Genomic DNA, 72,089 nt, shown 5'->3' on the forward strand with positions numbered 1-72,089 from the left:
TTAACTGTTTATAAATAAATGTTTTTATTGCAAGTGCTGCATGAGCCAGTACTTTCTGAGAACCACATTCACATCAAGATGGGTTGGGGGACTGTGTTCAGTTACCAGTGATGATTACTTGGAAGTATTTGACTGGGAGATGTATGCAGTCTTCTCAATATTCTTATTCAGCTGTATAATTCCAAGCCCTGCAGTGTTGTTATCCCTTAAGAAAACTACTTTCTATTTCAAAAGCACCAACTCTGAATGTTAAATTGAAAGGAGATAAAAGAATCACAGTGGTAAAAACTGAACAATTCCACCCTCTTCATTATACAACAAGCTGATTCAGTATTTGCTTCTTTACCTTTTTATGCAGAAAAAAAGTCTACTTTGGGAAATCTGTGACACTATTATTAAATGTCACTGAGCAGAGCTGAGTATAGTGATGACTCATCCTCAAAAGATTTGATTTAGTTTGCACAAGCTTCCCAAGCACTGAGTTCTCATTTTGGGCTATATCAACTACAGTGCCTGGATCTAATGTAAGGACTATTAACATCAGCAGGAGTTCTTCCTCTAGCTTCAGTGACCTTTGGATCAAGATCTTGGTGAGAATGTATGCTCTAGAAATTTTAATGGTGTTAATCATGAGTAATAACTACCCATAGTTCATAAAGGCCAACTGAAAAGTCAGGCCTTGTTGTCCTATACCATGAAGACATTGGAATATAATCTGTGCCATAAATCTATGAAAACAAGCCAGATACAGTATTTGGAAGGGATATGGCCCACCAAGAGGTTATATGTCGCAGCAGTGGTAAATGTCACATTAATTCAATTTCTTTTTTAAGAGTTGGTTGAAAAAGACAAGAAGAAGGAAGAACAGAGAATTCTGAAGGAAAACAGGATGAAAGAATGCACTAGGAGAAGGAAGTTCAATAATTTAGAAGTGAAATTAATGCAGAAAAAAATAGCTAAGAGTTCCAAATTTGAACAACACTAACCCAGAATGGCTTGACAAGTCTCATTTACAAATGGATTTGCAGCAAGTATGATAGATAATGCTCTCCCCACCTGATAAGATGGCTTTCAAGTCAAATAATCCTATGGGTTAGATAGCAGCTAACTAGGCACCAGACCAAGAGGCTTACATGAGAAAAAGTCCAATCTTAATAAATAAGTGGGCCACTTTTTAACTTCTTAGAACTTTGGGGCAGTTTGGGTTTATATCTATAATTTCAGGCATTCTGTGGTCCTGGAAAGGAAGGCTGGATTCATTATGATGTTCCAGGGATATTTAAATTACAGACTTACACAGGAGAATTTTAGCTATGAAACTCCAGTACAAGGCTAGTGAAATAGGAAATGTATGTAAAAGTCTAATGTTCCTGCCCAATTCAGGCAAGTGTAAAAGGTCTGCATGGATAGCTAAAATGTTGGCCAGAAAGGCAAGGAATTTTCCATTTAACCCTTTTAAAATTGAACATCAACGTCTACTCTCAATTTCACAAGCTACTTGAACAATTATTTCTATTAATAACATGGACTTGAGCCTCTGCTCCTTCAGGAAACTTTAGTATCAATTTCCTTAAGTTAAGGAGCTTTGGTGGCAGTGGATCTTCACAGTAAGATGTAGCTGTGGCACTCAGGGACTCCCTGCTTTTCGTAGATATGCATTATGATTTCTCTGTCCCTTGTAAAGTCCAAGAGACATTAAGGAATGAAACAGGGAGAAGAAATGGGACAATGCTGGAGAGCTGCTCCCTCAGAGGCAGTGGGAAGCATAGAATAAATTAGAACAGCTCTAAGTTTTTGTAATTTTCACAGCGGGTTGGACATGCAGAGTTGCTGAGAATTAACACCTGTGCTTCTGCAAAGCAAATCCTCAGGAGAAGTGTCACAGACTTCGACGGAGATGGAAGCAGCAGGGTACCAAAGAAACCAAAAGGCGTCCCCTGGAAATGTGTTCAATACCTCTAGGATTTAACGAGAATGCTATTCTCCCTGCAACAAATATATTAATTTTAGGTTATCATAGATGCATGGAGATAAGCATATAAATGCAGAGGTATGTGTTTGTGCTTATCATATCCTCCAGAAAATTTTAAAACCTTATAATGTATTTCATTTCAAAGTTATTTTCTGAGGAGGAATCTGGGTAACACAGCATGGAATTGCAGGTGATAGAAAGATACCACTCATTGACCAGCTTCCTAGGGATCTGTGAAGGTTTAAATCTATGGGAAAATTCCTCAAGTTCAGAGTATGTCACAGAAAAGGTTATTTCAGTATTTAACAAGAAGGTAAATATAAAACAAAACTGGCTGGTGGCCTGAAAATCCCCAGGGGCTTTGTGATGCGTGATACTGTTAAGAGCAGCTTCTGCCTTTCCTACCCCAGCATGCTGCTTGACTGCCAAGGAGCCCTCATGCTATGAAAACCATGCCTCTCTAACTGGACAATACTGTACTTGAACCTCTTGTCTGCTACCTTCAACAGAGGCTGTTTTCTGCTTGCAGATTTCCTTCCATTTTTTCTCATGCGGTAGAGACATTTAGTGATTTTGTCCTGTACTTCACTTTTGTGATACCCAGGGCTGTGCTATTATTTTATGTGAATTTGGAAACGTACTGGTGCTGAAGAGTCCAAGGACAGGACAACTTGCCAGATGAAGTTTTCTTGTGATAGGCTAGAGTTAAGAGTAGGTGAGGAGTGTTTTGAGAGAAGTGGGGAAAGATGGCAAGGAGACAAAAGAATTTATGAGATGTTATAAATACAATATATGATGGCAGTAGAGGCTATAAGAATGGAGGCAGGACTTCCAAGAGAAAACAAAGGGACAGAAGCATTGTTAAAAGACAAGAAAACAGGGAAGGTGTGCTACACATTGGGCTTTCAAATGTTATTTCCCTCCATCCCATCCTTGAATACTTTCAGCACACTTAATAATACAATGATTGCATTATAATTCATTAATTGCACTCACTGTAAGATCTTGCCGAGGAATTATTTAATTCCTCCAATTTTGGGCAACTGTTATACCATATCAAATGTGGGCAGAAGGGAAAAAAAAGTCCACTCTTCCTGTGTGGCATTAGTGATATATCAAGCAAAAGAGAATCAATTTAATACATTGCCACTGCGTTGTGAATTTCCAGAACCATTGAGCTGAAAAGTACAATCCCACCAGTCTAGTACCATGAAAATGAAAGTTGATGTCTGCCTGGATCAATTTTATCATGAAAATAATGGCATCACTCTGGGCACAAGATTTAAAGCCTTCAAGGCTTTGGGGAAGACACACTCAGTAACCTACATACAAAAGTAGATTGATTGAGAGTGGCTGGAACACACATAAAGCTGACATTTTTACCCATCTGGGCCTTTATCAAGACTGATAGGCTGAAACATTGTCTTTCTGAACATTCCTGCTGCTTTCATATGTAAGTTTCTTGGTTTGCATTACTCTTGAGACTCTCACAAGGTGTGTGAACAGTACGTTTGATATACCACTGGATATGTCTTGATGGTGCACAGAAAATGAGATAAATTCACCCCCCATCTAGATTTCTCAGAAGGAAGGCAATTTTTTCACTTTTTAATCTTTTTTTTTTTTTTTTTCCTGAACAGAATAGTCTACACACCAACTTACCTGGTAAATATCCTGAGAACAATCTTTTCTGTAGATATAATCCTTAGGTGCCTGTCCACCCAGCCTTGACTACACAGGACCTTTAAGCTGCTCCTGGATGCCTGAGCCTGGCAAGCGATGCACCTGGCTTACAGCCTGCAAATCTTTGGCGCTTCTAGCCTCTTGGAGATGTGGTGCCATTCAGTAGATGTTTGCCCTAGCTTAAAACAAAGCAACCCACTGGTAATTGCAAGCTTGAAAAAAAATTAAGAAAGTGTGGCAATGGACTAAAATGAACCAGGGTTCATTTTAGGAAGTAAACAAAGGCTAATGAAAATGCTCATAAAGAAGAAAAAAACTTAATATGCTGTTATGAAAACATATAGTAATTATGAACATTAACAGCATCAGAGGCTGGTGCAAAGAGGATTGCTTGGTATTTCCCTGAAGATAAAAAGCCATCTGTGTGCTTCAGGAATCATCATTTTTTGCTTCTCCAGGGTAGAGGATGATATGCAATTGCTAAGCCTCCATTTACTACATACAAACATTACCCTCTGCGACAGTGGCTGTTGAAAAACATTCTACACCTAATGGCAAAAAACAAACGGTCTAATAAGACAGATTCACAAGTTACCACTTAGGTGAACAAATCCAAGGGAAGCAAAAGATTTCACATAAATTAAGTGAATTTTGTGCAATAAGCTACTTATCAGCACAACTTTCTCCTACTTCACTCCAGAACATTAACAAGTTTCTACAACATTTGATGGAGGAAGAAGCAAGTCGAACTTACATCACTGAGAGCTTTGACTCCCAGTGGTCAGGCCCTGCTCTGCTAGTCAGGAGCACCTGTGGTCAGATGGCTTCAGTGCTGGAGAGAAAACCTCTGAAATCTTCTGAATTACTGGCTCTTGCAGTTGTAATATGGAAGTGCCAACTTTTGGCTAAATGTGCCCTGAATTATTTACTTATGAAATATTATAATAAAAATTAACAAAAGGTTTGTAGAAAGGAATGGCCTTGGAGAAGGCAAACTGGTTTTCGTTTGAATGAAACTGAACCGGAAACATAGATGCTCTGGTTGTAATGGGCTTTTGGTGCTTTGAATCAGACTAGAATAAAATGCACAGAACAAAAATACGCTATGTAAAACAGAAAATGAATAGCGTGGCTCTTGGGTCCCCCAGTTCTGACAGTTTTGTTCTGTGGTTACATACCTGTTGTGCTAAGTAACTTACTATGTAGTTTGCTCTGCCCCAATCACCTTTAAATTCAAGGAGATGAAGCAAGAAGAAAATACGCATAGGCACACAAAGAAAAACATCAGAGAGGTAAGAGAATCATTATTCATACTGTAGGTAAGCAGGCAAGCTAGGAATAGTTTGTCTTCGGGTTTCTTGCCTGGAGACCATCCACTAGATGAATGGTGTTTCTTTTATCAGTTGTAAGTTATTACTACATTTGAGATGGTGTGGGTATAACAAAACCGAAGCAGGAAAGGTCTTACTTTGCTGTATGGGCTAATTAATATTATCCTGAAAAATATGGACATAATAATACTTTCCCAAGTTCACCACTCCTGTTGAACAAATACACTGTCCAAAATACGTATTGACAAATAAACTGATGTAATCATTTCAGAATAGTATGTTGTTTAGAAAAAGAAGATTAAAAAGTGAAAAACAAACAAACAAACAAACATAAAACCAGAAGACTTGCTTGTTCATGTATTAAATTAAGAAGAGATCAAGGGAATGTAACGACCATTTTAGAACTGTCACCGAGTAGATCAGTTCTCCAAAAGTAAACTCACATATCCCCTTTTCTATAAGCAATTAGCCTGACCAAAATGCAAACTCAGAGGCTTAGAAGTGAGGGCATTATAACTGTTTCTTCACCAAAGGTCTTGCCATATATTCTTGGGTGTGTTTTTAGAGCCACAAGTGGGTTGAGAGCCTTTAGGGGCTGGAACCACATCTTATGTTCCTAGATATATAAGAAGTTGGGTAAACTGCTATTTATAAAGAGTGAAATGGTTTTAAACTGGAATGTTGCATACAGTTTGAGTCACCCCGGTTCAAGAAGAATGGATTTAAGATAGAAAATATGCTGTGAAGGGATTCTACAATGACATGAGGAGTAGGGGAGCTTGTAATAGAAAGGTCTGGAAGACTTACTTATGCTCAGGGAATGAAAGCTGAGAGGGAATGGAAATGTACTGGTGGGAGGGAGTAAAATGCAGAAAAGGACTTTAGCAAAAATATAATCTAGATCAGACCTTTAACAGTGAGGCTAGAAACCCCAGTGAACTTGGAGATGGCACTTGGTAAGCTTCTGAAAGGACTTTTCAGATAGTAGTGTCTGAGAAAGCTGTGGGCTTGAGCTGTGATGAATGAAGAAACTTGATCACTCCTAGGTCTCTAAAACTGTTATTTATTTCCACATGCAAGACCTGTTTAAACTGCCTGCCCCAGGAGCAGACCGTGGCTTCCACTCGCACTACCCCTGCTCCAGGGAGGCAATAGTCTGAGATACTCGAACTGCTTCTCCATGGCAGCATCATTTCCTGGAGCAGAAGTGACGTGAGAGTTGTAGATCAAATAATAAGTTATGATGCTACTATAATAACAGTAACAGTGGACCTGTTTCATAATTTTATAAGCCAAACTGCAAAGAAAAATGAGTCCCAAACCCAGCTGGTCAGGGTAAGCTCTTCCAGATAGGAACCATCTTCTATTCTCCATTCAACAATGCCTAAAATGGGTTTCTTCTTGGCTCTGCCTGGTACAGTATCACACAAACTTATAAAAGTATGTATTGCTGCCACTTATTTTCAGATTGTCTTTTGGATTTCTATGGGCTATCATATACTGTTTCCCTTCTCCCTTTTGAGCAAGTAAGTAAATACATGTTGCTGAAACAAAATATGAAATTTCAAAACCAGTCAAATTCATATTTTCAGCTGACTTTAATAAACAATCAAATTTATAGGCTTTTTAAAATCTACATATATATATATATCATATATTTCTAACAGACTGATTTCTGACACCTCCCCTAAAGACAGAAAAGGGAAAAAAAAGTTTTTACTGCCTTATAAATTTCCTCTGGGTATTCAACAGTACCAGTCACTATTGATGGAGTTGTCTGAGTTCCCTTCAAACCGTGGTTTTTGTCAGGGAAATCTTGCATTCTAGATCTGTATGTGATTTATCTGAGATGCTGTCCGATCAATAAAGTTTCACTTCAGCAGCCAGAAGAAAATCTATGCAGCGGTTATCCCCACGAGGATTTAACTAGTCGCTGTGTAGGTGCTGTTAAGTGAAGAGAGAAGAGGGTGAAATGGATCTAACACAAAATGTCTCTTAACTTCATCCTTTCTTCCGAGCTTGTCTGGGCTGTGGACCCTGGCCTTTTCATTGTGGCTCAGTTCAGCTAAGGGTTTCTCTTCTCTTTCATACCTAGGGAAAAATATTTCAGCAACATGGGCCCCTGTACCAGGCTGGTCACCTTCGCAGCAATTACATTTTAATGTCATTCTGGTACCAAAGCCAAGCTCTGCTGGGTGCTGTCACAGCAAGCGCTAGCACCAGAAGGGGAAAGGCATCTTTTCCAAACAATTCAGTATTTCCCTTCCACTATATAATGTCTCATACTTTTTTACTCTTTCCTCAGGCAATAGGACTGTGAACTTCAGAAATGTGCAGGTTTAATTCAGAAGCTAATATTGAGTTTAGCTGATTCCAAGATTATTTACACATTTGAAATGAGCGTGTGTGAAAAGTTCCAGATTAAGTGCCTTGACTGTAAATCCTGCATCCATACTGTAGTTATTGCATGCCTGGGATGAAGCCTGCATAATCCCCTACCAGTTCTTTTTAAAAAACATGAAGGAAAACTTTACAAATGGAAACAAACTCTTTTCCCCCTAAAGAGTTGTAACCTTTTTTTATTTTTTTTTCAGTGAAATATTGTGTTTTTATCATGGATAAAAATGTGAAAAAACACCAGACAATTTTCCCCAGTAGCACTAGGTAATTGATGCAATTTAGTCTGTGGACTATCTGTGTACCTGAATGAAATCTGACAACTCAGGGGCTACCTGAGCACTAAATGTGAAATTTGAAATTCATTTTCCCCGTGTCCCCAGTGAGTTGTAGAAGGAAGAACAGTGGGTCCACCGATCCAGCTGGAGGTTCAGGATGAACTGATGGCTTTCCTGCAGACTTTCAGCATGCCCCAGGCATGGGAAGCTCCTCAAGACCCAGATACAGAGCTCTCAGTATGGACCCAAAGATGAATTTTCAGAGCCTGTGACGGCAGCTTGTTGTAGCCTCCAAATGTCTGCAAGGGAAGGTCCAAGGCAGCCCAGTTCCTGCTAGGGGAGCACAGAAGAGCTCACACTTGGCGACACACTTTTTCCCTCTCTCTGGGACCCGTTTCTTGTATAGGTAGTACACAACACAGGGGTCTGCTTCTTCTGCTTCTCCAGGAGGGGATGAGTGCTCCTCTTCCCCTGCCCTCAGCTATCACCTGCTTGTCTCAAGGCTACTTTTGAGTTTTCTCTGGCAGGGGAAGGATTATACGTTTGTCTCCCCCTGACAGCTATCACCTCAGTAAAGAAACAGGAAACAGTGCCCTCACTACCCACAGGCTCTTTTCAGTGGCCTTTATTTAGCATCCAGCTTGCTGGCTGGCACTCGGATGGCTTTTTATGTCGAGTCGTGTGGACAGGAGAGGTGTGCAGAAATGTCTGCTCCATGAGAAGCAGACAGCCTGATGCATGAGTTGGTGCCAACCTGCTCAGCTCTGTCAAGAGGAAAGTGCTCGAGGGCAGCTCTTCAAAGCTCTTAATGAAATTAAAACTGAAGATGTAGACACTTCTGTATAGAAAACTCTTAAAGGGTTTGAGACAGGAGCTGAGAAGCCACTGGATGATCTAAATGTAGGATTTTGGTACCGACAACTGCAAATCTAAAATCTTGCATGAATTTTTGAATGGATTTAATTTATAAACCTTGGTGTAAATGGCTGGTCAGAGTTACTTGTACGTGTTTAAGAGCCTTCGCTTTAGGGCATCACCTCTCCACTGGAAACATGGGACAGTATATAGCAAGGTACTGTAAGGAATAGCACTTCCCTGACTCGCCATGTGGTGGGAGGAGAACATGTGAGGTGCTCAAAACTAGGCAAGAGGCGACAAGAGACTTGAATGACTTCAAAACAAAACATTTAACACAAAAGAAATGAGTGTTTAAGCCAGAGTTACTTTAAGAGCAGATTTTCAACTTGACTTGGGCCCTGAGTACATCTCATAGACTGCACCCAGACACGAACTACCTCCTGTAATCCTGCAGAGATCTTGTATTTCCTAGCATCCTCCCTGTCCTGGAGAAGAACTGCTGGTTGCTGTCAGAGTTACTGGCCCTGAAAGTTAACATATAGTGGCTGCCATGGTGCTTTCTGTAAAGCACACCTCAGCAAGTTAGCCAGTAGACCTCAACAGAAATTAATTAAATAGCTGTTTCTGAGCCTGTAGTATAATCAATAGTCACATCACTGTGTTATGTGGATATAACTGTCTGCTTGCAGAAAGATTGTCCAATGCAATGTGGTTTGTATTTGTACGCCCTTATTTAATGATCATTAGCCCCCCAGGGATCAAAGGCTACCTTAAAAATCCTGGCAGTGATGCTGGAATGTTTGTCCTTCATACTAATGAACAAGTGGTGAAAGTTTCTACATCTAAGGATCAGCTTTGAAATCATTTACTTTCAAGTTTTCATGTTACAGGAAAGTATTTTGTACATATTTTTTAAATGAAACTCACCTGCTGGTGGTGGAGCTAACAGCTGGCTGCACGTGAAGAGTTTAACAGAGTGCTAATTAAAATCAATTACATGTTGATTGACCTGCCTTACCACTAAAGCATCCTAGCCCACTTTAAATGCCTCATAGAGCTCAGCTGGGGCTTGTCTACAGTGGGGGCTTGCTTTTGCCCCACTGTAGCTATCACTAATCCAAACCATTATTGATGGCATACCATCTTTTGCAATTAAATCTGGTAGGAGGATGCTCATGTGTAGCCCTGCTGGCACGCCAATGCTGGGGTGAAAGATCACCTGAGGAAGGGGGACTGGCCTTCTGTTTTAACAAGGTGGAAGTTTTTGTTGATGTGGCTTCTCCAGGGGTTCCTACTGGTGTGATCAATGGCCTGTAATGAGCACAAGGTGCAGCTGTCTGCATTGCACTGTGCTGTGCCGCCACGCTTGCCACTTAACAGGGTTTGCGTAAGCACAGGAATTTAGGCCTTTCTGACCTCTCTACATTATTTTGGATGAAATAAGATACAAATTTAAAGAACAGCTTCTACTCCTGAAGACCTCCCTAGGCAAATAAGTCCGTAACCATTTACAGATGCCTCTGCAGCCACTGCCACTGTCAAGGGCAAAGGTTTCCTTTGAAGCAGCACTCTTTACAGACTTCCTTGATAAATGATGTCATGTTAAACAGGAACTATGGCCTTCATGTACAGTGCAAAGAAGCAGCTAAACATCAAGTACTGCTGTTATTTGTGTATACTTGCTTCTGCATCATATACTTTCTCTAACAAGTCTTAATACTTTACAACAAGCATTTCCATGTTCATTCTAGCTACAAAGCTCAGATTCAGATCAGGAGTTGGACTCTCTAAGGTGTCCTGTTTTGGATCATACTAGTGATTTACATCAATATTGTCATACAGTGAGATTAATTGCTGGTAATGTAAAAGGTATTTCCTTACACCAGCCTTTCAGAATAATTCAATGTACTCTGTGATAACTGTGAGCATCTCATTTCCCTTTTTTTTATAGCATACTACTCCAAGTACAGCAGTTTGTCTGTTCCTATTCATCTCCCCTCTGTGTTAAACTGTCCCATTCTCCTTGGCTCCTTTCATACAGAAACCACATCAGGCTCCTATTCATCTTGTTTCCTGCCTCTGCTGTATCCTTTCAAAAGCTGGGTGTACAGAATGCTGTAGCTGCAGCATGAGCGTGATTGATACTTATTGTGGGACTGTGTAATCACTACTTTCTTTTCCTCTCTTTAAAAATCAGGATAGTGTTCCACTATTTTTCTTTTAAAGGCAATTAAATTCTGAGCAGACTTTTCATTAAATGATCAACAGTGCAGCTTGGGGACTTCTCCTTAAACATCCGCATAGTTGCATTCCTCATGTGCCAGTGCAAAATGTCCAAGATTGCACTACACAGTCCTCCATTTCCCTGTGTCAGATATTAACACTTACAATTTAACAACTGAGAAGTACATTTGGGAATTGGCTGCATTTCTCCAGTTAATTCTCTGCTGGGATTTTGATATCCCTGGCTGGGGATGTAGGAAATGAAGGAGACAGTCCTTCAGACTGTGAATTATCCAGGAGCAGCAATAAGGCCTGTAATGTCTGTGCATCAGAGGCAGAGGAGCAGGAGAACCACTAGGCATCCTTTTTAGTTCAGCAGGGCAGGTCACTCTGTAATTACCCTAAATTTATGAAGATGAAGAGTTTTATTTGATGAGGTGTGCTGTAATAATCTGTAATATTTAAGAATAGTTGCCTTCCTGTAGATGAATATGGAAAGACATGCCATGTGCTTCTGTCAGCTTCATTTCTAGCTGAACTTGATCGAATGACCAAACACAAGTTTAAGTCAGAGGAGACTTTCCTTATTATATTTCTCTTATTTTCATTCAGACCGCATTATATGAACTCATGGTACATGAACCAAGCAAGAAAAGTACAGTCAGAACTCTGAAGGGCTTTAGTGTTACATTAGTGAGCTTCACTCCCCTTGGTATAATATAAAAATGGCAAAGATGGTACGGAATGAGCGTTTTTAATAACTCTCATAAGTGTTCTATTAACTGCCGTGTATCATACAAATGAGATGCAGAAACTAGGAAAGCATTTTCAGTTGCTGAGTAAAAACAATTTAGGGTGTAAATGTGCTTCCAGATCTGCACATAGGCATCTTGCCAATTAGATTTCTGTTTTTTTTTTCCTTTTTTTTTTTTTTTGGAAAAGTTTCGGGAGAGAAATTTGTGACACAACATCTCTGGAAATATCCTTGTATCTAGTCAAAGTGCTTTCGAGGCTAAGAATAGCTCACAATCTGTGCCACGTTGTAGTGGTTGATGGTCACCTCCCTGTGTTGGACAGAAGTCAGAGCTCACGCTGGCTCTCTGAGATGTCTTCTCTCCTGAGTTTTCATTTGAATACCTGCAGCCTCAGTATCTGAGACCTGTCAGCTGCCTTGGAGAGCCTTGATCTTCAGACACATCTGCACTCTCTCATGGGGGCTGGTGGAACCAGCTTGGAGTGGAGTTGCTGGGAGGGTATATATATATATATAAAAGTAGAAAATGCTTATGCAGCTAATTAGAGGTAGCCATGGTGTTTTGTGGCATGTTGATATAACGTCATTAAAGTGAAAGGTCTGTCAAACACCTGCTGCTGTCTGCGACCTCCTACCTGGCAGCAATGCGAGGACAGAGATTAGAGACACACATGGCAGAAAAGCAGCTGTGTGACATGTTTTTATTCCAACCAGTGTATGCCATACACAGCACAAAAGACTGTTATCTTTATTGTTTTCTACTCTTCTTTAAAGTCTTCAGCAATTGTATTTCTTTTTGTTGGTACATAAATACCAAAGTGAAGAGGGATGGTACTTCTTAATAATGTATTTCTCTCTCTTTCTCTCTTTTCTTGTTTGTTTGGGGAAAAATGGATCAAACAAGTGCGTTTTGCTTAGCAGGCACAAAAATGCACAACTATCCCAATCTTTCAGGAAGGCTCAGAGGAAGACTTATACATTGACCCACTATTGATTATCTCTTTCAAAAAATGTTATGCAAGAAAACCTCTTAGGCTTTCAGTATAGAATCTGACCTTTACTAAAAGGAAGTCCTGCTCTAGAAAAGATGCTCTAAAGGAAAAATATCATAATTTTCAGTACCAATATAAGCAGGGAAACCACTGTGAATACCAATGTGAAAGACTGTTCAGAATCTGAAGAAATGACAAGAACGTAACTGCAGGTGCCGGGATAATGTAGGTTACACCACCCAGATGCTTTCTAATGATCACTCAGACTTCCTCCAGATCCAAAGTGGGACAGTGGGCAAATGGATTTCTGACAGGGAGGAATTTTTATGATTTACATTTCCCTGCTCACATGCTAGCAGCCACTGGGCAAGTATCTCCTTGACAATAGAAATACACACAATGAGATTTCTTGAGATGGATCATTGATCATCGTACAAAACGTCTCGATGTGATTGGTAAAATGGAAAGGATAAGGATAGGCTACCATCTAGTGGATACATTGTAAAATTATTACATTTGTATTTAACTTGTTTTGTGACTTGAATAGCTAAATCAAAGAAAATCAATTCAACTCATATGAGCTGAAGTGTCACCTGAAAGCACTCTGACCATGTATCCATTCAAACTGATTTTAAAAAAATCTTGCTGTGCTTTCTTCTGATACCTCATAGTAGCTCTGCCGGTCCCAAAGCTAAAAGAGATGAGGCAGATAATACCATATTTGACAGTTGTCCTTATTCCTCGTTGACACGTAGTATCAGGATACAGACATATGGCCATATGTTAATACCTGTAAGGTAATTTAAGGCGTAAAGCAGAGAGAGGTCTAAGGCAAAATATGCAAGTAAGATATTTAACTCAAATATCATGTCACGTGTCTAAAGGGACAGCATAAAATAATCAATGTAGTAGCTAAGACTTAGCAATTGCTAAGAAAGGAGTACAAGTCCAATTTTGTTTATATCTCTGCAATGCCCAACTGGCTTCAGTGGAGTGATTTCTAACCTGAACTGCCATGGTCTCGTCTGGAGGAATAAGGCCTCAGAAGCTTCTTGATATGTTGATGTACCTCTATGTATGATATGTGCTTTATGTGATGTAAGTAAGAATAACAAGTGTATGTCATGCAAATCATGTCTCCTGAGTCTAATCTAAGTTGGTGGAATCATCACTGCAACCGGAGAGATAGAAGGGGAATGGAGCTGCTGAATGCATCCACATGTCTTTATGCTCTGAGAGTTGCAACTCAGTTATAAAGTACACAGTATTAAAGGCAAAACTTTTGGATAAAGAGCTGTGGGCCAGGCTCCTTAGAATAAGATTCTTGTTACAGAAAATACTTGCGTATCAGAAAGAAAGACAAATAGAAAAAATAGAGCCTGCTTGATCAGGCTTGTGAATTACATTGATGATGCTCTGTTATGATCAGACAATGCAACTCACTGCAATTGTGACTTCAGAATCCTTTGACATTGTCTAATGACAATGAGACATAGTATAGATCTACCGCATTAACTGAACAGTACATATGTCTAAAATTTTTTATTTTCTTAAAAAATGGAAATATTAGCTGGCCTGTGCACTAAGCCTCTTTGTGCTGTGTACTGAACTTCCCTAACCTTCCATATCTGCACAGAAAGTAAAGGGTGTGTGCTGTGGGATGTGCGCATGGTATGTGCCTCCCTGCAGGGATGTACCGAGCCTGCGGTGGCTGCTTCAGCTTCAGAGCAGATGTGAATGTTGGGAAGTGTGCTGTGGTGCCTTGAACCTCTGCTTCTCACAGTCATGAACTGGTACTGGGGTAGAGTGGGACAGACACAGCTGTTTGTATGGACCTCTAGCAGAATACTACTGTTCTGGAGTGAAAGAGATGAAGGCTGAGGATGTGACAGGGCCCTGCACCTAGGGAGCAATAACCTCATACAGCCCTACAGGCTGGGGGCTGACCTGCTGGAGAGCAGCTCTGCAGAGAGAGACCTGGGGGTCCTGGCGGACAGCAGGCTAACCATGAGCCAGCACTGTGCCCTTGTGGCTAAGAAGGCCAACAGTGTCCTGGGGTGCATTTGGAAGAGTGTTGCCAGTAGGTGAAGGGAGGTGATCCTGCCCCTCTGCTCAGCCCTGCTGAGGCCACACGTGGAGTGCTGGGTCAGTGCTGGGCTCCCCAGTACAAGAGGGGCAGGCAGCTCATGGAGTGAGTCTGGAGGAGGGCTATGAAGATCATTTAGGGGAGTGGAGCACCTCTCTTACGAGGAAAGGCTGAGGGATCTGGGCCTGTTTAGCCTTGAGAGGAGAAGACTGAGAATGGATCTTACGATGCATATAAATATCTTAATTGAAGGTGTCAAGAGGATGGGGCCAGACTGTTTTTGGTGATGCCCAGTGACAGAATGAGAGGCAATGGGCACAAACTGAAACTGAAACCTGAATATGAGAAAACACTTATTTACTGTGAGGGTGACAGAGCACAGGCACAGATTGCTCAGAGAGGCTGTGGAGTCTCCTTCTCTGGAGATATTCAAAACCTGCCTGGATGCCATCCTGTGTAACCTGCTCTAGGTGATCCTGCTTGAGCAGGGGGGCTGGACCAGATGATCTCCAGAGGTCCCTTCCAACCTCAACCATTCTGTGATTCTGACACCAGAAGCAGAAGGAGTTGCAAAGAAAGCTTGTTCATAGTCAGTTCAGGTGGGCAGTTGTAATTCTGCCAGGCTGGAGCTGCAGTTTCTCCCTAGTGGAGCCTCTTCCCTGGCCCATCATTTTCTGGCTGAAAGCTGGAGTTAGAAGGGAAGTCGTCTATCTGCATGGTTTTTGATGTTTCCTGCTATTTCCTTGTGGCAGGTGCCAGCCCAAGGAGCACTAGGGGGACAGTGAGAGTCCAAATCAAGAGTCCTTCAAGTTGCACAGTAAGATGTAGCAAATGCCATGGGACTTGGTGACAGGGCAATGAGAATACAGAAAAAGACATAGAATTAGACCTGTAGAAACCTCTCCACTTCTGATAACTTACAGATGTACACATTCCTTCCACATGGAAACCAAAAGAATACTCTTCTAGAATTTTCTAATAGTCTTTGTCCAACTGATCCTAGCCCACCAAAGTCATGCCAGTGCAGTTTAGTTCTCAAGGCAATGTTCCTAGCATTCATAAAACCTTCCCTGGGTAGGACATGTTTACACGGGTTTGCTTTCATTGATCTTCTGTAGAAGCCTGTTTTCCACATGGGTGTCCTGCTGCCTCTTACTCATTGCAGAGCTAGCACTGTAGAATGAGTATTCCTGAAACAATACTGAGAAAAACATTCCTGTTCTATAATTACCTCTAGTGTATTAGCTACCTTGTAATATAAAGAGGAAAATTATATCCAGTGCTACTAAAAAGCTTCCCAAATTGCAAGAGAAGTCTCACTCAGTCACCCAGTTTCTGCAAAAGGAGGCACAAATTAACAATGTCAGAGTATTTGTACATCTGTACATCTGTTGGTTATTTATTTATTTATTTTTTCTGAAAAATCTCACGGTTGTTATTAATACTTGAAACCTTACAATATATATATTTTTTTTTCTAGAAAACAAGTCAATGCCAATGATCACAAGCCCCTTGAATTCAATATAGTAAGGTGTAAACATAGTGTAAGTTCACAGAGCTCAGGAAACAGAGGGTAATATATATCCAGAGGACACATTATAGTGACTTGGGATGTTTTGCAAGCAAGATGTGAATAGTAAACTTTACTGGCATGGAAGGGAGCTGGAGATTACCAAATACAACAGGATTAAGGTACAGCGGCTCCTACATCTCAAGCAACAAGGAAGGAAGGACAAGGTGCTGGAGAGGCAGGAGGAAAAGGAAAGCAGAAGTCTGTACACTGGTGTTTTGATAGTAGTCATCCCAGGATAGGAAGTTTTCTTTTGACAGCCTGGTTTCTGTCTGCACTTGTGAAGATTTACGATTCCTGCATGGACATTTCTATCTGTTGCTGCGTTTGAGTTTTCACCCCATGGTTGCACCAGCTCCCAGTCATGTGCATATCTCTTTTTTGGGGAATGGAAACATTTTAAAAAGCCTCTCTCCTCTCCAGTCTGTGTGACCTTGCATTGAGCAGAGCCAGGCAAACATTCAGAAAAAAGTCCAAAAGCGAACCTGAAACCCGCCTTTGGGTTTTGTTATGAACTTGCAACTGATTTTTACCATAAGTTTTATGAGCATAGACTGAGTTGGAGGGGACCTGGGCTGATTTAAGGTTTTACAGGGAACCATTTGATACTCAGAGGCTTAATGTGATTTTGGCTTGAAACAAAGTAATCCTTGGCTGACTTCGGTCATCTGAATCCCTTACCCAAGGTGAAATCCAAGGGCTGTGTAAACTTAAGGCAAATTGAACCTAGTGCACACACACATACACACACATACGCACAGAGGTTACATTTTATCATACGTCGCTGAATTTTTCATGGGACTGGGGCTGTGCTGAGGAACATCAGGACGTGTCTCCTGAAGCCCCATGCCAGAGCTAAGCGTGCTGGCAAAATACGAGTTGTACAGAGTGAAAAATCAAACCCTGCCCTTCTATAAACAAACAGCTTACTCTCCATATGTTTGTGGAGTAATAGTGACATCCTGTGGCCAGTTCTGATTCGTCCCAAGCACGGACAGGCTGTTTATTCCTGCCAGTGTTAGAGGTGAGGACCTGCTGAAAGGATGAAGGCAGAGCCTGGGAGGGAAACTTCCACCCTTTCCTTAATCTAGATGTTAAATTCCAAAGGGGAGGAAAGGGTTACGACACGCTTGCTCTTTAGTCATAATCCAAACATTAGGGCCCTTAGCTAATTTAAATGTAAAGTGATTTTAAACATGCCTCCCAAAGCCGAGCATGGAAATGAATGCCCATGGGAGCTGCTGGGCATGGCAATTGGAGGGGGGAATGGGGAACCTGAGCCTGGCATCCAGCACAAGGAGAGCCCACCGGTGAGGTGGGAGGCAGGGATGTTTGAGACCGTCCTCCAGGGCCTTGCGAGATGATCCAAGTAAGCCGAGTATAAAGGTACGAGCAGGAGGTAGCACTGAAATGGAAGAGCGGTTTCATTTCCCAGGCACGCTGTATTTCGATGTTAACAGGCACGGCTGTGGCACTGTGGCAGGTTCGGCGAGGGACGGCTCTTTTTTCCTTGCAGTTGGCATGTTCCTGCTCAAGTACGGGGGAAATATACTGCCAGGTGAGCCAGGTACACAGCTTGCCCAGAAAGGGGAAAATTTAAGAGGGGAAAAAAAATAGGTGTAGGGCAGCCAATAAATTGCCAATGAAGAGAGAAAACAGGCAAAGAGAGCAGTTGGCTAGAGCCCAGCAGAGGAAGCTCAGTGCCTGGGAGACCTTCTTTCTGTGCTACATTATTTCAAAAGCCAAGGAGCCACTGAAGTTCAAGGAGGGAAGAAACTGGAAAGCCAAGGTGACTTTGCTTACTGGCAATCTCATTTTTATTACCTAAATTATGGTAATCCTGTGATACGGCAGATACCGTTTCTGTCCGGAGGTGTTGACTGGTATTGTCTGATCCCCTGGGATGCCCTGGACAGAGGGATCCCAGGCGTCAGAGGAAGCCAGCAAGACTTGAGCAACACTGTGTGATCTGGGATTATGGCTGAGCTGAGAAGCAGAAGGGAAATATAAAAAAGGATAGAGTATATATAGAGAAAATGGTTTCCTGTTGTATAGGGAAAAGTAGGAGTGGAGAACAGATGAGGTTGTGAAGTTTTTCTAGTGACCACAGCTTCCTCGTGGAATTTGATTGTCTCAAGGTATTTCCTGAATTGCACAGGCTTGTTGTATGGGGTGGAGCTCACATTGTATCTGGTCTTTGAGAGAGAATATTCTGTCTTGCAAATATTTGATTTGCATTTACAGCCTGGAAGGTAGTGGTGGATATATAAAGTCATCCCTTGACACTGGCTTGGAGTTCAAGTACATGTTTTCTACTGGGGTTACTGGGGTAGGAGACCTATTTTATTAGACTGCTGGCAGAAAAAAAATGATTTAGTGAACATATAGAGTTTTAGACTACTCTCACAGGAAGGACTGAATTTCTATCAATGGAAAATATTCTTCCATCTTCTTTTTAGAAAACTATAGAAAACCACAAATGTCCTTTTTGTGATATCAGGTACAGATAGAAAAGGAACATTTCCTAAAATGAAAAATAAGCAAATTTTGCACAAAGCTGCATTAGCTACAAGCCAAGCAATGTCCCTGGTGGCTGGCACAGAAAGCCCTGGACTGATACATGGGGCTGTAATTCAGTGTCTCTGAGAAACAACAGAAAAACCAGAGTGACTGAGGGAAGAGTCAGTGAGGTAAAACGAGACAGATGCAAGAGCACTACTGATGTGGCCCTGAAACAAAACAGCTACCTGGAGAGTTTGGGAGCTGAATGCTGACTAAAAGGAGCCAGGAGCTGTAAAAAGTGAAGCAGGCTCCTGTAGTCTGGTTCTCTGCCTGTGTTCTGGGAAGTGAGACTTCATGCATTTCTGTAAAATAAAAGGAACTGTATCAAAAATATTTTCTTGGGCAGCCTGCTCTAGGTACCCCTGCTTGAGCAGGACTTTGGACCAGATGACCTCCAGGCGTTGCTTCCAACCTCAATTGTTCTGTGATTCTGTGAAAAATACTAGATCACCATGATTTTCTTCCCCTAATAGAAAAAACCCACAGGGCCTTGGGTTTGAGCAGGCTGCTTGGGCAACAGCAGCTTTTGCCTGATAGACCAGCAAGGTCTCTGTGGTGAGTGTGTCATCCACTGCTGACTCAGTGCCCTCCCAACACCTGCCTCTTGTCACTGTGGTGTACAATTCCCAAATTGCCTTCCTGTGCCAGGTATCACACTCTCCCACTTGCTATTCTCTGACGTTACCAGTTTTCAGAAGTGAGGTTCTTCAATATGATCATTAACTTTCCCATTGCTCCTTGTCCCTTTGCTGTAACTCTTTTCTGCTGCAGCCACAAACTGCTGCTTCTACTGGAGTGGTAAGAGCCAGGAGTCCCTTAATCCCACCACCTTTCCAAATCCTGAGGTTTACAGAGGCAGCTTTCAGGAGCTTTTGTGCTAGAAGTAATTTGTTAAGGTTTAGCCCTCTCATTGTTGAGATTTTGCATTTGTTTGGCTGGAGATACGGCACCTCCCAGAGTTAGAATCAAACATTTGGTTTCAAGGGACAAATGCTTGCACTGGACCTTGTCTGATTACAAACCTGGCCTGTGGTAAAAATTATTGCTAAACACATCATACCAGAATAGAACTCTATGGATCTGTACAAATATATACAGGCATAGCTAACCACTAAAATGTCAGATGTTTAGCAGGATAAAAGTGTCAGGGAGAAGTCCCAGAAATCAGCTTTTCCACTCCTTGAAATCCTCACATGGGTGAAATAAATGGAAGATCCTCGTTTGGGAGTTTTGATTTTTTCCCCCTCCCTCTCCCTCGATTCCCAAAGCTCAAGGTCTGTTACTCTTTTGTGAAAAAGAATGGGGCAATTACTGCCTTTGTAAGCATGTAAGCAAAAGAGAAATCAGATTTCATGAAGCCTGGTACAGTTTGGAGATTTTCCACAAACAGACCAGCATTTCACCTATTTACCTTGTTCTGCAGCTCATTTTCACTATGACCTTGGGTCCCCAGCACACAACTGCTTCCATGCAAATATATCCCTCTCCTGGGGCAGTACTGGGTAAGAAGTGGATGTGTGACCTATTGTTTCATGTGTCACAGTCCACACTGCACACGATCCAAGACTTGAACAAATTACAACCAACTGTGTGCCTCAGGCTGCAGAGATGCAACTCCGCTGGGACACTCTGAAATCTTTGGAAGTCCATATCCAAGTCCTTACCCCTGGAAGAACCCTTTTTCCTCAGTGTCTTTTCTCTTTTACCTTACTCATTCCTCCCAAATTGTTCTGTGTGCCTCATAGGCAAGGGGATTATGAGGTCGGGGATGCTCACTGTTTTGGAGCAATGGGCAGGGATAACTATTAAGATAACTAATTACCAGCATGTCCCCATGTCAGCTTTACCAATACAAGGTGCTAATATTTCCACCTGGTTTACCCATGGAAGCTGGTGGAGCTCTACAAGAAGGAGGTTGTTCTCACACACAGTACATTTCTGGACCCCATGGAAGGCCGAGGAGGAGCAGCAAGAGCAGTGTGGTGTGCGTCTTCTTGCTCAGATCATTAGCGAGCTTTCACAAAGCACAGTCACGGCACTTGTAACACACACCCGACACTACTTTCTGCTTCAGACGATTCCTTGCTTCCTGCATGATAACTGGAGCACTGGAAAAGTACATACTAGAGCAAGATGTGAAATCTAGCAATTCTGTTAAGGTTAGAAAAATTCTGGCTGAGCTGCAGCAAGAAAGCAGGTTGTTAAATGCCAGCTGAGGCAGAAGGTTTTGTCTCATTGGAACTCCACTTATTCTATGCTTGAACAGCTCTTGCAGCTGCAGGAGCCTGAGGAAACCAATGTATACAAAAGACAGGCTTAGTAGATATTAAACTGGCATTCGTTTATTGGAATTCATTTTGGCCAGTTTTCCTATTTCTGTCCAGGAATCCTTGTTGGTGGCATGCAGGAGCTAGGACAGCTCTTTCTTATACCTGCATCACTTACCTATAGTCTAATATGAAAAATTAAGAGGGACACTTTTTCACTAGCATTAAAAAAGGCATTCGGGGAAGTAGAAATTTGGGCACCTTTTCATTATTATTATTTTTGAATCCTGAAGTAATGCTGTGTTTGATTTCTATTTCACAGAGGAAAATGAAACCCTGGGACAAATATATCGGTCCCTAGAAGGCAATTCTTGTAAACAAATTAATACAACTCAGGCCTGCCTCCTCTACATTTTGTTCCTTTTCTTGTGCAACCTATTGATTGATTTACCTCAGGGAAGAGATTCCTCTGACTCAGATACTAAGCAAGTTCTTAAGGAAAATATCAGCTTTAAAAAGGGAGCAGAAGAAAGAGCAGCAGTTGCAAAAATTGCTAATCTTTCATTTGCAGGAGCCACTGAACATCTGGATAGTATGAAGCTCCTTTAACCCCCTGAGTGCAGAAAGAATTAGCACCAAAGGGCAGCCCATGCTAATTCAGTGCCATTAAACTTGTATAAGCTAGAAGAATGTGATGTTATACTTCCATAGGGCCATATGGATACCACTTTGCACTTTGTATCCATCAGAGGGACGAGCAAAACTAGTTCAGTGCTATACTGTACAGTTTTTAGAAAGACAAAATAGACCCTGTGCAATATTCGGCAATATACCATGTCTGTCATACCACATCTTGGAACCAGTCTACCCTCTTAATTACATGTGGAAAGCTTGTCTGCTGATATGTAACCTCTGAGCTTCCATGTTCAGAACAGCAGAAGACTAAATATTTCAATAAAAAAATGGGGTTGATTTTTTTTCCTGTTTGGGAACTCTTTATTTTTTATGAATCCAGCATTTTATTCATCCTAATGGCTAGAGTGTTTTTTTTTTTCCTATTGTTGGGTTTTGTTTTGTTTTATTTTAAGATGAGCCTTTATCTTATGTCTCCAGCACTAAAATATGACTTTCTGCTAATCTTGCTGTGCTTGTCATTCTCCTTTGTCCATAACTGAGGGGAAAGAGCAGCACTTCCCTTGGAGCCCCCTTCATAGCCTTCATGTTATCCTCATTTAATCCCTATTATGGTTTTCTCTCAATATCATCTTTCTGAATTGTGAAAAGTGAATAGGCTTCACTTTCAAAGTCAACATTATATGTGCTCAACAGTAATAATATGCTTAACATTTTATAGTTACTTTTATATTTAGATGTGTGACTGCTTTAACAAAGACAGAGAAGTTATTTTTAGGCCAGTGGTAGATAGGGCAGAAGTGCACAGATGGTAAAGCTGAGCGTTTCAAACTTAGCCCCCCTTGCCAGGGCCTGATGGCCAAGATGCACAACCCTGAGTAGTTCCTTTGCTACAAGACAATATCAACATCTTTCACCGGAATTATTTTGCCCTTACACATGCGAGAGTTAGATACGAATAATTCCTAGTAACTTACCTTTTAAATGACCTGTAAGATCAGTCAATATACACTGTGCAACCTCCAACATATGCTTTCATGCATAAGGAAAATTAAAAAGGATTATAAACCAGAACTGTAAGCACAATAAAAAATAAGGGAAACACTCTGCTTACAGAGAAAACTACTTCAGACTACATGTAATATACAAAATCCAAGTAATCCTTATCTTTCCCCATTGCTATAGGAAGTGTCCTTGCTGAAACTCTGATCACATAGGAAAAAATCTCTGGATACCTCTTCAGACACTCAAGGATTGCCAGACCCTAGGTTTTGGAGTTCCCTGGGGCTGGGGGCTTAGGTAAGGACTCCACACTTGGATTGAGCCTCAGGATGTGCTTGTTTTCTCTCCTACAGTGGTGAGTCAGATCAGATCCGATTCGCAGGCTCAGCCTCCCACTGGGCAGTAAAAACACCGCTCGCCTTTTGGGTATAGTTTCCAGCTCCAAAATAAACACTGAGAGCAGCCAAACTGGTCAAAAAACATCTAGAATGAGCACACTGGGTTGCAAGGGGGATGTCATGAGGCTGTCGCTTCAGACAGTGCACCCTGCCGAAACTTCTCACATGACCTTCAGCATACAGACAGGTCTCTGCTCCCGTCAAACCCAGGAGAAATGTTTGTACATTCCAGTTAATTGCAGAGCTTGGCAGAGGAGCAGCAGAAAATGACTGCAAAGCACAAAAACATCACAGAGCTGTAGAGTGGCCTGCAAACTGTGCAAGCTTAGAGGGTCTGTAGTCAATACAGCCAGGCCCAGTTCAGAAGAAAACCCCAATATTATGACAACCCTACCCCATGTTATTAAAATAAATGCATAAATAAATAAATTAAAAATCTCAATCTGAAGCAGGATGGTGATTATTTTTTGTTGTTGTTGTTGGGGGGGAGGGGGGGGAGAAGGGGGGGAGGAATGGGGTCAGGAAATGAGCCTAAAGAATAAACCCTAATTTCTTCCCCTGGATTGTCTGCATGCATTGTCAGACTTGCCATACAGCCCTGCCCTCTAAAGCTGTTTAACGTAACACATGTTATTGTTGTAGCATGAAAGTTATCTCACAGATCTCAAGGGAAAGACCCGTGACTCCTTTGGCAGAGGGACTCTTGAAAGTCGTCCCTCACCTTGCAGCTTCTAGGCTACGACTCCTGCCCTGGAGGGCTCCTAGGGCACACTACGCTGTTTTAATGACAGTATCAAGGTGATTGCACTGCAGAAGCCAAATATCTTGTTTTGAACTGTGTTTCTGTCAGGTGAGTACCCAGCCGAGATACTCAGTCCCACAGGAGCTTATTCCCGATGTAGCTTACAGGTTTTGCTGTAAGTGCACAGTCTTCAGTCCAGGTATGCAGAACAGATGCCTTTTTTCCTTTTTATTCTTTATTTTTTGTGTCCACAGCCCACGCAAAACTTAGTCATTTCTTTAACAGCAAAGGAGAGTTGACAAGTAAACCACAATGGGCTTCCTTTTTTTAGTGAATGCTCCATGGACTTAATCAGACTCTGGGTTTGTCCATAACAAGTTCAATAGTTGCTATTTGCTCTTAGATCCTCAGCTTCATTAAATGTAAAAGTTTCAGCTTTTGCCAGCAGTTAGTTGCATCTAGATCTATAAAGGCTGCTCTGTCTGTCTAAGATGAGACATAAAACTGAGGTCTTGACCATCTGTGGTCATTAAGGATCCCATGGCATGCTTCTAAAGGTGGAGGTGGTAGCTTTAGTCTCAGGACCAAATTTCAGTCTGAGCAACTAATTCTTTCCACCCTCATATTCACCCTGAGCTTTTAATATGAGGTACAAGGTTTCTCTCCAGTGTCCATAATGTAGTGGTGGACTGCTAGCTGGTTGCCACATTCTACCCCAGAAATTACAGCATTCTAACAGCGGATTAAATGAAGTGTACAAGCACACGTGTTGTTCCTGTTGGCCATGTCATGGCACAGACCAAGCCCGGCTCAGCACAGTGAGGTACACACACATACAAAAACACACAGTCCACTCAGCATTGCAAGGCTTTCATTTTTGCATCCTTATGAAATTATAAATCGGGCATCTTAGAGACCCCTGGTCAGTAGAGAGACCAATCCCACTGGAAAAGAGAGAGCATTGACTGCAAAGGGAGAGCCATTTCTCCCATGTCCAGAAGCTAAAAACAGTGTGAAAAAGCAGAATAAATTATCTGCCATTACCTCAGTGAAGTGTTTTTAATTTACTGCCCTGCTAGATGCAAAGCATATACATGACAAAAAATAAGAAGGACTACATTTGTCTTAAATCTGCTTTGCATCCCATAATGCTATATGCTGCATGTTTAACTCCCTCTCCTAATGTTTTGGTTGACTTTTTTGGAATTCTCCCAAAAAGGGGACTACATTTAATCCTGAGCTACCTGCTATTGCAAATCAGCGTACCCATCTGCCTGCTTTGTTTGTCACTGCTGAGGTCCTGTTCTGATCAGAGCTGAGAGATTGTATTGCCCGTTTGTTTCAGTAAATATTGCAAATACCCAGGCCCTCTCTAACAGTTCTTAATCTATAGAGCTTCAGGCATTTTATTTATATGTATCATTCATCTGTGCATGGACCATCCTTGAAGCAGAAAGGAAGCCCTTGGAAAAATGTACGGCAAAATAGACACTTTATATGAAAATGCACTTTGAGAGCCCACCTGATCATTTCTAGTTACTTTTCTTTTTGACTCTGAAAGACAGAATGGGAGATGGACTGCTTGTAGCAGAGCATGGGAGAAATCTGGACGTTGCCTGGAAGTACAGACTTCTCAATAAAAACTTGCTGGAGCAGAGAGGTCAGTGCCTGCTTCTCTGTCTGCTTTTGTGGAGAGTGGAACCCCGGCTCTAACCATTGGAAACAATTTTTCTATAAACTTCAGTCATTCGTAATACAAAAACTCTTCACATGGGCTATAAACTTTTGGTTCCCTTCTCTTCCAAGTTGCGAGATCGAAGCAAAACTTGGCAATATTATGTTTGTTGAAATGAAAGGCCCTAGGTCAGATTCTGATCTCCCGTTGGCCTTACACCTGTGAACTGACTTTGATGGAGTCATTTTTTACTTACTCCAGCATAAGCAATAACAGGATCAGACCCTGCATATGCTTTTTATCTAAAGCTGTGTTCCAGATGTGTTTATGTAAGCTGTTTTCAATAAAATGTGTGCATTTTAAAATGTAAATGGGTTTTTCTTTAATTATAACCATATGGGCTTTTATTAAATTTTCATTTTAAAAAGTGCAGATATAGCTGGCCCAGCCACGCCGAAGTGTCACAGAGGGTTCGTTTGACCAATGCAGCACTTACACAGGCAAATGCAAGACTCTTAAAGCTAGGAGAGATGGAAAAAAGTGAGATGGCATCCTCGGGATTCACAGTGTGTGAGTACATCCTTCAGAAAACCATGCCTTCTTGATTTTCCTCCTAGGAGAGTGCCTCAGCCCATATTGGTACTTTCCTCACTCCTTTTTAAGAGGAGCCTTGCGCTGAATAAGACCACAAAACCAGAGAGTTGCATGGCTGGATCCTTGCACATTGGGGGCACACCTCTGAAACAAACAACCCCCCACCTTTCCGCCCCTGTGCTGCAATACCACACGCTGAGGCTCCAGGAAGGAAAGGTCAGCCTGCTGCTGCCCCCAAACCGGGGAGCAGGTTGTGCAAAACATCAGCGGAGGTGCCTGAGGGGATGAGACCTCCCTGGCTCTCCTGCTTGGCGGTGCCCGTTCCTGGGGGGCCCGTGCCCCACGCACACAGATCTGCTTCCCAGCCCAGGCTGGGGGCTCGGCTTTTTGGCGACAGAAAGGTAGGGGCAAGTAAAAAAAGTTCTGAAGGGTGGATTTTCCATTAAAAAAAAAAAAAAAAAAAAAAGATGGATTTGTTAATGAGTAAACGTTTAGGAGAGAGATGTCAGTTTTGATGGACTTTTTCATGTGATCTTTTTGAAATGTAGCATTTCAGCAAGGTAAAAGAAAATTCATTTGAATAAATTCTTTCAATTTCACATCCACAGCTCCATGAAAGATATTCCTAGTATAGTCAACACTTATGTTTTTCCTTAGCACATTTAGACATTGCAAAATGGAAGGTTTTCCACTTCTGTTCCATAAGAATTTTTTATTTCTTGTTTTTGTGTGTGTGCTCTGTTTGTCAGGTTGGAACAGCTCTTTCAAAGTACAGAGATATCCTCTGACACTGATTTTTTTTTTTTTTTCAGCCAAACCTAATAACAATTAGGAGTTCTGTCATGCCTCTGTGCTGTAAGGGAGCTTTCTTCCTTGGATGACTGGGCACCACAGAATGTGCTTCTCTCCTACTATCACCATTATTTCCTCACCCCTTAGTTTCTGTGTTCTGGGCACACTGGACGTTTGATCCATGTCTTCTTCAGAATATGGCTAGCAAACAGTGGGGAAATTCAGTCATCTCAGCTTGGGGCAAGTTAAAAATTTATTTATTTATTTATTTTCCTGCATTCAGCTGTTGACAGCTCCTGGGTAATTTTCAGCTGTGTCCCAGTAACATGTTTCAAAGGAAAGATGCCCACATATGACAACTGTGCTGGCCAGAGCTCTCCTATGCTGCCTTGAGAAGGGAAGAGTTTGACAAAGGGAGAGGATGTCTGCTCCTGCAGCGTGGCTTCCTTCACTGCTGGACCCGGGCCTTCCCAGGGCTGCAATCGTGAAGGCTTGGTTTGGCTGCACCGCGGTGTGTTATGAAGATGTGAACAATGAGCTAGATGGCTAGGCTGCCCCATCTGCTTTTATTTTTTTTTTTTTTTTTTTCATTTTAAAATTTAATAAAACCCCATGTGGTTACAATTGAAAAAAAAAATCCATTAATGTTCCCAAAATTATTCATATCTAAAACAAAATGTATATTAACCTCCCATCCCCCATCTCTAGTGAACAATAAGGTATATTTTCCATTAAATCCATGAAAATCATTAAATGACTTATTACATCACCGACCCAAACCATGCAGTTTTTTACTTTTTTTTTTTTTTTAATGACCAGCAACTGAAGTTTACATATCAATGGCTTTACATACATCAGGGAAGAAAGGGTGGAGCATGTGAATGAGGACTCTGAACAGGGATTCCTTCGTATTTTTATATATTTTTAATAGAGGTAGGTGTTTCTGTCTGGAGACCATATGTTCAGTTATTTTTTAACAATCTGTATGTATATAAAAAAAAATTATAAATGGTATGGACTGCTAGAGTACAGGCTCCTCTGCAGTTCTGGTGAGGTGATCTAGATATGAAGAGTTGTCCAGATGAAAAATCATTTTCCTGCAGGCACATGCTCCACTGTTTTGATTCTGTCTGAACAGTATCAATCCCACAAAATCTTGGCATTCTGCAAAAGCCTGAGCAACTGGATGTGCTTTTGGGGAGCAGACCGAGAATGGAGTTGTCATCAAAATGTTTAGCAACATTAGTCAGGGTGATGGTATGGGGCAAAAGGCTCGAGGACAACTTAATGAATGGCACCAGCGCTCTGCACATGGAGACACTGAAGTTTTGTAGCAGCAAACAGGCTCAGTCCTTCAGCTCCAGAAACTCGACCGCTGAGTGCAGGAGGGGTTCCCTGGGTCTGCCGCCCTACCAGGGCGCAATGCATACAGCAGCACGGGTTTGATTTCATCCAGTCTAGACAGTGATTAGTTCGCTGCGGAAACAATACCCCTAGAACAAAATGTCACTCCCAGCTGCCGAAAAAATGAGGCGGCCACCTTTGAAGTCATCCTCAAGCCTGCCTGGTAAGCAGCCTGTCTGGAGACTCAGTGCATCATCAGGTTCATCTTCCACCCCTCTGGGAGTTGTGTGTCATCACCTCTGCAGTGTGCCTAAGCCCTAAAGAGGGCTCCTGGGCCCGTGCGTGCCACATTGCAATGTGCAGTGCTGCTGCCAAAACATGAGACCAGCTGGTTTATTCATTTTACACAGTGCAAAAATGTTATTAAACTGCACCATACAGATAAGTACTAGAAAAATTGCTAGGTTATTTTTTTTCACATAAAATTAGCCAATTTGCTGGTGTATGTAATTGTAAAGAATGCAAAGCATCCCATTCAAATGATTAACCTCTTAGTTAATAAAAGCAACAATCGCATGTGTATAAATAATATAATAAAATGAACATTCGTATCAAAGTAATATAGCCCATACTATCCTGTTTCTCTCCTTAATTAGTAAATAATTCATCAAATTCTGCAATGAATTGTGCTCCCACCCACATTTCTTCATCCAATTATCATGAAATAGGAAAGCAGGAGTCTTCCTTCTTTGAAAAGAATGCGATAATGAAATTGTTCAATAGCTCTTCTCAGCCCTCTGCAAGGCTAAACTAGTACTTCCGTGGGCATACTGTTTCTTTTGTTCATTTCTTCCACCATTTTTTTTTTTTTTAATTGTAGTTATCTCCTATGTTAAATGTCATTTTACGCTGGCATGCAAAAAAAAAGAGAGTGTTCATCACATTTTGTTTTCAGCAGACACAGAATGAAATTAATTCTACAGTACAGATGAATGGCAGTGCTTGCTTGCCAAAGTGATCCTTCATGCTTTGGATTGTATCACATGCACAAAATTAAAGTAATGTTATAAAATACAAGATACAAAAGAATATGCAAAAGCAAGCACTCATAAGATCTCAAATCCAGAATTCAGACTGTCATTGCATCAATATCATGTTTAAATAAGATACTTCATTAGCTGATCAAATTCTATTTCTTCCATGGGATCTTTGCTGGATTCAGTGCCTGAAGGAATGAACAGCTATACAGTGCTGTCTTTTAGCTATTTGGTGTGTGGCCACATGTTTTATATAACTCACAACACTCAAATCTTTCTCTGAAGAATAAATTCTTCATCTCCTTGTGGATGCTTCTATGGTACTCCTTGCTAAAGTACTGGATGGCCGTGCACATTAAGGAACTTATTTTTACAACACCGAAATAAAATAGGGAAATACTATTGACTGTGCTTTATGAATGGTGAATACAAGTGCACAAAAATGAAGATCAAAAGTATTCAAGAGTTTCAAATACTGAATTTGAGGTGTCAAGAATCTGATTTTTCTGAACAATCAGCAACTGTGTATACACATACAAATATTATAATATATAAATGCTTTTTATAGTGTGCATATATGTGATTATGCACACATATATTATACATAAGACTGTGTATATTCAAAGCACTATTCTTGTTAGGATCATCAACAGCTCTGAGTGCTCTGATATTCCCAATGTGACGGGAAAACGAGGACAGCCATTGCTGAGCCAGGCTGCTGGCACCTTGCCGGGACTCCACCATGAACATGGAAGGAAAGCGCCTCTGGGAGCTCGTGTTGAGCCTTGACCCAGCCCCAGCCCATCCGTGCCAGGAATCTGCAAACTTCAAGAAAATCCTGCTTGGTCTTTGGCTGGACCATGCCTAGCAGGGACCAGATCTTGAGACATGAAGCTCCTAAATTCTTCAGAAGCTTGGCGCTTCACTGTGTTTTGAAGGGTTTGCATGGTAAATTACCTCTGATTGGAAAGATCACTCCCTGCCAAATATCAGATGTCTGTTTTGAAGCTTAAGGCCTTAGAAAGTAGCCTTAGAAAGTATCAAAGATAATGTTACCAAAATTTTAAATTTGGAAAGAACAATATCTTCACTGGTTTTCTAATTTAGTTTAGAAAATGGCTGAAAATTTTTGACACAGATTTTTAAAACCAGTCAGCTTGGGTAGACACCTGGTATTGAGAAATTCAGCAAAAATGTCTGGGCATGGCAAGTTAATAAGCAGCCACATTTTTATTTTTAATAGAACTATATAACACATGAGGCCACCAGCTTTGCTTATTATAAGGTCATTATGGAAACTATATTTAGGGAGCTATATTACTATTTTCTTTATTTCTCCATGTGGGGAGGTAAATTTCACTATGGAAATAAAACAATGAAAAAGTGTTAGCTAGTGGGTTTTGTTGTTGTTGCTTTTTTACCTTCAAGTGTAAGCACTCTGATACTTAATGCATTGTAAGTAATATTTAGTGTATTGTAAAACAGATTCTTTCAGAATCTATTTCAATTTACCCAGTAGTAATATACTTAATAGTGAATGTTGATATGTGAGTCTGTTTTTGAAGATTCTGGGACCACTCTGTTGCACATTTTAAACTCAAGAGGCCACACAAGGATTAGAAGAGACAGACTGTCCTCTTCACTCTCTCTGGAGTGTCAGCTTTATTTTTTCTTGTTTCAAAAAGAAATCTCTTAGTGTTTTGATAGCAAAGAAAATATGAAAAATATGACCCCCAAGTGTCAGTGATGTCCACCTGAAAAAATAGCTGTATGCTGTGAACTTACTCATTCACTGCAAAGGCTGCTAAATCAGATACCAATTGTGTGTTCTTCTTTTTTTTTCTTCCTTTTTTTTTTTTAATTAAGTTTTTATTGCCCCTTAAAGCAAAGATCTCCTCTTACAGAGATCTATGCTACCTACTTTAATTGACTACTCTTTTGGATAAGCTTTTAACGTAGCACAGGGGTGCTGAAGTGAGGAATTAAAAAGAGACAGAAGTTCACAGTCGACCATATGGTTCCAGAACAGTCACTCTGTGGAGAACACAGGTACACTGAAAAAAATCAGAGATGTGGTCAGTATTGAGGGTGCCTGGTGAGGAAAATTAGGCGTTGCTTTCCTCTGTAACTGTGGAGCAGGGAGCTCTGTTTTGACGGCATCACATGTTAATCCAGTGTTTTTGTAAAGGCTGTGAGTAGGTTTTCCAGTATGGAAAACTGGGTCTCCAATCATCCTTCAGCAATTCTGCTGACACAAGCTGTGGTAGATGGCACAGGATGTTATCCTGTGTTTTTTGTTTGTTTGTTGTTTGTTTGTTCTGTTGTTGTTGCTGTTTTTGCTTTGTTTCATTTTTTCCTGTAGGTTTCATGCAAGGATTGTTTTCATCACAAAGCAGTGCTCAGGCTTCTGGGACAAAGGCAACTCTGTTTTCCATGGTCCTGTATACTTCTTATCAGCAGAATCAGACCGACGCAGGAGCCATCATCTCTTTGGCAAAATCATTTATCCCTGTTTCCCCACATGAAGTGAAGTGACACGATTAAAATTAAAGCACAAATAAAATGGCAGCTTTTAAAATACCGCATGGCATACTGAAGACTTGCTGCATAGCTTTACTATGAGAAGACAGCATATTAAAGATTATTTTTTAATGAACATGTGATCCCTCCCCCCAAATAGTTGGATCTAAAGCCTGATAAATCAAAGTATTACTCACCAAACAATGAAAAGCTGTAGTCAAAGGAATTTAAAGATGTGTTAATTAGTCAAAAGAGAGAGGCCATACAGTCTTGTAAACATCATGGGAGAAACCTATTAAAACCAGTGAACAGATATTAATTGAAAATGCTGTATAAGAGCTACAGAGTTCACACAAAGTGCATCTCACTTGATATTAAAGTCTGTGTATATGCAAATTCCATATCTGGCAGATTAGCTTGTGCTCTGTTTCGATGCCTAGCTGTGAGAAGCTGAAGAACTTCCCCACATGTTGGCTGAATATCTACCAGCAAAGCTATTATGTACTTCATAAGCACGAAGCGTACGGTAACAGGTGAAGGGCTGCCGGCACGCAGAGGCAGCTGAGAGGTTCCGCTGAGCACTGTGAAAAGCTCTTCTGACCCAGATTTCCTCCTCTTAGTTTCTCTCCTCTGCCTTAGGAAAGGGCTGTGCCAAGACCAAGGCCTTATGCGAGTATTTGTCTCCTTTCTGGAGCTGTCTTTTTGCACACCTGGATGTCTGTCCCATGGGCTCGGCTGGGGCACGCAGTGGTGGAGGCTTCTCTGGGGAGCTAAGAGAGAGTTAGTCCCAACTGTTAATCCTCAGTCCATCTCTGGTACACCCTGTGGTCCTGTGCCATCCCTAGTTGCCATTGCCTCTGCTTCCGTGCCCCTACAGAGCCGGTGCTAACCCTTATTTGTCTTTAAAATGACTCCCGGGGGGGCTATCAGACATCAGGCAGCTCCTAGGAGAGACGAGCATCAGAAGTACATAGACATCTGGGTGTCTTTCTGAAGCATAAATTCACTGAGATTATTTCCTAATAGTCCCTCCTTACCTTGCAGTAACTTGTTAGCATGCCTGAGCCCAAAGGCTTGCATTCACCAAACCTGTCATGCCACAGCCACCAGTGCGGAGCCAGGACGGAGAGACAGCTCCCAGACAGCAATCCACCTCTTAGTGGGCTTGAAGTGCCTCCTGGAAGAGCTGCTCTCTCCCTCGTTTCTTCTTGGCTTCGGGAAGTCCAGGATGTCTGCACTGCTAAATTTCTGTCCCCATATTAGCTAAGGCCTAACTACAGCCCATGCAGCCCAGCCCTCCTGCAGGCAGCAGTCCTCTCCCAGTTCAGGGATGACCGAACATTAGTTTCCCTATCTGTTTTTACAGCGGTCCTACTTTACACGTTTTTTGGAAACCTTCCTTTGGAAACCTTGCCTACAAAGGTAGAGGCTCACCTGTATGTGCCTCTGCCGCACAAGGGTTGTTAGTGCCTGAAGACACCCAAACAGCCTCGGGTTTGGTGAGTGCCCACGTTTCTGAAAACATTTGGGGAGCACCTTGCTTACCAGACGACACCAAGGGGACAAAGAAGAAGAGGGACATCACAGCTTTTCCACTCCAGTGATTTCCGCATTAAATTGTAACTCCTCTATTTTCCCCGGTGCTGAAATACACAAACTGGTCTTCAGGCAAATCAAATGTCTGAATGGCATTTAAAACCTGAGTTTTACTGCTACTACAGCGTTAGATTTCCTCATCTTTGCTGCCTGGCCAGTGAGAATGGATGTATCTCATGAAGTAGGAGAATAACAGAGACTGCGTCTTGGCTTTGCTCCTCGCAGATTTTGGCCTGGATTGGAGCCAGCATAATCTCTGGTGTAAATTACAGAAATCCCAAACCAGCTCAGACTGCAGCTGCTCAAATGCCAGGTTCCTGTGGAGTTGTGACCAGCCAAAGTCCAGCTGGTCCACCTATGTGCAATCTTTCTTCCTAAGCCTCAGGGAAGGTCTGCCTACATTATTGTATAGGACTAACCCCATCCATGGCTATACCCAGTAAAAAGGTAAGTAGGTAAGGGGGTAAGTAGGGAGGTATTGCATTTTGATGATGCTGGCTGGTAAGCTCATCCATGGCCTGGGTGGAAGACAATAGTGTTTCTAGTTCAAGATCAACGTGAGATATGCTCTCTATCTTGCAGTTCCTTTTGTTCTGTTCATGACTTCGGTGCAAGCTCTGCATGGTTTGGAGGAAGCTCATGTCTGAGCTAGAGAGCAGGTTACAGCAGCAGTGCTGTGCAGCCCCAGATTGCTCCCTTTTCAGCAGCCTTAAACTGGGCCTTGCTCTGCACAGGGAGCTGATAACAGTATTTTCTAAAACCAAAAACACTGTTATATGCAATAATATTACATGTTATCTCTCCTCCTTCAAGAATACTCTTGCGGGGACATGTCCTCTTCAGCCTGCTTCAAACATCAACACTTTGCTCCCCAGCAGACATACTGCAGGTACAAGTATATAACCAAGTATTTAATGCCTTTTTTTTTTTTTTTCAAATCTCCAGAGTCCAGAACAGGGAGTGTTGTGAGCACAACTTAACTGTCCTGGAACTGACTCAAACCTCTGGAGATGTACTGCCCAGGGTAGCTCAGATCCAGACCTGCTTTGGCAATCACCATCCTCCTTACTCCGTTTGTCCACCAGAAAACAGAAGGTGTTACAGTTCAGTACAGCCATAAACACTTCATTACCAATGGAAAATTGTGTTAGCAACTTCTTTTATACGCAGCCAAATCTAGACAAATGGAAAGGTCAGCAATGCAGGCACTGATTTTACATATGTGCATTAATTACAACACAGTAGATTTTTGGTATTCATTTCATCTGCTAAATATGTATGAATTGAATGAGAGGAAAAGATAGAAAGACAGAAGAGGGAAGCCAGGGCAAGCTATGAACGGGACTGGTCCTCCTTTTCTGGACCACACATTGGAAATTATTCAAAACTAGCCGATTGCAGGGAATGGGAGAAGTAAAAAGAAACATATCCCATGTCAGCTACAGCTTTTGCTATAAAGCATTCAAAGGAGAGCAGGTCCAGATCTAGAATTATTTAGTGGGCTTGACTCCTTGGAAATCGACTGTGGGTTTTTTTCCTAAATAAGGTCTATAGGACTAGGCATCCTGATATATTAAGTTCTTAGCTAGACAGCCATGCTCTCAAGCCAAACTCAGATTTTTACATACAAATCTGTTATTAAGTAAAATGACATACTTTTCCCACTTATTGTGGATACCTGGCTTAAACTGATATTAGAAACTAGGAGAAAATGAATTCTGAAAATTGTCACAGGACATTCGGAACATGAATTTGGACTCTTGTTTGGATTGAACACTTTTGGATATGAAAGCATCTGAAAACCAGAAAAAGTAAGTTGTGGTTAAGAGATGTGAATATAAAATTTCATTTTTAAAGCCTGCACACTGTTCTCACAGCTATATAGTAGCTGTGTACTTATCTGACAATATAGTACCCAGAAACCTTAGGCAATAGGACTTCCACTGTAAGATGTACACCAGAAGTGTTGTCAAAAATTGTCCGTCTCTCCTCAGGACAAGATGAATGGTGTGAGAAAAACACAGAAGAGTACATTGCTACCCCAAGAAACCCAAGATAGTCAGTGTATGTATTATGACCAGACTCATTGACACCAAGTTACTGAAGCCTCACTGCTACAACAACCTACTTCTTCAGCTTCATGTAGAACATCATGGTCCTGGGTTGTGCAAGTCCCCATTTCATCCATTCAGTTAAACTCCTTCAATCACAGGAACCTTGTCCAAGTAGGGAGAGCTTTCTGCTACACTGTGGCTCACCAAAACTCCTGAGCCAAGGACCTCCAGCACTGTAAGAAAAACACAGTACTCCTTGAGAGAAAAAGTTTGTGATTTGTAATTATAGCATAAAAACTTACATCCTCAGATGACTAAGACAAAGAGAGGTCTCCATAGTTTATCAAATATATTTCATTATCTAATATATGAAAAATATGTTGCATAGAATAAGCTATGTAGCCAGGAGGATATTGGAAGGTTTAATGTAAATGATTTGACTGCTGTATCTTAAATTCTAGCCCAGGTTATGTGTAGAGACAATAATACAGATGTTCTCCCCTCCTCTGCACATCCCATTTCTGGTCTTTTAGTGCGGATTACTCAACAATATGGCATTACTGATAGCATAGGTAGTACTTTCATAGGAGGACTCAATCATTTGCTGTATATTGGGTACTGTTACTGACATCTAGGGAACATGGAAGAAAAATGGCAATGAGCTAGGGGCTCTTGGGCAGGTAGATAGTTCATCTGACCCTCTTCATAAAGCTGTTCTTACCTCTTTCAAGCTGTCCTACAAGAATCCCAGATAAAACATCAAGTCTACAATGAATACAAATTGGACTGTATTTGCAAGAGTCCAGTCCAGACTAAATTAGGTTGAGCTTTCCATCTGTCTACCTTGCCATGCATGGCAGTGGGCATTTACCCCAAGAAAGGTGAAGTGTGACATTAACAGCCTCTCTGTGCTCTACATGGGTGTAGTAGCTTTAATTCCTTGCAGAACCCACCAAGAGCTGTGCTGATAAGAGATTATCAGGAGGTGTTTAGTCAGTGAGCTACAGTTTAGAGTTTCCTGATGGTGTAATTCCTGGTGTAAGCCCAAGAATAATAGTCAGAGTATGCACATAAGCAATAAAATGATGCCTCTTCCCTGTTGTCTGTAGGCTGCAATTGTCTATACATCCAGCACTTTGCTAATATTCTTTTAGTTACTGCATTCAGAAGGCTTGTAGGAGATGGATTGAACCCTGACTAGACATCCTTCTCTATTATCACAAGAAGGTGTGGGGGACTTGCAGGAGAAAGAATGGAGTTTCTTAGAGTAGGAGTAGCTGATTACTAGTTTGATGCAAAATTAAGTAAACACAGAAGAACCTAGTGATGAGCTGCAAAAGCATGACTTAATAACAGGGAAGGATTTGGACCTTGTATGCCTCCCTTACCTGCTGCTAACACAGCAATGCGAGGCAGAAGCAGGTAGCAGCTATGTGATGCCAGTGCATCTTTTTACACTGTTCACATTCCATTGCAACTCGTCACGTTTGATTCAGCATAATGCAATGTGACTAATTTAATCAGATGTGAAGTGCACTACAGCAACATGTCAAGTCAGAAATTTTGGGAAGAAAAAAAAAAAGTGTGTGTGTGGGGAAGTGCTTTTGCCAATCCAGGGTTGGATTATTTTTCTCAGCTGGAGGGCTTCATTTACTGAGCTTGGGCTTTTCTGTTCTGACCTTCCAGCCAAGGGCATGTGTCAAGAGGCTTGTATTTCCCAAAGGCAGTGACACAGTCTATTAGGTCATATGAGCTGGATCATCAAGCATTCGCCCACCTCAACTTCTGGGCCACCATTCCTTGCCCTCCCCCACTCCCCCAGCGCTAACTCATGATATGATGCCCTTGCCTTTGACAGATCGGGAAGGGAAAGAAGCATTTTATTGCTGAACACGTACGTAGCGGAAGCCAGAAACTGAGCAAGCTTACTGTGGGCTGGTGCAAGTCATTTAGTAAGTCTGCTTTTCATTAGCTACTTCTGAAACATGACAAGGAGAAAACACGAGATTTACCAGCGCAGTTGCATTTCTAACCCAGGGTTTACCATTGTTTTGTTGTAAGGTGATGATATAATCATAAATATCAAAGCAGCCAGCATCTGGCTGGAAGAAGTTCATCAAGCTTTCAGTACTTTTAGAAAGCACATCCCCACACATACACTTTGGACTATATCTTGGTCTGTGGGTCTTTGTACAAAGAGGCTGCCATTCACAGACATTGGCAGCTTTGCTCATTCAAACACAAAGTGACACTCGTTAAAAAAAAAAAAATAAAAAATCAGATGAGACTTTCTCTGGTTTACTCCTTTCTTTCAGAGAAGTGCCTTCTCTCTACATACAGCACCTAGGACACGGAAAGTTGTGCAAAAAAATTGTTTGCCACCTTTTTACTTTAGGCCTTTTTATATTTTTTTTTCCCATTTATGTGTCATGGCCCTCAAAGGGCTGTAAAAAGCACCAGAGGAATTCACAGAGTGCTAAAACAAGCTTAAAAAACACTTGAGCTCGTGAAAATCTGCCATCCAATTGGACCTAAGAGGGGCAATACAAGGGTCATACAGTCCAGAAGGAAGAAAAATCTGGGAGATAGTGCTATTAGGAAGACAGGGAAGAGTACCTTCTTTGGTTGTTGGAGCAGAGGTATACACATAACGATACAACGGAAAGAAAGCCTTAGTGTGATAAAACATTTTTGCCTATTACAAAGAAGTAAAAACTATTTATTCTGTCCCTCTCTTGTCCCTATGCCAATCATGGCTCAGCCAAGGGAGAAATTCACCCTTCCTTTTCCTTCGCTTCTTTGAGGACTGAAGAAACTCTGCCATGCTGGATCCCTTTAAGACCCAATTATCACACACAGCTGTCGTGGGCTTTTCGTTTAGCTAGGCCTGGAAAAGCTGTGCTGATTGCAATGATCATGTGCTGTGTTAGCTCCGCCTGCAGGGGGGGGTTCTTTCTTCTGGTCTCACTTCCCCTGCCTTGGGAACGTGGTGGAGCTGCCATTTTGTTCCTGTTGAGGAATAAGGAAGAAAGAAGGTCTTTTTCACACAAGAGTTAGGGGTAAACTATAAGGTAAGACTTATCATTGTGGCTTCCTTTTTATCTTGCTAGGTTAGAGATAAGTCTGGCTTGTATAGTTTTTGGAACCTGCTTCCCATTGTCTTTTAAGAGTTCTTTGCTAGTTCCCTGTTTTCATTGCTGCTTTGCTGTTGGCTTTAGGTGGAACCCAAGAAAATGTTTCGTCAGGATGACTCAAGAGATTTCCCTGTTCTTGCTGAAGCAGATAGCCAGAGCCAGCAGCATGATAGATCCCAGCCAGATAGATCCCAAACAGGATGCAGGCATCTGACTTCGGCATGGAAAGAAATAGCTGAAACCAGGGCAATGGAAGGTGACTAGCAAGAAGGGGGTGGTTGTACAGGGAGGGAGGAGAATGAGTTTAATCTGACTTCAGTTCCAGCTGGGTGCTGCTGAAGCTGATTTTTTTGTTCATGGGCATGCATATAACACAACTGAAACAAGGTCCTAAAGATATGAGAGCTCAGGGTGGCAGCTGGCCAGGGCCATTGAAATGGAGTACAGCGTTCCTGTTTGCTCCTTGAAGGCTTCACTTTCTGACCATGCACAAATGATATTAGTCTTGAGGTAAACAGTATGCCTTCTCAAAGGCTTGGTGTGGGGTGGAAATAGTATGAGAGACTTAAAGTACTTAGTGATCAGGTGTTGTAGGGAACATGCTTTCTTGGTTTTGGGTGTTTGATGGATTTGTTTAGCTTGGTCTCTTTCTCTTGTCTTCCATAGCTTACAGGTTTACAAGCCGTGCCCCACCTACCAGCACACACTCGGCTGGTGAACGTCCCTTGGGCCTGTTTGTAATTCACGCAGTGACAGAGAGTGGGAAGGCTGTGAAACTGCTGGCTGGGCTTGATAACTATCGGTTGCAGCGTGAACCACCTCGATGTTGGGTCAGGGACTGTACCGAGCAGGCCTGCTCAACAAATCATGCTTCTGGAAGGCATCTGTCGCAACAGAATTTCCCAGCTGAGGAAGATTGCTTGAGCTCCTCGATAAGAGAGGAATTTTTTTCAATGGATGAAGGCTGTGATGACTCTGGGACAGCCAGCACCCAGGCAGATGTTACCAGTGATGATGCTATCACAAGTTTTGCAAAGGAGTATTCACTAGTTCCCTCAAATAAGCAAAAGAGTTGTTCTGCTCAGAATTTTGACCAGCTAGTAGAAAGCTATTTTGAAGGGATCTGAGCTTCAGCACATCTGTTTGTAATTTGGGATCCAAATCTTTTGGAGATGCAAATGACAGTCTTCATGTACACAGTTTATAGCAACATAGGCTAAACCCTGCATTAAAACCGTGAAGGTTCAAATAGGGTAAAGCCCAGTATATTTCTCTTCGATTGGCAGCCAGCTAAAAAGACAAAAACTGGAATGAAAATAGATCCTTCATATCAGTTGCTGCCTTCTTGGGGAGTTTAGAAACCTGTAATAATCATAAGGCATTAAAAATGGGAAAATGACTTTGAGTCTAAGCTAATGTAATGACTATTTCTTTTGCAATTGTGAGGGAAATACCAAGAAATATGGTTGTATTTTGTCTCTTTCTCAGCAGTAGAGTCTCATTTTAATAACTTCTTGAAGAATATTTGAAATTCAAAGCCCTTGTATATGCCAGTATTTCCTTTCACTAAGTGCTTTAATTTACTCTATAGAGGCCTAGAGGGTTTAGTGTTTGTTTTTTTGTTTTTTTATTTTTATTGGTCTACATCTTAAAAAGTCTAATCCAATGCATATATTTTGTTATTGTACATAGCTGTTTATATATGAATAATGTGAAACAACTAGGGCACATCCTACTTAAAAATGGGGGGGGAGTAACAAACAGACCCACTAGCTGGGGTTAATTGTTCATGTGAAATGAATAATATCCTTGTAATAAACATTTATTTTTCTGTTGTGTTTGTGAGATAGTGTGTAGCTGAACACAAGTGAAGATCTAGGGACCTAGGTTTCTCAGTTTAGAACTCTTGTCTGTATTTAGTCAATGGGTGGACTTCTAGAAACGCAGCCTAGCCTAACAGTAAAGCTACAATGTGTGGTTACTGAAAGGTGGGTACCTGACTGGTGATTTGTCATGTTAGTTGGAAACTTTTACTGTTGGCAGAGCTTGGTTATGTCTCAGAGCTGGTGTTCTTTATGAGGAATGGATTTGATATAGTGGAGATAATTGAAAACTAGATCTTTGAAGCAAGACTTTTTTGGTACTGCTTTTCTTTCTCTACCTTGGTAGGTGCAGGATTATGTAGCTTTTTTTATTACTGCTTACTGGATTTGGATAGCTTCTGCTACAATTATCTCTTTAATGATGTTAAATGCTTGCACTGTATTGCTTCTTGTGTGGTTAAACTTCTGCAAGTTAAGTGTACCTCTTCTGCTTTGGATAATAGGAGCAGCAATAAAGTGGTGGCTGTCCACCTGATGCTACTTACATCCTAATCCAACATACCAAACAACCCAGTATGCCTAACCTGTAGGGAAGGCTTGTTGACTTCATTTAACCTGCACTGAGCTTAAAATTAAACGTGTGTTTAAAATTATGTATTGTGTAAGTGTTCTCATTGCACAGCAGAGGCCCTATACACGTGAGGAACTTTATATATGGTGCAAATTTATACTAGAGTGGATCAGGCGGCTTCTGCTGTAACTTAATATGCCCAAGTCAGGAATGGGCTGCTGCTTTAGTTAGATCTAGCAGTCTGTAAGATCTAAGCATTTATTCCCTGGGATCTGTATACCACCTCTCCCCACTCCCCCAAAAAGGCTAATTCTATGCATTGGTTCTTGGGAACAGTGAAAGTAAATTGTTTTCTTCCCTGTTCTTCCTCCCCAGTTAAGTATCATTCCTTTTGAGTGATGCCTGCTCACCTTTCTGGAGTATTCACATACAATTATAAATTGTGTTTTTTTTTCCAGATTATTTTAAGGCTATTCATTGAACTAGAATGAGATTCTGCGTGTAACTCTTAGTAAGGCATTTAGTAAGCAGAAACTTTGGGCTAACTGACATAGCAGTGGCTGCTTGCTTCTTCATAATTTGTGTGCTCCTCAGGAATTAGGGCTTTCCAGCAATGCTCAGAGCTGCTGCTCTCAATTCCCTTAAGGCCTGTGAGTCTAGACCAAAAAAAAAATAGTGTTGCTTCAACTGAGAAAAAGCTTTTATTTTGGTCTGTGTTGCATTAAAATAGTATAGTAAACGTGTGTAGCTCAATTTGCCTGGCAAGCTTGCCCTGTAAAGGTACTACAGGGTACAATGCAGAAATAACACTGTCATCTGGTTGTTATAGCTGAAATAGTGTAAGGCATCTATAGATACATCTAAAATAATGCCCTTGATTGTATATGTTTCAGAAAGTGATATGTTTGTGAAGTCGGCTGGCGATGTCTCATGTAGTCTTCTTCCAAGAGCATTTGTTCATAAGAGAGGCTCATGAAACATTTAAAAAAAAAAAAAAAGTCACCAGTGGGTAGTAAGATACCAAGCATTGTAGAGGTGTCAGCTTCTTGACAGCATGATTCAGTATTGTGCATTTTCAACTTGACAACTATACAGTTTTTCCTAGTGAATCTGAGATCCTGTAAGAGTTTTTGGGCATGCCTTTCTCTTTCCACAAATGATCCTACAACTGGGATTTTTACGTGTTGAGTTAAATGCAGGTATAAAGGTCTGAAAGATCAAGACTTCTGAGGAAAAAGTCCTCTCAGAGTAACTTCCTAGGAAAGAAAAGCCTGCAAGGCATTAACCTGAAATATCTTTGAAGAAAAATAGATCAAGTAAAGCTGAGGAGCAATCAGGAAAAAAAAAAAATCTCAACTTTCTCATAAAGTAGATAAGAGTAGCTAATATTTCTTGTTTGTGTATTTGAATTCCTATGTTCCTTTCCAGTTTGGCCCTCTGTTATATTTCTGTTTACATATGTAAATAATGCCAAGGACTCCAGGGCTGAAGTCCAGTGATACGGTATCAGTTATCATGAGTCCAGGGTTTCTCATGATGTTAAGCTATAAACCACCAGCTTCTTCCAGTGTAGGTGTTGGAAGTTGTCTTTATGCATTGTATGTGCACAAAGATCATTGTATGTATCAGTCTAGCTAGGTTGAATAATGAGGAAAAAGTAACAAAGTGAGATAGCTCTTGGTATAGGAATGCATCAGGGATTTGATGTATGTGCTCTTGCTACTAGTGTCTACCAACTTCCATGTCACTGCATTTTCAATGCTGCTGGCACCCTTCCTTGGTCCAGCCAAGAGGTTTTGAGCCTCTGGACTGCTGATTCTCTGTGAGTATTTTAGTTTTCATTCCTTTGTTTGGGTTTACAGGGCTTTCTTTTCTTGGTTTGACTGAGGGTATGTGAGAGCAGGTGTCCCCGTGGTGTTCTTTTACTCCTTGCCTACAGCTACAGAGGTATCAGTGCATTCTCTTCAAGTAAGAGTAGGCAGTAGGAAGAAGGTTTGAGGGAGGATAACCGAGTCAGTGAGCTTAGAGACCAGACCGAGACCTCCCATGATCAGGAGCTGTCTTTGTTCTGCCTTTTCATGATAATTATTGCAGTGGGGCCCTGCTCCACAACCGGAGCTCTAATATAATACAAATGGTCATCAATTATTTCATTACAGTAGCCTCCTTTTCCTTCACCACGTCCAACTGCCGTGTAGAAAGACACTTCACAATGGTCAAAAACAATACTGTTTTTCTGGTTCCAGCTCTAAAGTCAATAGATTATTTTTGCTGCTCTGAGAAAAGATTCAAGGCAAACTTCGGTAAAGGATTAGAAGTGTTAGTTTTGCTTTTTTATTTAAACCAGTGTCCGTGGTTACTTTAAAAGATCCAGAGAACCTGTGTCAAAGTGTTAGCTGAAGTGCTGCAAATAGCATGTTATTCCTTTCTCCCCACCTCCTCCCCCAAATAATTCTATTGTTCTTGTAAATCTGCAGCATTCCAGCTGTGACTTGACAAGAGCCCTGACAGTTGCAAAAGCCGAATCATAAGAGCAGTGTTCTTGTTTCATGAATTATTTTACACAGCTAAATTTAATACTTTTCCCCCGCTTCCCCACCTTTCATTCTGGCAGATATTTAAGCTGCAAATTAGAGATGTACTGAATTAGCCTTCAAACCTCGCAAATGCTGTCAGAAAGCTGACTTCGTAATGATGTGACTCTGATATCAAACAGGTTATTGCTTATGTATAGCGGCACTTACAAACATGTGCGTACTTGTAACTCTTGGCCTTTGTGCTGCTAGGCAGCCAGCAGGTCATTAATGTGTGGTACAAACGGGACAGAGCCCCATGGACCCCGCGGTAGGAGCGCCTGAGAGGAAGAGTCAGAGTTTCCAGCAACCACTTTCAGTTGGCAGAGCTGCGATTGGAACCATGTGACACTTGGAGGCAATGTACCACCGGCAGCCAATTTATTACATATGGCAATATGATTAATGGTATCAAATGTGGGGTTGTGTTATTTTTTTTTTAAGTTCAAGAATACTACAGCAGCCAACTGCAGGGAGTCCAAGGCAGTACAAATCTGTTCCATGAATTTAAAGTCAGGCAGATGAGGTTAAATGAGAGGGGGCCAGAGCCAAGATAATGATTGCAAAGTAAGTTGTTTCAAAAAAAGCAGTGTTTAGAATGTGTTCATGAGCAACAGCCCCTCTTCTCTTCTGTCTTACGGCCTTAATGGATACAGGCTGGAACAGGTTTCTGAAACTAAACTGCCTTCTGCTCTTAGCTTCTCTTCCTGTAATCCGAAGACCTGTTAATGGTATCCAACAAAACTTAGAGTCCCAAAGCAAACAGCAGCAAGTTAAGAGGCAGAATGGACTATCATTTTGCTGAAGACTGTTCTTCTTTATGATAGTGATGTGTGGCTCTGGAGGGTGACAACAGATATAGGCCTCCTTGTGCTGGTGGGCCTCCATGCCACTGAGCAGTCCTGAGCACATTTCAGTTGCTAATAGTGACATAGCTAAAGACCACAGTGATAACAGTCAATTTTTATTTTTTTTGTGTAAAGCACAAATACCAATAATGCACTTAAGTGGTGTGGGATGGGGGGGTGTAGAAGCAGGAGTTACGACCATCTAAAATGTCTCATGCACATCACCTTACATATGCTTCTCTGGCCAGCTCCTTACATACCTGGGTCTTCACGTTTGTAGGGCCATGCTATTTTTCAGTCTCCTTTTACATACTGAATGCAGCTGGGCATCTTACCTGTGCTGTGCTGTGATCCTTCCTTACCTTGGCTGTGAAGCAAGTGAGACAAGGAGCTCAGCAGCAGCTAGAGGGGTGAAGTGGGAGCTGCTGCCCCCCAGGCAATGGTTCGCGTGCACTAGGGTGCTGTGGGAAGATACCCTCCCAGCTACAGGTACTTGTCATCTCATGTAGCTGGGGTCATGCTTGTCCAACATTACCCCAACTTGCATGTGCAGACAGAGCTGTCTGACAAGCCACTGCTGCACTGAGCCACTGCCCACTTTGCTTCTACGCAATTGCATGATGACCGTGTGATGAGACATGCATGTCGGGAATCTGTGCAATTGATGGGATTGATGTTAAAGACTATGCACATGTTCAAACCTAAATTTCAGTGTTCTGTGCAACACAAATCCTATGCCCCAATACCTTTTGCATAATAATGGCAGCAATTGTGAACTGCTGCCTTCCACAGTGTAGCTTTGAAAGTATAGAGGTGCAAGTCCTGAGTGAGCACAACTGCAAATATTTAGCATCCAAGTATGATTTCTTTCAGTCTACTACTTTTCCTCTTTTCACACCCTGCCACTATTCAATAATAGTGGAAGAACAAACCTTTTGTTAATACCCAGACTCTTTCATTACAGTGCTGTCATACACTGCATGAGGAGCAAGGCATTTATATCTCTCCTGCCTCAACACAAAACGTACAGCGGGAGGTCTGATATGGCCTAGTGCTTCACTTCATATGCCTTGTGGCCACATGGTCTCTCTTTTATGCGCGTGTATGTGTGTTTGTTATTGTTGGATAATGCTGAAGCATGCACTGATGTGGCCTGCCAAGGGGTTTTTAGAGGCTTATTTGGTCTTTGGTCAAGAAAAAGATTTCCTTTACTTTCTTTAAGTTAAAGGGATAGTTGTCTCAGCTAACTTTAGGCATCTGATGTAGGTGCTGTGAGCTGCCCCTCAGAGATGCCCACCTCTCTCTGCTGATCGTGGAGGGAGCTGAGCACCCTGACTTCAGGTCGAGCCCACCTCAAGCACCAAAGGTGGGTGATGTGAGTTCCCCCTTCCCACGTGCAGACCTGCCTACGCCTTGTGGCTTGCACAGCTCCTGCCTACGGATGGCAGCCTGGCCGGACATGTGTTCGTGTTTTAACAAGATGGGGGAAACCTTTGAACAAATTGCCAGCAAACTTTTTGCAGGGCAAGCGTGGGAGAAGGCTGCCTGCACGAAGTGACCCTCTTGCCGGCAGAGAGGGAGAGACAAAGTGCGGCACAAAGAACGAGCAAATGAAAGAGCTGGCTTGCAACTCTGATCCTTATGGACTTTTCTTGAGCTCTCGCAACAAAAAGTGTAACTCTTGTGATGAATACAGTCCTACTGTTGTATTCCTCTGTTCCAACAATAATTTCAATTGAACCCTACTGCATGTGGAGTCCTTTTGCTTTTTAGGTCATAAAAGCAATATGTGGAGTAGAGACTTAAAAAATGGACTTTTAAAAGACTCCAATGCCTCAATCTCTCCAAGAACTCAACTGATAAATCTCCTGTGTAAAATGATCACATTTTATAGAGAAGAATCTTTGTTAGACATTCATTAGCAATAACATGTGAGCCAATTTAAGGAATGAAACCTTTCTTCTATATAAAACCCACTGTGGTCACTAAAACTAATGACTTTTTTGGCCTACCACCCTTTAATTCAGTAGCAAAGCACGTGAATTTCCCGTATTGCTTAGTTCTCCAACAATTTGTTTATCTTTGAAGAGCAGGTCCCTGACTGTGTGAACTCAGGCACATCCAAAAGGTTAAGTAAGAATAAAAAAAGTAGATCAGGGCCACAAATGTGGTATTTAAAATCACGACAAAGTTCTGACTGTATTGAGGAGGTCTGGAAGAAGAACAGTTAATGGGCTTACTTCTATTTCAGCTCATCTCCACATGTGAAGCAGCTGGGCAGGAGAGAATTGAAAATACAATGTGAATTTAAGTGCCCTGAGGCTGATCTGAACCCATCAAAGTTGGTGCAAAAAATCCACTGACTTCAGTAGCCTTTGGAGCAGTTGATGCATGTTCTGCTAATTACCAAAAAAAAAAAAAAAAAAAGTGTTAGCTACCATTCACTAAATGGAGATGGGAAGAAGGAACACTTCATGTTCAGATTTCTCTGTGTGTGTGTGTGTGTGGCTTTTCTTTAGATCCAAGTTTTTTTTTTTTTTTTGAACAATGAGATAGCAATGAGATATACGGATAGTAAAACTGCCAAAGAACAAAGCAGGCTGAAACACATGCAAAGGTATTTTTTTTCCATGTTTTAAAAATACGGTTGACAATGGGAAGATTTACTCCTAGGTTCAAATATGGTAAGTTGTAAAGAGGAGAAAGCAGTAATCGATCTAATAATTGTTAAAAGAATTCTGTACCGCATTTGCCAAAGCTGTATCTGTGCTTCCGTGGACATGGCTGTAATGTGCCTTGCCTGGAGGGCTGACTGCAGTGTTTTGGGTCTCGTTTTCAACCTGATTGTGGGAGTGTGGCCATGGGGGTCGACAAGCCCCATGGTTGGGGATAACATCGGACTCTTAACCATGAGGCCATAAGGAATGTAAAGAGTTTAGAAGGAACAAAGGAGGGTGATTCAGGAGATGCCTTGTTGTCTCGGGTTGCTTGTTCTCCAGCCTTTAAGGCATGGAAGTTGCTGGGTGTTTGCTGTTGCTGGGCAAAGTGGTTGACCAATGAATAGTTTAGTGGAAAAGTACTGCTGTGGGGTGAATGCTATAAGAAGGGAGCCTGTCCTCACTAAGGGGATTGAGGAGTGAGAGTTGAAGTTATGCCCTCAATAAAGTGGTAGCAGTTATCCTAAAAGAACCCTGGTGTCCGTGTGGTCATTTTGCCACAGATGGTGCCCGAACAGGGAGAGACATGAAGAACAGGAACAAGGACAGGCTAGCAGAACAGGGACCAGGGAAGGAACAGGGACACTGATTGCCTCATGAAGATAGGTTTGGCTGAACTCAGCAAACCGCTCAGAGAAGCTCGTACTGAAAGATGCTGGATGAAAGCACACTCAAGCTGAGGGGAAGCTCATACTGAAAACTGCTGAAAGGAAGGGCATACTTTAAGTCTCTGGAAAGAAGCGCACCCGAGCTGGAAGCTAGCTCAAGCTGAGAGAAGCGGACCCGCGCACACAACTGCTCCTCACTGGCTGAAGGTAAGCAGTGGCACTATGGGGAATCATATGGCCTTAGAAAAAAGAATTTCCTGGTAGCTTTCCAGCTTATTCCCTTTATTATGAACCAGACAGTTTATGATCCTGAAGCACGGGACCAAACTGAGGTCAAGCTTTGGAACCCTGCTACTAAAAATGACAAGGTTGTGGCGGGATTGCTTGGCACCTGGCGAGCAATCTGAGGCCTTAAAGAGCCATGTTGGGACCACAAGCAGAAACATATGGTTTGCCAGACAGTGAGGGAGCTGCTGGCTCGTCCACTGATCCACCTGCTACACCATCGTCCCCTCGCCGCTATTGCCAGCGCAGGCTTTTGCTGTTACGCCCCCTGGTGACCTGGGCGTTCCTTTTGATCCAGGCCCTGTAAGCCCTGAAAAGGATCCATGTCTGTTTCCCTTCGATCTGGGAGGAATAGGATACATAGGGCCTGAAGGCCGAGTTGCTTAACAACTTAAAGCGAGACATAGTGTTCCCACAAGTAGCCCCTGGAACTCGCCAGCGCTTGTAATCAAGAAAAGGAACAGAAAGTGGAGACTGTTATATGATCTGAGAAAAATTAATGAAGTCATGGAAGATACGGGAGCGCTTCAACCAGGATTGCCATCTCCAACTATGCTCCCCCAGTCATGGACATTAATAGTAATAGACTTAAAGGATTGTTTGTTAAACTTTGCCAGAATTTGGAAAACTATGTTTCAACTGACACAGTTTTTGCTTTTATTTTTGCGTCTGTCCACGCAGGAGAAAAGGCAAAGGGTGTGTGTAAACATCTTTCAGCTTTTGCAAAATTAGAAATCCCCAAAAACGATTAAAACAGGTAATGGGCCAGGATATGTGGCCCACACAACCCACTCCTTTTTTTCAACAGTGGGGTATTCAACATCTGACGGGTATAGCTCATTCTCCCCACGGGTCAAGCAGTTATTGAACAGGCCCATGATACCCTAAAAGCTATGCTTCTAAAACAAAAAAGGGGGAGTAGGGGTGTGACCCCCAGGAAAAGACGGCTAAAGCATGCTATGTTCTTAAATATTAAAACTGATGGACAGAGGAAGGTCCTTGCATCTGTCCATGCAGGAGAAAAGGCTACAGACAGATCTGGGAGAAACTTAGTTAAAGAAAGGGCACAAGTCATGGTAAAAAATTAAAGCACCAATCATTGGGAAGGGCCCTACTCTCTAATAACTTGGGGCCGAGGTTGTGCTTATGTTTTAACAGGAGCTGGTCCTAGATGGGTGTCAGCACGATGGGTCCGTCTGGCCATCTCATTATCTGCCTTAACGTGATCACAGCACTCTCCTCCGCGGTTTGGACTCCAGCTCAAACAAAAACAATGTATGGGAGGGTCCCGCTGGCATATGCAGGACTCACAAACGAGGACTCCAGGAGCTGGAGGGGCAGCCAGAGCCCCCCTGGCTGGGCAGAACTCAGTGCCTGCCTCTCCCAGGGAAGTGGTTACAAAGTTTGGTAAAGATAGAATTAGTATGCCTGGTAGTCTTTCTCTGTTTTAATTTGTGTTAATTGTGCTTTCTTAATTTGTGTTATTTGCGCTTTTTTATGTTAATAAAGAAGGTGGAGATGTGGGAGTGTGGCCACGGGGGTCGACAAGCCCCATGGTTGAGGATAACATCGGACTCTTAACCATGAGGCCATAAGGAATGTAAAGAGTTTAGAAGGAACAAAGGAGGGTGATTCGGGAGACGCCTTGTTGTCTCGGGTTGCTTGTTCTCCAGCCTTTAAGGCATGGAAGTTGCTGGGTGTTAGCTGTTACTGGGCAAAGTGGTTGACCAATGAGTAGTTAATGGCAAAGTACTGCTGCGGGGTGAATGGTGTAAGAAGGGAGCCTGTCCTCAATAAGGGGGTTGAGGAGTGAGAGTTGAAGTTATGCCCTCAATAAAGTGGTAGCAGTTACTGATCCTAAAAGAACCCTGGTATCCGTGTGGTCATTATGCCACACCTGATTGTCTTGGCTTTCCCTACCATTAAAATGGAGAGAGGGATAATGTCCATGTACGCCTCGTCCAGTTGTGGATCCAAGGCGTGCGCTAGTGCATAGCAAGTGCTCTCAGACCCTAGAGCATGGCTAAAGACACTAGGTTCCTTAGGCTGAGCCTAAAAAGACCCCTTAAAGGTGCTATGTAGGATTTATTTTTCCTAGAAGAATACAAAATTTGAAGCCTGTTTTGTTTTTACGCAGTCTCCATAAGAATGTGTCTCTATAAGGCACAATTCCTTAGTGCCTAATTTGCTTCTATTATATTCTAGACAAATTAAGAACAAAACCATGGGGGAATGCATGGAAAAGTGTCAAAGTGACTGAGAGTCAATTTCCTGGGACTTCAGCTGAAATTTTAGTTCCCAAGTTGCTTTTAAAACAGGAATTAGGTTCCTGAGTCACCCAGGAACTAATGAAAATTTTCCTTTGAAATGTGATGAGGAGCTCAGACAGAGCAGAGTGATACACAGTCCTTGGGGTAGGATTGCCTGGAGAGACTGATGGTAAAGTGCATTTCATGCTAGCTGTAACATTTTTAATGCAACTTATTAAAAAATAAAATTAACAGCATTGGGCAAGTAAGTGATAGATCTGGCTGAATGAAGAGATGTTAAGGGGGACAAAAGGGGGCGTGCAGAGCATGAAAATGAGTGACACCTTGGAAGCGCTGGAGTGCACTTTAGTGCCTTTGAGAGGTCTGGCCCAGCCTCTTCCAAGGTGGCATGTTGTGATGGAGGCAGCGGGTGAGTCCTGACACTCAGAGGGCACTCTCCAAATTGGAGTGGTATGAGCAGGTTCCTTCACTGATTTCCCCAGCCTTGGGAAAGCTGGCTTTAGTTTCTGGATCCCTTGATGCCATTGTACCTACCTGTGGGCTCCCAGCAAAAGGCTCCTTATTAGCTGCACATTCCTGTGGCATCCGTTTTACTGACAGGGACTGGGTGAAGGAACCTAATGGCTGCAAACTACTCCAGGAATAGGAGGTCAATGACAAAAACCAACTTTCAACCACATCAGTTTCTCATTCTGGCGTATGCCACGTCTGTGGGGGAACTAATGCTGGCGTGAAGGAAGGGGACCACCTTTTAACCAGGAACCTGCGCCTACACCAGCTTAATCTGTTGCGAGAGTGCAGTGTAACTAAAACCTAACCCAGATGATTTTTGGATTATTTTTTCCCTTTGTTACAGCAGAAAGACTTTTAATTTACCCTCATATTATGACTTCATCATTAATAAGGAGGAAAGTAAGTAATGAGACAATGTGTACAAAATGAACAATTTCGTACCATAGCAAGTTGTCTGGCGAATTCTTTCATGAATGCTCTCTGTGTGATATTTCTATAGTATAATAGATTCTGGCTGTTCACTCTAATAATTCTAAGCTTCAGGGTAAGATTTTATTTCTCTTTTGAAAGTAATATAATCAGTGGTGCTAGCACAAAATTCCCTGTGTGTTTTTGTGCATCCTTAACACTTCTTGGGATGAAAGTGAAACTTATATTATTTAGAGCAGTTCAAAGAACTAAGTTCCTTCTCTAATGGTGGTTCCTGCTAGAATTCCTTATGAAAAAACATTAACCAAGCTAGTGGAACTACAAAGCATAGTAGGTATTCTATGTTTGCAGAAGGAATGGGTCCAAAAAGCTTTAGAAAATGTTAGTTTCTTTGCACAAAAGGCATATTTTAAAAGTCACCCAAGGACAATGTGGATATTTGTCTATCCAGGAATTTTTATTTGTGTGTTATCTGTGTGAAGCTCCTGGAGACAAGGGTAAAGGGTTTTGGCAAAGCATGAGGTAGCTTAGGACAATAATGATGCAGGCACCAGCACGTGTTTTGATTGAATTCTGTCTTCGCTTGTTAGCTTTGATTCACTGCTCCGTCAAGAGGAGCACAGAGCTTTCCTGCGCTCCCTTCATGTTCTCTGCTTGCCAGGAGAAAGGACCACTACTGCTGCATCCATTCAACTCCCAAGCTCCTGATCTTTTTCTTGATTTCCTGTGAAGCTCCACAGGTTTTTTTTTTTTTGCTTTTTTTTTCATGGGAAAGTTTATCGTGTCCTGTCCCTGTAGAGCTAGAGCTGTGTCTGTGGCAAGCCAGACTCTGCACTGCTGGAGAGCTTGCTGAGGCAGTTCTTCTTCCCAAGGCATCGAGGGGAACGAGTTTCTCATCTGCTGGCATGAGTGTGCAGATACTAAGTGGTTCTCAATATTATAGGTTCAGAGATTTTTCCCTCAAATTGCACAAAGTTTCTCATGCAAGAAGAATAACTTCAAAACCAGAATGTGGTCATCTGTGCCAGACATCCTTCCCCTGTCTTCCCACAGTTGTTTAAATCTCTCTTGCAGCAAGTAACCTTTTTGCTTAAAGACTGAGAAGAAGCTTTCCTGCTGCCTCCTGGGCAGTGGAGACCTTTCCTTATGCTCCAACAGCCAGATCGCCTTCCCCTCCTTTCTCTGCTACTGTGCTGTGCTGCTCATGCACATGTCCCCAAGGCCTTCATGGGATTTTGTTGGCCAAAACTAAGGTTAGCCTGGAATCACTGTTGTGTTTTACCATGTGGTTGCAGTCCTATGAGCTGTATTTCTTTGTAAGAATATTCACAAACCGAAGTATCTTCTGTGCTTATTTGCTTGTTCTAACCAACTTTCTCAAGCTCCTAAGGCGTTATCAGCTGATTCACAAGACCGTGAGTTCATTAATATGGAGTAACTCCTCACCTTATGATTTTTATCCATTAATATGAGCGTGTTTTTAGCTGTTCACAGCAATTAAATCAGAACTTGATATGCCTGAAAAAAAAACTGAGCATCGAGCCTTGCTGTTATGGGTACTCATTAGTAAACAAAACAATCTTTGTGATATATCATGCCAAGGGTTTTAAGGAAAAGATGATTACCTGCTCCAACAGCAATAAAACCAACGGTAGAATTTCTCTTATCACCTACACACACAGAATCCTCTAACACAAATAGATGGAAGTACTTAACAGATGGACATGTGAACCTTGGGATGAGTGTATTAGAAAAACAGAGCAATCACTGTGTTTTTCAGCAGAAATAGTGTTAACATCTAAGGAACAGGTTAGAAATATTTTGATTAGCTGGAAGTATAAGTTCTGTTTGTAGCAAAATCAGTTTAGGTCTGCATTTCTTTTACATAAATAAAACAGAATTTGTTTCACTTGCTGGGAGATTTTTAGATGGTCTGGATCTGTTGTTGGATTAAATTTTTACTTTGTCTCAGACCAGTAGCAGCCTTGCTAACATTTTTTTTTTTTTTCACCCTCTGTGCTCTCTGAGGTCCTGCAGTAGTTTGAGAGCTGAGGTTGCCCTGATGCCCTTGAGGAGTACTTTTTGCTACTCAGCTGTGCAAAATGCCATGTGTTGCTTCTTGTCACTGCTCTGCAGAGATGACTGCATTGCAGTGGACTTCTATCAGTTCACTGTTAAGCCTGTTGTGTCTTATTGATGGCCTGAAAGAGTCTGTAGAACATTGCTAAAAGCTAAAGAGACCTACAATTATGGCTAAATTAATGACTGAAACAGACCTCTAATCAAACTAAGTATTTCAGATGAGGGACTGTGTTTTTGGAGGCTGCTTTAGCAAATTTTGTGCCATACTCTGGGATGAATTGCATTACAGAAAACTGAATATTTTACCTCTCCATTTGAGGTTGTCTCCATTGAGGTTGTCTCTGCCTTCAAGTCCTTTTTGTGTGATGAAATGCACTGAAGTCCTCTTCATTATTGTGTATGTGCAGCAGTATAAATGTTAAAAAGGAACAGCAATTGAGAGATGAAACCCTCACTGGAGGACCAAGCCATGAGTCAGGGTCTTTGTGCTACCAAGACCTTGTTGAACTTCCAGCAGGATGAAAAGTGTTCTGTTCGTCATGTCCCCATTCTCTCAGTTGATTGGGGTAGCTTTTCAGTTTGGTTAATGGTGGTTTTACCATTGCAGTCAAGGGAAAATGGCTGGCTCCATGGCTTATGCAGGACTGCAGTGCTGGGATTTTTCTATGCCATTGTATTTACTATTTTACTGGGAATAAGAAGCCTCTGAAGCAGGTAACCTTTATTTCCACCCAACAGGAACAAGGAGATTCAGAATCCCAAAAATCTGTCTGTCACAGTAAGATTTCCTGCCTCATTTTAAGATGGTCAGGTAAGGTTCATCTTCACCTCTACAGTTCTAGTTACCCTTCAGATAACCAAGGCAAACGATCTTTCTGATGTTTGAAAAGTGACTATGGCAAATCCACCCATAAGTTAGGTGATTATTTAGGCTTTGGCAGTACAGTGCTCTTTAATAACTGATAAATAACCTAAATTGGTTACCAGTTACTATCTGAAAATCACTTTTATGCCTATGGGGGCTTTTTATGTCAGATTTTACACGTGAGGTAAATTTATGCTATAGAAATACTGGTTATTATTATGATTATCCTTTAATCTAGTTTGAGATGTGCGGATTTGGGATACGCTTACCTTGTTTTTCACCAGTTTACAGGTTTTTGACAGGTAAATAATTTTCTAACATTAATAAAGATCTGTAAAGACCTCACTTAGGTCAAGGGTAAAACTGTCTGTGCCGATTTCAGAGTCCTCTGGGAAGACTCCTGTGCCTTAAGTGACTGCAGTAATACCAAGAGCCACAAGGTAAGGCTTTGAATGGTGCTCCACAGTGCTGGGAAGTCCTTTGCTGCTTTTCCAGAAGATCAGGTTTCCTCACATTGATGCCCTGGCATGGATCATTGGAGGTCACCTTGCTATGATTACATTTCCAGATCATTCCTTTTCCAAAAGGCTTTTGTTCTCTGGGAAGTGCCACCTGAATAAAATAATACTAAAAGACAAAGCCACCAGCAATGAAAAATATTCTCTGTAGGATTAGTAACTGCTACAGCATCTTCTTTCCTCTCTATTCTACTTTGTTGACATTGGCAATAAAAAATAATCACTTGCTGCCAGTCTGCAAGGACATTGTCTCTAAGTTTAAATGGCAACAGCTAAAAAGACTGAGAGAAGAACATCTAAGATACATCTATTACTGTCTTGGCTTTTCCAAAAATGTCAAAAAGAAAGACTCTTTTGCTCAGCATTTGTGTATGCTTGGTGGCGATGGGAGGAGAGGGAAGATGCTGTGATGTTCTTTCTCCTGTTTTCATTAGCTGTTAGATGGGGCAATGACTAGCCATCTGTATATAAAGACAGCAGTCACTGAGTGCATGCTTAGAACAAAGGGGAGGGCTAAAAACAGACAAAAGCTTTATTTTGGCACAACCACAGTGCTTTTGGTAAAGACCTTTCTTTGACCTTCCCAAAGATAATGATCCATCTCCATCCCAAAAGCCGGAGAGGGGTATTGAAAGGCCAGGGTATCATCTCTCACCACATTTTCTCCTCTCTGTCCCAAAATTGGTTTCATATTTGACTTTCCTTCCTGCTTCTTAGTACATTTCTTTATGAACAGGAACATTGCACGGTAAATAGTCTATCTGTTGAGATGACATATTGCAGCAGATCCCTCAGGAACACTGCAGTTGGGTTGACATTTTTGTCTCATCACTGCTCTGGAGAATGGTTTTGCTTGTGGATTCTGAGAATGACTCACATAATGACCAAATATAAGTGCATTTCATAAGCATAATAGGCTAACAGTAACTGCATGGTTGGCCAATGTTCCTCTGCCTGTCCATATTTGTGTAGACTTAACGACAGATACCCTTCTGTACTGAAGGACAAAAATACTTCAGCAAAATCCTGGGCATTAGGATGGTTCTGCGTCAGACTTGGTCGTCCTTTTGGTTTGTGTGTATATAGAGATATATATATATGTAGTGGATTCTGATGGGAGCAGTGTCTTGGTTGGAGCATATGAAGACTTCAGGTTTCAAGGACAGCTGGAGCTGTTGTACGACCGAAAGTGTGAGACCCCAGTGGGGCAGCCAGGTCCTCTCTGGACTCCTGCTATTGTCTGCATGACTCTGTGGGTAAAGGGTTTTTTCTAAGTGCATCTAATTGCAAGATGGGAGCTGGCACAACCCAGGGGGAAGATGAGGTGTCAGCTTTCTGAAAGGCAGACGTATGTCCTCTCACACATATACGTGTGGGTATTTTGTTTAGCTATGAACTCGTTTCTGATTACCTGTCTATAAATAATAAGGGACTGATTTGTCCTACCTCTGTCTCCGAAACTCTTCTTCCATCTTCTGTATTAGAAATACAGCATGCTGAATTCAGTGCAGTGCTCTGCGTATCTGATTTTCAATGTTGCTTGGAAAACCCTAAGGCCAGGACTGAAATAAGAGCTGAAATCCAAACAATGTGTGACTGAACACAAAACAAATCATGGCTTTGCAGGAATATGTTGTGACAGCTCTGCCTTCTCCCATAACTGCTAGTCGATTTTCCCCCTTACTTTTAAATAACATAGTATACATATTGAACCAATAATCGAGTAAAATGGAAAATGCATAGTGAAGCTAAAAAATGCTGAGATGTAAAATCTTCTAAAACCCTTCTGCACGGGCTGAGTGGTATTCTCTCCCTCCTTGCCTCCACCCCACCCCTCTCTCATTCTCTCTAACAGCAAGGGTGCTGTTATATGCTTTGTAATATGCTTTGCTTCTTAAAAGATAGAAGGTAACAAAGCCTATCCCGTGGAATGAAGAAAACAAAGAGATGAGTTTGAGGTAAGCTTAGAAATGCCCGTCATAACTGGACAGCATCTGCAGGCATGTGAGTTGAAAAGTCTGACCTGCTATATAGCAACATTAAAATTCATTCCTCCTCACGTGGTGAAAACGTCTAATAAGACGTGTTCTTGTGGCATCTTATCCTTTCCTCCTCTGCTGCGCTCCCCCACCCCGGCTAGTGGGGACCAAATATAAGTAGTGGCGAAGACCACCAGGTGCTGGGCCAGGTTGCTCACCTCTTTCTGAAGGTGCTGGTGCTCAGAAGACTCAGCTGTGTTAGCTGCAGCTGTGGAGGCACTCATATAAGCCTGCCCTTCTGCTAAACCAGGGTCCTCAGGGAGGCACCACTGACATTTAGGTGAGTGAGTTGAGCTCTTGCTGTCACCTCTGCTTGTGCTGCATGTGTGTGCCCTGTGAGGGAATAAGAAGGCTTAGCTTGAGGAGGACCACAAGCACATGGATGCAGCTCTGAGCTCCTGATGAGGGCAATGTTGGTTAAGCAACTCTGACCTTCAACTGAGTTTTGACCAAAAGGCTCCAGCTCTCTTGCACAATGGATGTGCAAATGAGGCCTTTCCCATTTCAGCCGTTCCTCCTTGCTCACAGCAGTGGGCTGGCAGAGAGCCTTCCCTCTGGGGGTCCCCGCAGGGCTTTTTCGGGGTCAGGTGTCAGTGGTGCTCACCCCGAGCCAAGGGACATAGGCTGCTCTAGGGGAACACCAGTATTGTTAGGTTTCTGTATAGGCAGCTGAGGAAGAGGCAGATGAGGACAGAGCACAATGAAAAGGCAATGGGCAGCTCTGACTTGCCTTATTTTTCCCCTTTGAAAACATTCTTTCTTTTCCAATTTTGAGTGGTTTTTAGGGTACTCATTAATCTGGAAAACAAGAACAACTTCCAGACCATTAGTGCCATGGTGAATTGAAACACTAGCCAGGCTGGGCTAATAGTGCCAGGGTCATACAAAATACCAGTCGGTGCAGGCTATTAAGTGCCAGGGTGATTTGAGAGAACAGCTTGTCCAAGATACAAATGCCAAAGTAATTGGAAATGCCTCCTCACAAGTCGATGTATAAATCAGCAAACTGTTTTAATTTAACAAAGTATGTGTGATTATCTTTGGCCAGGCGAAGAAGCAATGCAGGTACTGAAGTAGGGATCTGCTGATAGTTTTAGTGTCTCTGAGTGCTATATTTCCTTATGCTTATGGCATTATGGGTAAAATTTCATTACAAGAGAACACAAAAGCGAGGTTGCCAATCCCTGAAAGCTGTATACTGCGTGCTCTGATATCCTTTGAAGAGTGGGGAATTCCTGCGGATTCCAGAGACCTGTCAGTATGGGAAGTGGAAACATAATTTAGCGCTTATGTCCTACAGATGATTTTGGCTTGAAGAGTATTATTCAGCACTCTCCCCTGGAGCTCTATAAAGCCCATGCTAGCTTCTCTAAGTATCTTATAGTCCAGCCACTGTTCTGGCCTGTCACCTGGCTCCGGAGTGTCACCCTGCCTGAAAAATCGATTTATGTAACTCAACACTAATGGCAGATGGGATTCAGTGTAGATTTCCAGCTCAGAAAACATGACACCCCCCCCCTTGCACACTCAGAAAGTTTCTGCTTCACTAAGGGAAGCTCTGTTAGGCTCAACAGCTTCTGGGCTGCACAGCCCAGACACCTGGATTAATGGTTGTGACAGTTCGGAGTATTGTGCTCGGTTGTAAAATCGTGATAAAGGAGGCTGAATATGAAGAAATGCAGTTACTGGATGGGACAGTGTTTGTTAGGTAACACGGGAATGAACCCGAGCCCTTCTTCAATATGTCCTTTTCTTAGATTTGATAATATTATGTTAATATTCTAAATCTTTCTGAAACTACTCTTTGCTTCCTAGTGCTACAACAAACACCCATGAAAATTCCAAAACTTAAGAAGAGATGCTTTCTTTTTTTCCTGAGACTTGCTAAAAAAGCAGCACAACTATGCTAATATTTCATCATCTTTGGATTGCAGGCTTGATTTTGCAGATTGAAAGAATATTGAGAAGTTTTGTCTACATGTAATCTCAACTTCTGATGCAGCTGAGGTTAGGTCACCATGAGCTTTGAAAAGTCTTGCAAAAGGAAGAGTTATGAATTCATCCCAGAGGGCCATAAGAGGTCTTAATTCTGCATCAAAGAGCCCAAAACAGTTAAAATGGGAAACATGGAAGCACAAAGACACCGCAAATATGATGGACATGGAATCAGTAATTGATAGGGATGTAACCAGGATAGATGAACAAAATGGGATGAAATATGCTTTCAGCAGCAGTAGCTTAGTAATAATGGTGATGATAACTTATCTCTTGCACAACAGATTGAAATCTACTGGAAGAAGTGTTCATAGCATGATCACGTATCTGACTCTGATACATAAGCTGTATAAATCCCATCACAGAGGAATAGCAGGCGGCTTCGTCCAATCAAAAGAAATCACACCAATCAACAGCTCAGTAACCTGTATGTTCCCATGCAATGGAAACTTAATCTCTCCTCACTTATCATCAGTGGTACAGTATTAGTGTTGCTGGGCAGCTTTGGGTGACTATGGACTCATTGTTTGCAGGAGAGATCCCATAGTATTCCAGGAAGTGTTATAAAATGGTTTATATTGAAGTACTGAAATATGTGTGCTGTATTTTGCAGGACATTATTCTTGCTGGTGATTCGGAGTCCCAATTTGCCAAGGCCAGTTATGTTTGATGGTCCTTCCATTTGTCAGCATGGGGCTCTGCATGCCAAAACCTTCTTCCTAACACCTTAATATGATAACCAGAGATTCCCCAGAATGCAAACTCCCTGCTGCAAAAATAACAGCGGAGGAGAACATATCCAGCAGCCCCTTTCAGGAAAAGGTAAACTCAGGATCCCAAGTATCTGCTCAGAAAAACGAAATGTGCACACTGAAGAAAAAGAAATGACATCCCCGCACTAGCTCAAACATCCACATATGATGACAGACAACTTGCACTTGACACGTTCAGCATTTTGTGGTTCTTTCATGGTTGTAAACCCACACAACAGGCTGAATACACACAGTCCATAAGCCATAGAGCTGAGACCTAATCTAAGATGAGGTGGAGATAAGTAGTAAGAATAGCCGAAGCCAGCAAATTATGGTCAAATCAAGATCCTCTTCTGGAATCTTCTACAGTATGCAAAGCAGGGTTTTTCCAATGATTGTCTTGCACGAAGCCCTGAGAAGCCATTACATACCTTAGGATTCCTGGGAATTTTCTAGGACTGCAGGGTCAGTTACTAGCAGGTGCTTGAATGATGATGGAAGAAAGAAATCAGTAGAAAACAAAACTGTCAGTGTTGCTGTTTTCTGTTTCATGCAGCTAATTTTCCCGAGGCTTTTTGGGGAAATAAAATTAGTTGCATTTAACATTATTATAAAGCAGACATATCTTGCCCAGGTTGAAGCTTTATAGAGGCTTACAGTTGTTAACAAACCTAGATTGTATTTTTACATCTCCTGAGACACTTTTCATCCTATAGTTAGATACCTACCAATTGTTGACAGAAGTGAAAACTGCACAAAGTATTCTGTCTGCTGAAAAAAAAAAAAATCAATAGACAGTATTTTAGTCTACAGTACTGAGAATAATATATATATTTCAAAGAATAAATTCCACACGTGTATTGAGGAGCAGAATCTGGCCCTTAGATTGAAGAGAATTTCAGCCCTAACTAAGACAAATCCCTGCAGTGAAGAGTGGAATAGCAAGCAGGGTCTGTGGAAAAAGGGTGGAGATGCTTTTCCTTAGCTTTCTATGCATAGAATAAGCTTCTTACAACTTCTTTGGCATTATAACTCCTATACACAAAGGACCAAATTTCTGCAGTCCTCAACTGCAGTTCAGGACTCATTACACAAGACCTACCAAAGCCTCCTGAAAGTGTGGGTTAAATCATGTCTGAAGGATTTGGCTTTCTGTAAGCGAGCTCGGCTTGTTAATAACATAATGGAGTTGGAGAGAACATTCGTTTCAGGAGTGAAAGTGTCTTATTGTCTGATTTATTTTCTGAGTGAGAAAAATAGGTTTTGCTTTTGCAAAAACCTTTAATTTCATATGGGAAGCCACCTTTAAGACTCATCATTTGGCAACATGCTCTGCCAATCCCCTGACTCTTTTTCCACATCCATTGCTAGTGGCTTGGTGTGTTCCTTATCCCCTGGGTCAGCTCATTAGCTGGATGCATGGATGCTCATGTCGATCATCAGAGCCTGCTAACAAATCCTGTAGGACTACTCTAGACCCAATAAGAGATATATTTGTTTTGTGGTTTGCGTTTTGCAGAAAACACTATGTACTTCTCACAGCCTAAAATATAGTGGTTTTTTTTTTTTAGAAAAAAAAAGTGGCAATTTTCATACAGTGCTAAATAAAATAAATTACAGGCCCCAAATGATCTAATAATTCCTAAGGCAGAGTTCAGATGCAGTAATTAATTATCCCAACATGGAATTCATAATGATCAACTATTAATATGTGCATGGGGGACTGGATGTCTCAGGATTTGGTAATGGGATAGGGAGACTTTCACCTCGAGGTTGCTGATTTGAATCTGACCCAGCTCTCTAGTGACTTCTGAAAGCTGCAAGCACGTGCTGTTTGTTCTGTAGTTCTGTGTATAAAATGAAATGATCTAAGCTGCTTCCTAGCAGTCCTGTGTCCATACCATTAGTGCCAAACAACCTTCCATTTGATCACTTTAGCTGGGTGGCCAGGGGCTCTGCAGGTAACCACACCACAGTCTGCCCTTACGGATGACTCCTCCAGAAAATGTTCCCACTGGGGCGTGCCTCTGTGGGAAGCATCCCCCACATACCCTGGGGAGAGGATGAATCATGGAAGCCCGTGTCAAGACTGCTTTCAGTTGCACGCTGTGGAGATCACGGTGAAGCCATCTGTGCTCCCCAGCCTCTTGTCCTGAGCTCAGGGTGGTTCAAGCTCAGGGTGCTTAAAGCTCCTACATGTTCCCATGAAGTGTCTACCTGGCAGGGCTGTATTATTTACTTGGCACTGGTCACGCCACTCAGCCCATCTTGCAGGCAGTGTTTGAGATCTGTTTGAGGAGTAGGAAGCATACAAGAGGCTTTGTCCCTGGAGGTTCAGGTGTGTTGCCCCAAACCCAGCTCCCAGAGCACTAAGGCATGGCAAGGGGCAACTTCCCTCCTTGACCACACATCTCAGACAGCAATGGGCATCAGTCTCTGGGCTGCCAGTCTCAGGCTTACCTCAAGTCGCAAATCCAGAGGAGAAGAATAAGTAGTCTCCCAGAAAAAAAAGGCAGCAGAGGAAGGGCTGAGACTAGGTTTCGTAGAGTTTGGTGGAACCATGTCTCTTTGATTCAGAGCTTCACCAAAATTTAATAAAGTCTGGCTGAAACAAATTTGCCCAGGTCTGAACTTCCATCAAGAAGTTGAAAAATCTGGAGCATCAGCAAGCTATAGCATAAGTGGCAAAACAAACCTCCTCAGGCACAGGTCACAGGAGAACACAACACAGAAGTGTGTATGCTTGGGAAAGTGGCCAGTGCTGCCAGGACAAGGTAAGGTCTTTTACAGCTCCACCTTGTTTGATTTTATGAATTATATTCTGTGGTACCTGTTCTGTTTTGGCAAGGAGCAGGATACTGGTAGCTGCCAAAGATTTTGATACTTTCTTCCATTTTCTTGAATGCTGGTAAAGAGGTTGGGGCACTGAAGGACTGAAAGTAGGAACTCTACAGAAAAACACTGCTGCAGTCTGCAGAATGTGAAAAAATCTGCACCCTCCAGAAACCAACATGTCAGAGAACAACTGTCCTAAAAACAAACAGTTGAAAAGTATTTAAAACAATTTAAACAAAATTTAATCCAAGTTCCATGCTGGGAAGAAACCACCTAATTTCTGAGAAATAGGAGCTCTGAGCCAGTTTAATAATGGATATTGGTCCTTTCCAGATTTTAGCAGAGTTATTAACTGCCATATGAGCACTGTACTGTGAATTTAGCTCCTCTCTGTGAATCTTGGTGAATGCTTCTGAAGCAAAAAAATGTATACAATGTCTTTCTGTGCAACAATTCTAACCATAATTTAACACTTTGTAGGTTAGTGACATATTTTTTATTAATTTCCAAGTTTGATGCAATCATTCTTAGAGAAGAAAATAAAAGTGAGTGGTAGGTGTTACTTTATAGAAAAAAAAAATTACAATGAATGGTAGAAATTGGCAATATTACAACTATTTCCAGTTATTTCTCAAAACATTTGGGATCAGAAGAGCCCTAAGGTAGAAATTAAGCAGACAAAAATGGCAAGTATGTTAAGAACATAAAATATTTTTGAGTTTATTTTCTTTTACACTGTAAATAAAATTGACAGGGGAGTAATTACTGGTAGTTCAGTCTTTCTGTCCAGTCATAAGAGGGAGAAAACCCTTTAAATTTGAAATTATCTGGAATTTTCTGTTGCTCCTAATATGAATGAATACGAGAGAAATGTTACTCTGAGCACTAATGGAGGTTTCTCGATTCTTGCTGAAGGTAATTTGGATTCATCTTCACTCTAGCCAGTCCACCAATACGTACATGTTAGTTTTCAGAGTTCCTTTGCCTTTTTCCAGATATATTTTTGATCAGATGGTAATAAAATTTGTCCCTTGTATAGCTAAGGTACTCAGATGCAGAGTGCTTTTCTAAAGTATAGTCACATCTGTGGTGGAACAGGGCAGATTTTTAGTTCAATGCAACACTATCTGTCTTATACCACAGAAAGCAAAGAGGGGGGGGAGAGTGCAAAAGTAGTTTTGGAAATAATTTCAATAATCAGAATGTAATTTGTTCAGTTGGAGAAAGAAGCAGGGATGAGACCTTGTCCTTGAAGAAAAGATAATGGGATCTATAACATCTACATGGTTTCAGGAGGGTCTTGTACTCACATGGAAACCTCTTTCTTTAGGACCTTTTAAAAAGCAATTGTGCTGATGTAGCATGTGGCAGTCATGCCTAAGGAAACACTGATAGCTGGGTTAGAAGAGATAATAGATAGCTCTTACCCTCTTCTAATGTCTGTGACTCAGGAATCTTGGCTTCCCCCCCCCACCCCACCGCCCCCGAATGATATCAGTCACAATAGCATGGTGGCTTTATATTGATCGTGAAGATTTCTACTTCTGGAAGTGGTTACTTTGCTTGGCAGGCTGCAGCGTGGATCAGACAAGACTTGACTTACTTTTCAAGCTCTAATAAGGTCGTACACTTACAGACAATAAGAATTGAGTTCGGTGCCACTATGTCAGATTACATCTCAAGATTTCTTGGGCTTTGCTTGGAGATCTCAGCCGTCTATTTCTTTTCCCTTTTGTGTAAAGAAAGCACATTACTTCCTCCACATCTTTCTCTTGTGTTGCTATAATGAATTCCTTGCTATTCCCTCAGGGGGCTGACTCACACTCTTGCATTTGAAGTGAAGTAAACTGGAATTTGTATCTTTGTGAAGGTCAGTTGCAGTGCATATGAACAGGAAAGAGGGGTCAGAATGGTAATGCAGATCAGAGATACGCCGGCAGTACAAATGCAAATGCTGGCCAACAGGACATCTCAAGGCTGTCGGCATGCCTAGCATTTGTTTGGCCAGGCGGTGCGATGCTAGCTGATGCCCATTTAAAAGGCTCCAGTCAGCGAGGGGAAGCTTGCCCGTGCTGCAGAAAACTCTTAACTTCTGTCAGGAAAGGAAGTGGATGGCTATGAAAAAAAAAAAAAGTATATATTTTTTCACCATTTCCTAGAAAATTCCTTCATATCTCTCAAGACTGATAATCCCCAAGTGAAAGGACAATGGCCCTAGGACTGGAGAAGTGAGAGAAGAGCACGGTGATGCACAGTGATGTGTGTGGCTGGTTCAGGATTGCTTTCTGCAAAGGCTTTCCCCAGTCTGAGTTGAGTGGGTTCACATAAAGGAGGTTTCTGCCCCTTCCTCGTGTTCGGCTGATCAAGGACCAAGAAATCTGGTGATCCTGGCTCTATCGCTGAGCTTCGTTCTGGATCATGAGCAAAAGGTGTGGAGAGATGAGGAATTGGTGACAGACTCCAGTTTCAATAATTAATTTGCAAGCCATAGAAAATGGCTCGGTGCCTAATTGAATAGTCTGGCCCTGTGTTTTGAGTAACTGTGAAAGATCAAATCTTTAAAATAATAATCTAAATACCATCTCTTTCCTCTCTGCTTGAGTTCTCATGCTCGTTAAGCAAGTGGTCTTTGAAACAGGAGTTGTAGAAAACAATGCTTTTTACACTGCAAAACAATATCTTCTGTTGTGGCATTTCAGCAGCTTAAAGCAAAAATGAAAGGAAAATGAGAGTCAGATAATGATCAAAGTGAACATGTAGCAGCTTTTCAGAATTAGTTGGCCAATAGAAAGTATTTGAAGATGAAGATAAAATAGTGAAAAGGAATGAAAGGAAAAACAACAAAATGTAGCAAACAAACAAAAAATATCAGCAGAAAGAGACAGGAGTCAAAGGAAAAAAAAAAAAGTTGACTTTCACTAACTTCAGGTTGACTTTTTAATTTTTTTTTTCATTGCTCCAGTGTCCCATCTGGATCTGGTGTATCATTGCACCTCACTAAATAATTCCTTCCCCACTGACATACATTTTAGGTACATTTGGATAAGTGTCACTTACTTTGTTTACGTGAGCTCCTTTATTCCTTCATGTTTTTGTTAAAGAGATGCTTCAACATGCAATATTAATCAAATCAGTCATTTTGCTTTAACCCTTCCTAAATCACTTAGAGGTGAAAAAAAAAAAAAGCCATTACCAGCACTTACCTGGTAGTCAGGCCAGAGCCTAGCACGTGAGAAGCCGTCCTGCTTTTTCTTGGCTTACTGAACTCACTGGAGAAAACAGGATCTTCAGATCTTCATGGCAAGCAGGCACAAATAGACTCATCCTGCAGCACCAACCACAACCATGAGCCGGGCCACAACATGCCTGCTTCTGAGGAGCAGTGTGCGCCACCTGCACTCTATCATTGCACCCCAAAATTAGCTGTCGCTGCAGGATTTAAGTGATTATCATTTGCTGCCCTGCACAGGGCCAGTGTGACTTGGTACAGTGAAGCCAAGAGTGTTATCTTATTTTTTATACGGATAATATATATATTTTTTTCTTTTTTCCTCCCCCAAAAACATCTATTTTAAAATAGAGAGAAAACCACAAGCTACGTAAGTCTTAACTTGTTTCAGGACATAAAAAGTTCAATGTGTTCAGAGGTTGTCCATCCTCTGTTGTCTCTCCTTGATGACTGTGCTTCTTCACTTGTGCAGGCATCTTCTGAAACTGAAGGAGAATTATTCCGCTCATGAAAAAAGCAAGAGAAATATAAACAGACCGGTACATGTTATATAAAACTATGGGAAGAAAAGAGCATCTTAGGTAAATACCAAGCTACTTATTTTATGATTTTTAAATGTCATTCTTCTGTCCAATATTGACTTTTTTATATGGAAGTTGAATTATAGATCTTACAGCACTTGGGAGCCTATGGCGGCCTTACTCTGACACAGCTGGTCAAGTGAAGGATTGAAGTCCCAGTAATTAGTTACGAGTTTCTCCGCTGGGGAGCCAGGCCAGGATGAGAAAATTTTGTGAGGTTAGTCCTCCCTCCAGGTAAAGCCAAAGCAACTGGGAAAGAGCCCAGTTGTCCTCTGAAGGGGTGCACTACAGCGTCCTCATCTTGTTGCTGCAAATAGATGTTTCTTCAGGCAGTGAATTTGTAGGCAGAAGTGTAATTTGCAGGCTTTTGCTGACTTTTCTGTCAAACAACTTATTTTGAAACATCTGTGTGTAGAATGGAAACCACACAGTGTGATGAGAAGAGGACTGAAAGTAGAGCCTGAATCATTTGGACCTCTGCTAAAACTTCAGAAGTTGTTTGTTGAGGCAGGACCTCTGGGTGGCCCCAGAGGGGCAATGATGGGGGAGAATTAGAGACAAAGAAACAGGCGACAAAGAAGAATTGACTGCAGAAGTTTGGACAAAGGAAATGAGAAAGGAATGAAGGAAGGAAGGAAAGAGGGAAAAAGAAGGAAGGCAGAAAGTGGGGACGGATGGAAGCCGTTTGGGAAACCAATTTCATGTTGGACATGCAGATTACTAACAGCAAAAATGACCTGATTCCTCTCAGAACCTGGAGTTTTCCTATCTGGACCCAGGGTGGCAATTCTTGAACACAAGTTTCCAGTCTTCTTTAAATCCCCTTAATTGCGGTTTTAATATTACCCTGTAAGTGGGAGCAGGAAATAAACATTTCAAGAATAATTAAGACAGACAGTGTAGTCTCTCTGAACACTGAACAAAAACTCAGAAGATCCGGATTTTCAGAGCCGTCGCTGTCGTAGACAAATCCTTCTCTCTTTCTGTGTCACCAGGGGGTCATTAGGAGCTCTCACAACACAAATAAATCACGGAAAAACAATACATTATGCTACCGATGGAAGGCAAGGGTCTGACATCCAGATCTGCTGCTGCTTGGTCTGGTATTCTTAACTCAGGACTAAGCTGGCTGTTTTATTTTAATTAACCTTTAACAATGAATGAAGGCTCATTTCTGACAGGCTTGAAGAGGCACCCAGACTTTACCTTGTTTTTCAGATATAATCTGCAATATTAATGTATTGTGGGCATACAATGCAATGTAGGAATTCTTGTGATGAATCCATTGTTTCTGCTGGTTTTTAACCACGAAATAATGTCTGATTCACACTGAATTTTGGTCAGGTTTTAATACTATATATTTTTTTTAACATGAGAAATAATTTATCCCTATGTGGATTTTTTTTTTTAATTTTGAAAAATAGAAAAAGGCAAAAAGCAAGCTAATTGTTTTATAAGCTTCCCTTTTGTTTTCACATGCAGTTAAAGTACTGTCACTCTCATAACATCCACATAAATGATCAGAGAGATGATAAAAATGAAGATTGGCAATATTTCTAAAATGTTTTTAATATTACTATTTTCCATGAAAATGTCAAAAAAATGAAATCATTGACATGCTTTTCAAAAGGCTCAGATCATTGTTTATATGATTTTTTAAATTAATTTCCTTCCAAAATGAAAATATCTTCATATTTGACTTTTTTTTTTTTAAGTTTTTCTTAAATTTCCTGTTCTTTCCATTTCTCCTCGTCATTTTCTCTCTTTCTATGGAAGAGAAAAGGCAGAGGAAAATGGAGCAAAACAAACCCAAACCATAGAAACCGGTTAGATGTTGATTTTCTTATTTCTGAAAAGAACAAAGATGAATAGCGTGGAAAATTTCTGCAAACTAATACAACACTGCAAGGAAGCTGACAATTCTGTGAGTGGTCACCTTTCAAAACAACTGTTATTGTTTTAAGAGATTCAGTGACAAATCCTGATGAACTGATATTTTAAGCATTATTTTTTCACTACAACGTCCTTTTAATTAACTCGAGCTAGCAGTTTAATTGGAAGTTAAATATTCTTTGCAGATTTAAGATTTCCAATGCACTGACCTAATAGTTCCAACTGGTGTCAATGGAAGAAATGAACGTCTGCAAATCTGTGCTGTATGGTTTTCATAAAAAAGGAATTAGCCAAATACCGCTTATGAATTTTGTGTATATTTTATTTTCATCTCCAAACTTCAGTACTTCAGTATGTTTTTCTTTGGTAATAAATTAATACTTTAGGAGCAATAAATATATATTACATATTATAAATATATAAGCTATATAAATATATATATATTATATTATTATTGTCTGAGATTTGTATTTAGCCATGCATGTACAGAGTAAGTTCTTATGCAGACCTTCCTGCACCTCGAGTAAGACAGCTATGGCATGCAAAGTGTTACCCTTGAAAACTGCAACTTCTCATTATGACAGAGCCCCAGCAGGTGACAGAAGGAAAAGCCACTGGCCCATGAACTAGGAGCCCAGAGCATCATCAAGCTTTGCTGCTACCCTGGAGGAGGAAAAAAGAAAAGGGTGAGGAGTGAACCTCCAGGACCCAGAATGCCACTTGGCTGGTTGACAGATTTGTTTTGTCCCTTCTCTTTGCTACTTTGCTAGTTGCCTTTTGAAGGGCATCAGTAACAAGCTGGAAATGAATGCTACTTAAGAGATTTGGAAGTAAAACTATTTATCTCTTTGCTATTTATTTCTATGTGAGACTGTTCTGGTTTGTGTGTGTGTGTGTGTGTGTGTTTTCCCCAAATCTTTAATTTTGCTTAGTTTAGCCTTGGGAGAAAAATAGGACACTAAAATAGCAAAGGCTGCAGCCACTCTGCTGTGTGTTTTCACATGTAAACCAGACCGCTGAGGTGTGTACTCTTCAATTTCTATGTCAGCATAAGGACTAGCTTGTTTCAATATCAAAATCAGAGAAAAGACATTAAACGTCTCTTTGCTTGTAGGGAACAGATATTGATTGAGATGTATACAGATCTAGGACCTGCTCAGATTACATACTATATTCAAATAAAGCATGCTTTTTGGAAAACTAGCAGGATTTCATGGCTGTGGGGTGCATTTGTGACTGTAGATACTTTGTGGTTTAGGTTTGTTTGGAAGGATGTAATTGCTTTTCATGCGCTTATCCTCTTAACTGGATGACACAGAGGCACCAGCCACATCCATTGAGGCACTTCAGCATCCTGCAGCACCCTTAAGGTTTTACCAAAACCATGTCTTACCTTCCAGAAAGCTTTTTCTGGACAGAATGGCATTCCTGCCTTCTCACTGGCTGAAGCACTGTGGATTTTCCCCTTTGTATGGCTATACAGCTCATGGGTTTTGGGGCAATGTGCGTTGCGATGTCTGAATAGATCTGACAACACTGAAGTGAACAAAAGTAGCTGATCCAGCGTAACATCTGTCTGCCATATTACACTTGTGCTCCACAGTACATCTGCATGTGTGTCCCAGGTGCACCAGATTTATTCTCTATTATAAGGTCAGCTCCCAGCATACACTGTTATGTGTCACGGCCAATTGTCCAGGGAGTGATGAAGTCCAGCTGAAGCTGAACTGTGGCTCTTGCCACACACTGTTTGGGTGATTTCACTGGAGTGATGTGTGCCACTGGTGTCAGTATAAATCCATCATGGAAGCTACACAAGAAAGAGGAACCCTGAAAACAGAGCTTCTGCTCTGTATTTGCCACAGGAGTGTGAATGTAAATAACATCGCTGTCCTTGCTGCCGGTGTCCATACTGTGCCCCTGCATTTTGCATTGCATTTTGGATTTTGTTACATGACAGGACTTGCACCTAACCAATTATGAGGTTCTGCATGGCCAACCACTGCCAATTTTTTACTGAATGCAAAACTTTGCTACAAGCTGAAAATTTTAATTCATCCATTAATGGATTTATTCCCAGAAACTGAGGGTGTGGTGCTGCTCTGAGTTGGAGACAAGTGTTCAAATGAGCTAGGAAAGGTTTCTAATCATAGCTCTGTTATTTATTTGTGGAGTCAACACAGGACATGAGATTTCTTTTTCCTTTCTATTATTAGACACACTTACCAAAGCTGCCAATCCAACACCTATTCTACCACATAAATTCACAAGTACACTTATCATTTCAGGTTTTTTGCTAATTATGAACTAGGTACCAAATGTTCTGGGAAATTCCCCTTTGCTGACAATCACAATCTTTGTCTTAACTGAATGGAATGCAGAACACATCCCAGACTCAGTGTAGAGATATTTTTGATCAAACCTTTATCCAGAAAGGAGCCTGCCTATGTAATAGTCTATGCAGGGTACCTTGAAAGTCAAGAGATGCTTGTGCTGATAAAATGAGCAAGTTTGGTGGTTATAATAGTTTTTCATCAGGGTTTCAGCCTGCCTATTCTTGATTTCAGCTTCTGAGATATCATCTTAAGGATAGGCATTGCCTGCAGTTGTCAAGAACACGGAGACAGTGGTTTTCAGCCCATCATCCAAAGACCCTCAGGGCCTACAGCTAATGGGTTCTTCAAATGGAAGCAAGGAAAGCAACTTGTTATCAGGAGTCCACACCTCTACGAGAACATCTTTAGGAATACTATAGTCAAATGAGATCAGACATCAGCAGATAAAAATAAATTCTTTCAAATAAACTTGAAAGCATGTAGAGTACCAGTGCTACACAGAGAGTAAGTATTGTGTTTTTAACATGGCTGCCTTTGCTAAACAAAAACCCCAAAGGCCATTATCTGCATTAGCAGAAGTCACTGGGAAGCGTCCAAGCCCAGTGCATCACTAAGTTGCATCACTCAAAACTGACAAGACTTAAGCATTTATCTCTACATTTATCTCTAGAACCAGTGGAGTCACAGTTATCTCCTGAGATATTTGTGTGGGGTAAGTCGCTTTATTTCTGATAATCCATACATGGCTATAAATTCATTGCAAGATCTTATTTTTATGGCGAGGTGTGGCATACTTTCAGAATCAGATGCATAAAGACTTACGTTCATTTATGAGGATTACTGTCAGTCTGTACCATATTTGTCCAGGTTGCACTGATAATATCTCCCTAACTCATTAAATCTGAATGATAAACCTTGCTTGTCTAAACAAAACAATAATACAAGCTACACTGTTTTAAAAGTACAGCACACTTTTTGCTCATGCAGAATTGGCTACCCAATGATGGCCAAGTTACTGTGGCTTTTCTAGCTACCCCATATTGGCTGAGCCCTGCCAATTGCCTGTTAGCTACCCGCTAAAGTTAAGTACTTTAGGAATAATATTGAAAATGTAAAGAGGTCTCAGATAAAATCTGTGGGAATGATGAAAAATGCAGAATACAGTATTTATAATGAAAGACTGAAAGTACTTTTAGTTTATCAAAGAAGAGGATAAGTAGATAGTTTACCACTGATTGCTAATACTTCCTTAAGGAAGAGAAACACAATAATAGATGGCTCTGCAGTCTGGCAGACAAAGAAATAAAAAGAATGTAAGTCTAGAAAATAGACAAGATCAAGCTGGAAATAAGGTGAACATTTTAGACTGCAAAAGAAATTGGTCATTAAAACAGTAATAACAGTAACTATTATTTCAGTGGAATTTTCATTATTGGATTTTTTCAAAGCTAGACTGACTTTTTTAAAAAACAATATAATTGAAATCAAGAGCAGCTGTTGATCTCAAGGTAGAAACTAACACTTGTGAGAGTCTTTTGGCCAAAGTAATGCAGAACATCATAGTGGTCCTTTCCCAGCGTTAAAATTTGTATGTCTAGCACAATACAGAAAGTGTTCCCATTAAGAGAAGAAACTTAAAACCCTTCAAACACTAACACTGTTGAAAAAGTGAATTTGCACCTTATTTCTGAATGTTTGGGTCAGCGTTACTTTCTGTAGACAGAGAGGTGACAATCCCACCCAGCCTCTTTTCTCTGTTAGTGGTTCCATTCATACTAAGCCTAATATTGTTTTTCTGCTCTTGTTATGCCTCCGTCCAGTGGACTGAAAATT

At 41.5% G+C, this 72,089-nt stretch overlaps 1 long non-coding RNA gene across 1 annotated transcript; it reads left to right on the forward strand.

Moving 5' to 3' along the window:
* Positions 1 to 38,274: 38,274 nt before the first annotated feature.
* Positions 38,275 to 40,970, forward strand: LOC106037624 (uncharacterized). Its single transcript, XR_010829650.1, has 3 exons — positions 38,275 to 38,431; positions 38,579 to 38,750; positions 39,161 to 40,970. It is a non-coding gene; the product is annotated as an uncharacterized lncRNA (long non-coding RNA).
* Positions 40,971 to 72,089: the final 31,119 nt, after the last annotated feature.

The sequence above is a fragment of the Anser cygnoides genome, chromosome 2, assembly GCF_040182565.1.
Source record: "Anser cygnoides isolate HZ-2024a breed goose chromosome 2, Taihu_goose_T2T_genome, whole genome shotgun sequence".
NCBI lineage: Eukaryota > Metazoa > Chordata > Aves > Anseriformes > Anatidae > Anser > Anser cygnoides.